Below are 70,998 nucleotides of genomic sequence, written 5' to 3'. Positions count from 1 at the left end.
CCAATCATCCATATTATTTATCAATCCATCTGAAGGAGCTGTTTCTCCGAGAAGACAGAGAGTAAACAGGACGTTGGAAAGAGATGTGTTCGGGTGGCGGCAGAAATGTCCAAGATGCAAACCACAGCTATCTGCACGGGTATGTTCTTGTAATTTGGGTGAACCAACCCTTTAAACACATGAATCTGACTTTTCATGTATTGACAACAATGGAAAAATGATTGTTTTGTGTGGCTACTTCCCTCCAGCGCCCTGTAATCTGGTGTCTGGGAGGAGGGGGTTTGGGGTTGGACAGGGAGGAGTGATGCTGACAAGGAACATCAAAGCAAAGAGAGTGGGGGGGGAGATGAGGAGCGAGAGGAAACCGAGATTAGGTTGATGGTGGAGAAGGAGAGAAAGTATAGGTCAGGAGCAGGGCTGCATGGAAAGCACAAGAGGGAAACAACAGGTCTGAGATCATCTTGTTTTCAGACCTTATCAGACTCTAGCATGTAGGCCGTCTGCATGATGGGAATCAGGCACCGTTGCATTTAGGATAAAGACAGATAAAAGCCTGCCAAACACAATACTGCAACTTAACAGAGATCTACGTTGATATGGAGAGGCTTTTTATAATCTTCAGTGTCAGTCACAGAGACTTCAGGCTTTTTATCCCGGCAGACAAACCCTCCAATCACGCATAATGATTTCCATTTGCTAGCTGCAGGCGGTGGGAGCGTTTCTGTCCATCTCAACACAAATAATTTCCCCATAATCAATCCAAAATCACTGAACCCATACATCCAGTAACTGGTCCCAAAGTTCCTGTTTGTTGTTGTTTTTGCTCTTAAACATTAGCTGAGTTACAACCCAAGAAATGTAAAGATATGCAGTTGTAATAGTTACGACTAAAGATTCTGCACCACAGTAAAGGAGATACATGAGACTTGTAATGCTGTTGGATCACAGAGCAAAAGAGGAAGAGGAGGAAGAAGACAGAAAAGGAAAATAGGGAAGAGGAGATGGAAAAAGGATACGGGAAGGACAGAAAGAGAAAGATGATCAAATAAAAGGAAATGAAAGAGGGGAGAGGTGGAAGTAAATACTATATGGTATAGAGGAGATAACAACGGTTAAGAGACAAGGCACACAGAGAAGTGGAGGCTAATGGAAAGAGAGGAGAGGAACAGATGAGGAGGAAGGAAAGACAGGGGGAGGGGGAGGAATTAGGCAAAAAAGGACATTAAGGAGAAGTGGAGGATAAAGAGGTAAAAGGAAATGAAATGATGAGAAGGAAGAGTAGAGGGGATAAGAAGAGAGGAGGAGAAAACAAGGGGAAATAATGGAAAGATGGGAAAAGAATATATTAGTGTACTGTTGCGTGAGGAAGAAGAGGAGAGGAAATCAAAGTAAATCAGAATCAGAATCAGAATACCTTTATTAGTCCCACAGAGGGGAAATGTACATGGTTACTTACAGCAGAAAAAGAGCCACAGACAGCTTAATGTTACACATGTTACGTTACATGCATTAAAGTACTGAGTTATGATATAATACAAAATATAATACAAAAATAAAAAAGTTACATAATTTTCAAAATACACATCCTGTAACAGTTCTTAGGATTTAGCAGCCAGGTGTATATTACACAGTTATTAACGGCATATATATATATTAAATAGAAGAAGAGGGGGACGATGGGGAGGAAATATAAAGAAAAGGATAGAAAATAAAAGCATAGGAGAGAAGAGTAGAGGAGAGAAGAGGAACATACATGAGAAAGGAGAAAGAAAGGGAAATGAAAGAAGAAGAGAAGGAGGATCAGGAAGAGGAGGATGAGGAGGAGAGGAGTTCTGGCTGTTAATCACATGGAGATCTTTGTGTTTAACACCCCATCAGCTGAAATCAAACGTCCACAGCAGAGCTCGTGTTGTGTTTGGACGTATATCCGTCCCTCCTCTCCTCTTCAGCCGACCTCTCTGACAAACCATCGGACCCTCCCTCCCACAAAAACGTTTATCCTCGTCTTGCATATACTGGATTCTTGACCTGGGAGGAGGATGAAGAGGAGGGAGAGGAGGCCTGAGGGCGCCTGAACGCTGAGAGGAGGTTACAAATATATGAGCTTCTCTGTGAGAAGAGGCTGCCCTGCGGAAAGGAGAGCATTGTATTCCTCCAAACACAACAGCGTCTGGCTGTAATGTGCGGTTATTATGATCAGGGGTGATCTCATGCTCCTCTGGCAGCAGATTATCTTCCAGTCCTCCTTAAAAGCATCTCCAATTTTTTGTTTTTCTGGACCTCTGAAGCACAGGGAAATAAAATGTGTGTCCAGAGAAAACACAATTTTGAAGTGCACAAATGGGGCTTTTATGAAAATACTTTCCTTGTTAAATGATTTTGGTCAGCTTAATTCTTAATGATCGTCTGTTTAGAAATATCTCACCTACCACAGGAGTTCAAACTTTACTGCTGTGAGACTCACGTAAATTATGCCTATTGAATTATTGTGCAAATGTCTGCGGTGAAGAAGCAGAATGAGTACTTTTGGTACTGGGATATTTCTAAACTCCTACTTTTCCTTCAATTTTTATAAACTTTCCTAAATGTTTGAATGCAGGAGTAACTGTTCACTGTGGTATCACTACTTTTAACAAGTACATTTGGTTTTATTAAGTAAAATATCCAATGCTTTGGCAATCAGTTTGTGCCTTATCATTTTTTCGCTTTTGTTTGTCTGTTTATCTCTTTTTCATCTATATATTCTCCTTATATCAGTTTATTTGTGTGATACTGTCTGTCTCTTCCCCGTGGAGAAGCTTCCTGTCCTCCTGCCTGTCTCCGGCACATCAGCCTCACAGTCTCTGTTTGTCTCCTCGGCTGCAGGCCTGTCAGGCATGCAGTCCAATAATAGTGCAGCCAGGTAGCTCAGCCATGTGGAATTTGACATTAAGTCCCGGGGCACGTTGGGCCCCCGGTGGGAGAGTGTGAGAGGATGGGAGACAGCCAGTGTCAGGTTTTTCCAGGGTCAGTAGCACAGCCTTGGATGAGTTTTATCAAGGGAATCTGCAGATAGTTCAAACGATACGACTGTCAGTATTATAAATGTAGTTTAATTACATACCTCATAAAAAGATGGAAGAAGTGATCCTCAAATACACTTTCATGAAGCAGTAAATCAGGTGTCAGACAGATGGAATAAGATGAACTTTGAAGCTACTAAAAGAGAAATTAAAGGAGATTGGATGTTAAAGGTTTAAGAAATATATCTGTAATTATCGTAACCTGTTATTTTCTCTGATTACCCTCTCAGGCAGCATCACAGCCAGCTGTTCCCCAGGGCGCTGGAAAGCAACAAAGTACATTTAATAAATGTTATTGTACACACATTTGAGGTTGGAGGAGTTTTTATACTCTTTCTACTCTTACTACTCTTACTACACTACATCTCAGTAATATATATATTTATTATTTCACTACCTATGCAAAATAGCTGGGAAAAAAAAGTACAATTGTAAAATCCAACTTAATATTCTAATTATATAATATAAAATAGTAGAGTCACAGTGACCATTATTTACATGTTGTGCTTTAATTATTATTTGTTTTTAGGGTTTTGTCTAAACCGGGTAACAGGGACGCTGGGCCCTCTTACTTTCGGCGTACACCCTCATACCAAAATGCAGAAAAACAATATTTCTGTTCGTCAAAACCGGTATAATTACTCCAAGAATACAAAAATCATGTCAAATAGACCATCAGACTGCATAGACAGCTTTGTTTTAAGGAGCTCGGATAGCGTTGTTGTTAACATCGCGTTGTTGTTTACATCCGCGGCGCCATCTTGTATACGAGTGTCATGTTCTCGCGATATTTGATACATCTACAAGATCAGCGCCACAGTATTGCCCTCATACTATATTTTTCTAGAAAATAACTTATTATCCTACCACATTAAAAGTAGCATATAGTACTATTACTAAAGTAATACAGTACATCTAAATAGAGCCTCAAACAGTGTCTCCTTAAATACAGTAGGTTTACATATGTGTTTTTAAACATCTTCATATCACATTTTTCTTTCTTTATTCTCATAGATAAACATGTCCTCTTATAAAATCAGTATAAATTGCATGTAAAGCCTGTATTTAAGCTTGTATGGAACCTACGCCCAGAAAAGCAGATAGCAAACAGTCATCCATAAAACATACTTCAGCCTCCTACACTTCTCCTCATTCGCCCTCCCATCCCTCCTCATCTCTCTCCGAGGACCCCGGGCCGGTGGCTGCAGAGGTGGGGGGGGGGGGGGGGAGGAAGGAAGGAATGTGTATGAGCACCACATGTCTTTTCAGTTACATGTTTCACACACTCTCACACACACACACACACACACACACACACACACACACACACACACACACACACACACACACACACACACACACACACACACACACACACACACACACACACACACACACACACACACACACACACACACACACACACACGGCGACAGGTGCGGCGCTGCTGGAGAGTACGTGGCACTGAAGGAGGCCGTTGTTACCGTTGGCAGTGGACTCTCAGCTGTGCCCTGTCGCACCACTGGAGGCTGTGTGGTCACAACGCTGATATATGGGCTGCTTCACAGAAACAGACATGCCATCACATTCAGTCAATGTAGAGCCACAGAGTAAACCCTGTAGTCTTTACATGTGTAAAAAGAAAGTACTGACCCCGACATGTCAGCATGTTCAGAATATTTAATGTATTAATAAAGCAATGTGTTTGACGTGTCCAGGATTAAGATGTATTTGTATGAGCTCTCTGTCTCCTCTAACAGTGGATTATCTCACAAGGGACCATGTTTCTGGAAGGAGATGTTGCTGATCGTTAAGGTTTTTATTACTGTGAACACCACAAAACACGCAATCCACTATTTTCAGAGGGAATGCTTCTTCAGCACAAAAAACTGTTCAAGGGGAGGGATGGGGTTTTTCCAAAAGATGAAGGTCAGTGTAAAAAAGTTGATGACTTTTTAAATGTACTGTAATTCATAATTGAGTGAATCATCCATCAAATATCTTATTGAACTGAACTAAAATTCCAGCAGCAGAACATTTTCGATACAGGGAAATGAAGATTAAGAGTTAATTATAGGCCTTCGAAAAGACCATTGACATTCACATCACATAATATTCCTCAGCAGAATTACAATTACCGACAGGGGCAAATGAGCTACAATGGCCAAAGAAGCTTACATTACAAGAAAAAAGCAGTGCATTTCTCTTAATTTAATTGTTTTGGGTTGCTTGCCCCTGACGGCCTCCGTACAGGATGAGGCAAGAATTATGAAAGAAAAAAAAGAAATCTGTAATGGACATCTATAATCCAAATGACCCAATCTTCTCAGACAAATACAAACTCCAGATCTGTGTGGATCTACATCCCACACATCACTAAACATGAGTCAGAACATTTTTTATTTTTGGTAAACCGACCCTTGACGCCCAAAGAGTTGAAACTTTGTAAATATTAATATTTCATTCGTGGAGTTGACAGCTGTGGCCCCATTTGGTAATCACAGCAACATCACATGTCGTTGGGGGGAAACGTTTTTTTCTTTCTTCCAAAACGTGTGCAGAGTCATCTACACATTTCCAAAATGTAATTGATTATGAAAAGGTTTAATAAACCCGGGTGTTAAAGACTTTTGGCAACCTTCAGGGACAACTTTGACTCAAGGTAAATAATAAAACTCTTCAGGATGAGGTCATGTGGTAGGAAACTTAAAAGCTGGTGGTGATGATATGAACCCCAATTTCCAGAATGACGTATGTGTGTGTATATTTCTCTGTCAGTCTTTCGTTGGTGCTCTCAGGGGAGCAGATGGTTTAGTTGGTGAGAACAAGGAGAAGACAGAGGCTGGCAAATGAGCCAGTTTGTCAGAGGCTCAAAGACAGCTGTGTCCTCAGAGAGCGCCGGTGTTAATAGATGCATAAAATGTTTACGCCTTAATTAATATCACCTGTATATATACTGGTTGTTTACATTCTGCTCGTGTGCAGCATGTGCAAGTGGATTGGGTTAAAACTGATTAGGAACCACATCCTCCAATAGTTTCAAGTGTGTGTGTGTGGAGAGGTGTATGTGTACTGTGAAGCTGACCGTTGAGCAGCCAAGACCAAGCAAGGAGGCAGAGGCAGAATGTCCAAAAATATAACCCGACGTGGGCATTTATTCAAATATGTGTACAAAGTTCACAGCCTCAATCATGCTGTTCTCCTTCCTCATATCCTGCAGCCACAAGGATCTCACACACACTTCCAGCCCAACAAGAAACAGCACTTAAATACACAGACACTAACAAGACACAGGTGAGGGGGAGCAATTAAACACAGGTGAGGGGAGGAGCAAACACAGGGCACCAGGTGAACACAATCGGATAATCAGCAGGAGGGAACACAGAGACGACCGGAAACAACAGACAAGATGAGGGGTGAACACTTGTATAATTAATGCCATTTAATAAATAGCAGTAACGGCGTCTCGTCGTTATATGTACCCTCAATAAAGTCCCCGAACTTCCCTATCTGTGCCAGACCAGTGTGTGTGAATTTGAGTTTGGTCGCACACACTAACAGCATGTGCAAACATTTATATGTAACCAGAGGAATGCAGCTGCGCCTCATTCAGAGGTCTGCCTGTCAGAATAGCGTGTGTGTGTTGTATGTTTGTGTACTGGTTATTTGATGATTTGCAGAACCTGGACCAGTAGATTCCATCGTTGCAGGCAATACAAGTTTATTTGGGCAAAAAAATAATGAAGTAGGCACAGGTGAAAAACTTTCTATATAAAGGTGAGTTACTTTCTATATGACAGCTCAGATTTTGAAGACGTGAACTACAATTTAGGTTAAGGTCGCAGGGAGATTTCAATCATACAGACGCTTTATCGAGTAGGTCGATGGTGCATAAAAAACGTTTGAAACAAAAGTTTTAAAGGTTATGTACATTATTATTATCCAATCCAATTGTGTGTGTGACGGAGCGGATCACACACACACACACACACACACACACACACACACACACACACACACACACACACACACACACACACACACACACACACACACACACACACACACACACACACACACACACACACACACACACACACACACACACACACACACCTCTTCCGTTCATCAATGAATCAGGTTAAATCATCACTAAAACGTCCACTTTTTCCCCTTCCTTTCTGTAGCGCGACCATAAGTGCACGCTTGTGAGTCCACAATTATTTAAACACACATTTAAACTATGTTACACGATAGGCCTACTTACGTGGGGAGCGGCGGGCGGAGTGTCGCCGCCGTCTCCCCAGCAAAGGGAAGGTGGAAAAGACGGAGGCGCATCACTTCCGTGATTTAAATAGGATGCAATTTATTATTTATTTTTCGTTTATTAATTATGGGGAATGAGTGTGTTAAGAGGAAGTTAACCTGTGTATGTTTGAGTCGGATAGTTTCCTCCTGTTTGAGAGATTACATTTATGTTGACAAGGTGATTTGGAGATAATTGTATAACCTGTTGACGGTAAGCCTGTGGGGAGGGGCTATGGGTACAAAGGGGACGATGTGGGTCCGGGAAGAGTCATTCGGCAGAGTGTTGCAGTGAAGGCAACAGCCAGGATGTGGTTAGAGGGACAGACAACCTAATTTGGTGATCTTTGTTTTTGTTTATTTAAGTTATACTGTTTCTTTTTTTTGTTGAACAGTATATATGTATATATATATATATATATATATATATATATATATATATATATTGTGTGCTGCTGAGAATAAAGTGTTTTGGAGCTTAAACAACTGACTAAGCCTATATATTGAAGAACCCCGTCACAGTGTGTTTGACAAATCAAGCAACCACACTTGTAATTTCTCACTGCTTTTTTTCTTATGTGAAAATGTAACTTGGAAAATGAAATCGGTTCATATAAAAAAAAAATAGATGTCTTTGTCATACGGTAATACCTAGCAACTCTTAAATCACCAGTATCTCACTTGTATTTTACTCTGTGTCGAAAAAATTCCACCTCACAAGTTGGATTTTAGGTTTTCTGTGATATGATTTAACCAGATGCTTGGCAGCCAATAACAAGTATTTTTTGGCAGCCATCTTATAAATACAGATAAATTCACACCACCCAGTGTTACACCTAGTCTTGTTGGATTCAGAGAGAAGAAAACTCTTTCTCTCAGAAACAAACTCATCAGCCACGTGTCACACATTGAAATCAGTCTCTGCAGTCTCACAACTTCTGGAGTTTCCCATTTGTTTTCTTTATCAGACGATTATTTAAAAAATAATACTGAGTACTTTATAATAAATTCCATCAAAGGAGTATGGCCTTTGGGAACATTTCCCAAGATACTTACTGCACAGTTCCATGTGCCGTGCAACATTAGGGGCCGAACCCTGAGCCTTTACATTCCTGGGCCGGTGTGCTGGTTGCTGTCTGCAGCTGCGGGGCTGCTCGCTGCTTGATAAATGAACCAATAGCGTCCTGGCTTAGTGATGAATGGACCAATAGAGGATGATGGATAACAGCGGAGGAAGGCGGTTGAAGCCGGAAACATGAATGTTGCAGCAAGATGTTAAAATCAATGGAGAGAGAGGAAGAAAGATGGAGGAGACAAGTAGATAGGTAGCGTGTTTGTGCAGTGATAAGTGAGGGGGGAAAGGAGCAAGAGAGGAGATGAGCAATGTCACAAAGTGTTAGCAACGGGAGGAGGGCTGACAGAGAGAGGGAGGATTTATGAGCAGGCAGAAGAGTGGACGGAGAAAGTGGAAAGAAAGACAAAACCATACAGAAGAGGAACTCTACAGTCAAGTGGCCTCTTGAGGTTGTGCTAATGTTCAGCGGTACTTCAAGCTAAATGCTAACGTTAGCAAGCTATCAACTAACATGACATCGCTATACTAACTATGTTGATGTTTAGCAGGTAAAATGTTAAACATGTTCACTATCTTGGTTTAGTTTTTCAGCATGCTAACTTTTAGCAAATTTGGGAGGAAAGTATTTAAAAAAGTGAATATTTTACCTTATGTATGGAAGTGTGTGGTGCGGTGGGTTTTGCATTGGTGTTCGGATCAGGGGGTCGCAGCTTCAAACCCCACTGCAGTCACTAAGGCGTGTTCACACCAAGTACTTTTCCCACAAAGGTTCCTGAGAACTCTTTAGTTCTCATGAACTAAGTACAGATTGCGTTCACACCGGAAATTAGTTCCTGGGGGTGGATTAGGCAAATGAAGCCGCTGACGTCACTTCTTCTTCTTCTGCTTTGGGTTTACTGGCAGGCCGCCCCGGAGTTAGGGACTGGCTTCAGTAGCCTGAAGCCTTCCGAGTAAACGGCCAGAACGCCGACACCTCCTCATCTCCACCGCTTTTGTGTTGTCATAAGTTAGTCTCTGCGTTTCTGCGCTGGGCTAATGCTAATAATGCAATGCGAGGATAATAAAATGGTGGCTTCAGAAACGTTTTTGGGAGTTTGACGGGGTGTGGTTTGCATTCCGCCCAGCCAATCAGACACAGGAACCTTTTTCTCCCACGAAAATCCCTGCTCAGTAGCAGGGACTGAAAAGGGGGTAAAAAAGGTTCTCTAGAACTAATCTAGTTCCTGGGACTTTTTGGTGTGAATGCAACTAAATCGTAGTTCTCAGGAACCTTTGTGGGAAAAGTACTTGGTGTGAACGCGCCTTATGTCGTTGTGTCCCTGGGCAAGACACTTCACCCCAAAATTGCTCCTGTGGGGATTGTCCAGAGTATTGAGTATGTAAGTCACTTTTGATAAAAGCGTCTAACAAGTGACATGTAATGTAATGTTGGCGATAGATTTACCTTGCACAGCAGTTGGAGTCTTGGGATTTTACAAGAACACACATTTCTCTTGTAAGGCTTCAAGTTTTATCAATGGAAATCATGTAGCACTGTGATATAGGGTGATACAGATGATTCAACCACTCACCTGCCAGGTAATTTTGGAAAGAGCTTGCCCTTTTTTCAAACAGATTAGGCTTTTCAGATGTTTCTGTGTCTCTCGCCATCTGGCGCATCAGTTTAGAGATAGCTGAAAAGTGTTAGGTAGATACAAGTTTGTAAAACATTCTCCTGAGGGGGCATGTGTGTGTCTGTCCTACATTTTACTGCCATTCCTCCAATAGCTGTGGAGACATTTCACTTAAAACAAATGTCAACCTCACGGTGGTGCAAGATAGAATGTCATGGGATGAGAAAAATCTTCTGGTTGCTGGGTGTCTGTACAAAATGTCACAGAAATGTGTGTGTGGGTGTGTTTTTGTGTGTGTCTAAATCCATCTACTGTTTGCTATGACACCTCAAAACATGCTGCCGAGAAAAACATGAAATATAAACAGACACATTTGCCTGGCAACCCTGCAAAACAGATTATTCATCCACGATCCAAACCCTTTAAAAACAAACCAATGAAAGGCATGAAAAGGTGTGAGATAACAATTAATCTCAAACTGAGGAGAGATTATATCCTCGGCTCATGCCGACATCAAAACAGTTGAATATTTTCCATCACAGGGCATATTTTCAGGTCTCTCGAAGATGTGTGCACAGTATTTCTTGCATATCAAAACTGTCCCAACGTTAGTGTTTGCTGGCAAGTCAGAACTGAAGTTCGTAGTTTTTCCTGCCAAAGCGACATATATCAGAATCAGCTACAGGGTAAACTTCATGCCACAAAGAGCTCCATCACCTGAGGCTACTTGGCAGATATCTTGTGGAGAAGTCATGCAGGTTGGGCTCACAGCTCTGTCAACACAGCACGGAAATCACAACAAAGGAAGACTGATTAAAGTCTGCACACCTGTTCATTCTCAGATATAAAAAAAAGAATCAGCTCTGAGTATATCTTTCAGAGTCTGTGTGAATCATTAGGAGCAGTGGAGCAAAGAGGAAACTGAATGGATCCTGTTTGAAGTCCGTTGATGCAGAGAACATGTGGGTCAGTTTCCAGCTCCTGGAGGAAGTCTTACCTTCAAACAGAATATCTGAGTGTGCAAAGAGAGACAGATGATAGAACAGAAAATACAATTAGGCAGAGACAAGACAATAATTTAGAGAGAGGAATGGGATATGAAAAAGCAGTGAAAGTGACTGTAAATAGACCTTAATACTGAAAAAAACACACACATATATAGTTAGTTATTCTTGTTTATAATAATTCGCCAAAACCATGTGCCATATTTGACCTGGGCTGTAAAAGCAGCAGTGGTGGGGTAAAATACTACACTGTAGAAATAATGAGGTACCATCATTCAAACAAATAACACAGTGTTTTTTTGATTAAATTATTGATTTCTTATTATTGATGCTTTCACATGTAACCAGTACGCTAATCTTGTAGTTGGTTGCGGGGGATCTATTTTTTTGGCACTTTTACACACTGTTTAACAGTTTATTCAAATACAATGCATCATGTTTTATACGCTGATCATATGTTTGAAATGTAAAAAATATAATCTGAAAAGTAAAAAGTAACTAAGCAGTCAAGGAGACATCAAATAATATTTTGAAATCTAAAAGATTGAAATAATAAAGTACAATCATCAGGTCTCATGCAACATATTACCTGTACATCTAAAATGTATACTTGCATTACAAAAACCTTTACGTTTCAGCTGAAGACACAACTCTTCTTGTTGCCGTTTCTTTTGATTGAGTTGAGTTTGCCACCTTGACTTCCTCTTCTGTAGTGCAGCAGTTGTTTTACTTGGTTTGCGTGATTTAAATGTTGAGCCTGTTCAGCACTTTGGTCAATGAATGTTATTTTAAAATATGCTATACAAAAATGTTTTGACTTTTGTGCCAGATGATTGATGTGTTCTTAATGTAATGGATCACCTTACAACAGAGGGCTCTAATGTCTTCATGTACACTGACTGTATGCTGACAAAGCCAGGATCATTTGAAGGAGAGGAGCCAACCTGGACCACAAGTGGGGGAAAAAAAGAGAAAAGAAAACACCGCTATTATCCAACTTCTCTCCTGGTTGCCATGCTCCTGTCTCTGTAATGAGATGAAAACATACAGTGTAGCCCTGTCACCCTGTGTGTGTGTGTGTGTGTGTGTGTGTGTGTGTGTGTGTGTGTGTGTGTGTGTGTGTGTGTGTGTGTGTGTGTGTGTGTGTGTGTGTGTGTGTGTGTGTGTGTGTGTGTGTGTGTGTGTGTGCATGTGCGTGTGCGTGTGTAACCCTATCCACTTCTATATTTTATGCGTCCTTTTACCTTTAAGCTCATAGCTCACTGCACTGTTTTCTTCCATTGAATAAAGCAGATGCAACTCTTCTTTGGCTCTATACTCCACACTCTGTGACCCCTGCTTTCATCCAGGAGGGTTCAACAGTCAGCGGGACCATTCAGATATCCTGCAACAAAATGTCCATGAATTTCATTTAAAGAAGCACAGGCCTCTACAGAACCATCAGGGTGTTGTTTCACACATCCATGTCATATAAATAAGCAGCCTCTGCATATCGAGTCTTACAAGACTAATATCGCACTGGTGATTTAACATTTCCAGCTTCATCAGAAAGAGATGATCCCATCTGAGGTGACTGTCGATGACATGACAGACTTACTGCAAGAAGAAAGCAAAAGTTCACTGAGGGTGTAGCCCTAGGATTTTGAACTAAAGGACTTTGATGAAGTTGATAAAAAGCCTCTTCTCAAGCTTTTGTGGGAGGTGAACAACAGAATGAAAATGCGAGACAGACATTGTGTTTGAAACCAGAAGTCTGCTCATGTCCCCAGATGACATCCCTCCTTGTTTTCATCACCCAAGGCTGATGAACTTGGCTCGGGAGTACGGCAGGAGACAGAGAGACTGCAGTCTGCCCCAAGATCCACACTGCTTGACCAACAAGATGTGGTGATGCAGGTTGTACCAAAAATCCTGCAAGGCATCTTGACGCCTCCTAGAAACACTTTCCTCAGCATGCCCTCTCAGAAACTCAGTCAAATGGCTGTTGGGGTTATAAGTATGTTTTGGACAAAGTCTTCACTGCTTTGTCCAATGTGCATCATCCGGTTACATTATTTTGCTCCATCAGAAATGCCATGGTCCTCTCTATCCAGGAAAAGGTTGGACAGAAGTACCCAGCTCAAGACACCCGGATGAGCGAGTTAAACTCATTTGCAGAACAAATACAGAACACCATTGCAAACATGTCTGTGTGCATCCGCAGTGCTCTCTTGTCTGTAATCAATCGAAGTCACTTAGAGAGTGTGAGTCAGTGTGTTTACTGTTTTCACAGATGGAGCTCTGACACTGTCTGGATAACTGAGATAAATGACTCGCACTCAGCTTCAGCAGATGGGAAAAACAACACACGCACGCACGCACACACGCACACGCACGCACACACACACACACACACACACACACACACACACACACACACACACACACACACACACACACACACACACACACACACACACACACAATATAGCCTACTGTACATAAGTCATGAAGCACTTTTCAAAAAGCTGCAGGACAGAGTGCTCGTTAGCTGCGGATTGGCTCAACATGAGGAGAGCTCATCTGTAATCAATTAACAGCTGTGGGTACTTTAAGGGAATTTTGACATAAAGCAAACATGAGACAAAAGGTGAACAGTGATTTTGCAAATGAGGTCTCCACGTAAATTACAGTATGGTGCCATAAGGGGCACTGGTGTCCATCACGCCGTCTGTAAATGACTTCCAAAGGTTGATGTTGTTCGGTTGAGGGCACCACAGCAGGTGGGTCACAATCTGCTGCTGGGCTGCAGCTCACTGTGTCCGGCTGCTCCTCGGCCACTGTGCCCTGGATACTCCAGTTGAACACTGCCCCCCTGTGGACAGATACACCTGAGCCGCTCTGTGGGAAGCGGGGTCGACTGTCACAGCCAGAAGTAACCTGAACATATTCATATTTATATTCTTTACAAACTCCCCTGAGGCAAATGTAAAATGTGTGATATTGGGCTATATAAATACACTTTGATTCATTGATTGAACCAGACCCTCTCAGAAGTTCTTATTTAAGTAAAAATAAAAAAACACCAGAACAGAAGTGAAAATGTACTGTGGTACAAGATAGATACAGCTGCATTAGTAAATAAAAAAAAAGGAGAATAAATAACTTTTTATTTGTGTTTATTTAATATAAATGACTTTTTAAATGACTGTTGGAAAATGTCACCAAAAGAAATGTGTGGCTTAATGTGTTAATACCATAGGTTAATACATTATGTTTAATGTTTGAATACTTTACCTTTTTTGAATATGTATAGTAGCTACAGTTGCTTTGAATAAAATATTATTGTAGAGGTAAAATTGTTTAAACTAACAAACTGCTCTGCTGTTTTGCATACCAAAAACAGGTCATGTGAAAAAAGATAATTGTCCTTAAACATATGCATTTAAACTGGCGATAATGTCTTTCAGGACTTCCACTTTGTTTCGACTTACATTTCATCTCCTTTTTGAAGTTTCACTTGATAACTCACTCATAATTTACTCTTAATGTGACACTTCCATCTTATTCGATGTTCACACTTCAACCTAACATATTTTACGCACTTGTAATTGAAATGCCACTTCTGCTACTTCAGCTTCCCTTTTTACTTCCACCTCATTCAAGTCTTCCTAAATGTCACAAACATTTGGAAACATGAACTGATGACCCTCACATCACAGGCTCACTTCTCCAAACATTGGCTTGTGGTACAGCGCACAGATCGCTTCATCACTGAGTCACATCCAAACAGCATGATATTTGTATTCAGGCAAAAAAGGACAGCACACACACCAGCACACACTATTATAAAAACACATTTGAAATATAATTTATTGCACATTTAAAGAACATAAAGTGGCACGATACCCATTTCAATGCTGTTACATCAGAAACAAAAAAAGACAAATAAGTCCTTACAAAATGCTCACACCTTCTGTTTATGATTATTGTTTTTTACTTCAGAACGAAATGGCCATGAAGTTGCAGGAATGCCACACCAAAACTGCATAGATTCATAAAAAGGTTAAATAAAAGACAGACACTTCTTCATGTGTCACATTAAAATCCAATCACATTACTCATGTTTGTCATGAGCCCATCCACTTCCACAGTGTGACTTACAGGCGGTTCAGTGCGTCAGAAGAAAACAGGGGATTTCCAATTCTTAAAAGAGAATATCACTGATAAGATGTTCTCGGAAATATATATATATATATGTCAAACCCAATTTTAAATTGTCTTTTGCAGAAGTTCAATAGGCTATTAAAAGAAGAACACATTCCTTAAGCTCCATTAGCATCTTATTTAAACTTTTTGGGAACAGGCGTGCGTGCGTCATTGTAAAAACCTCAACATGGTCGGCTATTAAAGAAAAACAATACAAAAAAAATTACATGATAGTCACAGTCATTTGTTTAAGTTACTATTTACATCTTTGTCCTCATTTTTCACGTCATATCACAACTCAAGCTCCCTTTTGTTGTTTGCAAGTGCCCACATTTTTTATTAAATTAGCCGCCAGGATTCATAATCGCCGGATAATGATTTTCTATTTTTAGAGGGCATGGACCTACTCTTATTGCTGCCTGGCTCATATTTTGATAACTAGTTAGATAGTAATTGTTGGCAACAATCTATCACTTTATTTCTACTGTTGCTGCATTGACTACGTCATAAACTAATCCACTGTGAATTGTGTGACACCCAACATAAATACCTGCCATATGAAAGTGGCTTACATGATACAAAACCAACCCTAAAGAGCTACAGTATGTACAGTATGACAGTGAGTACTGGCAGCAGTGGGTAAGATATAAAAAAATAACAATAATTATAGATTGATGGCACAAATGTCTGTTTATGATCCCCTCGCCTCAAGTAAAGTAAAAATACACATGTTGATGTACAGTACAGCATAAATACAAACCCAGCCAATGGTCAAGAGAAGAACGTCACAAAAGCATGCTAACTGGTTTTAAAATCAACTCTTATAGGAAGTCATAAACACAGTTTTATTAGGGTTACCTGATTGAAGTTTTAGAGTTTCATTAGGGCCGCCTGGTTGCATATTTTTCATGGACACACCAGCTGAGAAGTGACTACAAACCTTTTAAAATCCTAAACAGGTTTTCCTTCCAGTTTAGTCACTAAAATCACGTTAACTAGAGAAATGGCGCAGAGTTTTCTGTAAAATGTAAGTAATCAATTTCTTGTTAAACTAAAACCCCCCATGTAAGCCCCTTGATAATAAAACATTATATACATGGACATCAGTAAAGAAATGTGATTTATTTGGCACACAACATGGTAGGCTTTCACACTCAGGGTTTTCCCATCTTGAGCTGGGTTGAATATTAAACAGTAATATGATTGGTTTGGATAGCCATCAGCCTCTTAGTGGGTCACATAAATGTTTGATGAAAGTTACCCCAGTTACCCCGCCTCTGAGGAAACAAGCTACTACTCAAACTGCTGTTTAGTGTCACTGTGCTGATCATTTTCAATGCAACTGTCCAGTTAAATCAGGGTAAATCAAAGCATCCAAACACTACCTGTATCAAAATCATTTTTGAATTGTTGAGGTTGGAACCGATCTGTTCAGCATTTCAAGAAATACAGCTAGAAAAGAAAAAGAAAGGCCTCAAATTTGACTTCAGTTGACCTAATTGCATTGTTACAGAACCTGCCTGTTGAATACATTTACCCTGGCACTACCATGACAGGGTTTCTAACAACCTTGCCTATTATCACAGAAAACAATGAAGTGAAATCAAGGTTTTTTTCTTGTCTGCCGCTGAAAATGCTTAAACTACATAATTTTGTCCAAGTAAACATGAATAAAGATCCTAAGTAGAGTTCCAGAGAGTTATTTGGAGACACTTTGAAGAAGCAGCACTTGAGAACACTGGAGGGAAATACTGAAAGTCAGACGGAAATAGAGAAAGAGAGCCAGAAGGGAGATAGAGGACGTTAAGAGAGACAGACTTCCCTTAGGCACCTGAGCCACAGTGGCAGTGCACTCCTGTGGGCGGAAAAGGTACCAGGCGAGGGTAAAAGAAACAACGGACGAGGGAAAGCTTTCGCTAAATAGCTCATGTCGGAAATATCCTCCCTTGACTTTCTCTCTTCGACAGGATGGACATTCTTTTCCCTCCCTCTCTCCATTTGTAGATCCTGATTAGGTTCCTCCCACATCAGTCCCTCCTTTCAAAACCAATAATCAAATCAGAGTCTGTTCTCCTTTATAGCCTTGACCCTCACTTCTACAGGAAAGTCTTCAGTAAACAGGGAGTGCTTGCAGAAAGGAGGTTCTTCAGGTTCTTCTGTAGCGATTTCTTTATGGCACATGGTGGGTCTTCTGCAGAAGAACCTCAAGGTCCTCCCAGGTGAGTTTCACAGGCTCAGATCCTCCCACAGGTGCTCCTCTGAGGTCGGTTAGTGCAGATCGTTCTGTGTTGGGTTCAGTGTGAGGTTCTATAAGTTCTCCCCAGGCTGATACTGGGGTTCTGTGGAAGTGAAGTAGTCCTCTAGAAAGCCCTGCAGGTACTCAAACGTCGGCCTCTCCTCCGGGTCCTTCCTCCAGCACGAGAGCATGAGCTCGTGCAGAGAGCCGGGGCACTCTGCCGGGCAGGGCATCCGGTACCCTCGCTCCACCTGGTCCAGCACCTCGCGGTTCACCATACCTAACAAGGAAACACAAGTTACTTTTAGTTAAAAGAAAGAGTTTGAATAAAATAATTCTGACAAATACAATTATGTTAAACAGCCACATGAACAATATCTGATTTGGTTCATATTCTTCATTTAAATACCTAAAATATGAAACTATGAATAACTTTAAGGGCTGCAACTAATGCTCATTAGATTTTTTTTTTCTCATCACGATACCTTAGAACACAAGGTATAATAAAATATAGTTTGATTTATTGAGTAACACAAAACATAGGCAAATTATTGTTTCAGCTCTTATCATGTAGTATAATTATTGTTTTGAGAAAGTCTTGTTTAAGAGTCATTGTTCCAGTGTTTACACATTATAATGGCTGCAACTAAGGATTATTTGCATTGTGGATTAATCCAAACGTTTTTGAGTCTATAAAATGTCAGATTTTGTCCAAAACTAAAATGTATCCGGTTTACTGACATTGAGGGGCAAGGAAACCCAAACATATTCACATTTACTAAGTGGGAATCTGATCATTTTGTCAAAAAAAATTGTCAAACTGATTAATCGATTGAAACAGTTGCCGATTAACTTTTCAGCTCTAAACATTATGCAAGTCTGTACCTGGATAGGGGACTCTGCCTTTAGTTGCCAGCTCAGTGAGGAGCACACCAAAGGACCAGACGTCAGACTTGATGGTGAAGCGTCCGTACAGAGCTGCCTCCGGTGCCGTCCACTTGATTGGAAACTTAGCTCCTGAGGAAACAGGGGTTTATGTATACAAAAGGTAAAAAATGAGTACAACATTTTTGGGTCAACATCATTGAGGTTCAGTTGCAGATTTATAGAAATAAAAGAGTAATCTGCTGTGGACTCACCCTGTCTTGCAGTGTACTCGTTGTCTTCTATGAGTCTCGCCAGGCCGAAGTCAGCCACTTTACACACCAGGCTTTCTCCCACCAGGATGTTGGCAGCGCGCAGATCTCTGTGCACGTAGTTCATCCTCTCAACGTAGGCCATGCCTGCTGCAATCTAGAGGAAGTGACAAAAAGAGGGCGGGGCTTTTATTATAAATAGAAATATGATGTTATATGTTGTGTGGCTGATCTGAAAGTAGCTTTACCTGAGCTGACATGTCCACTAGCTGAGGCAGACGGAGCATCTTTCCTGCATCCCCTTTAAGGAAGTCCAGCAAGCTGCCTGTAAGGGCAAGATACAAACAAAATGTACAGTTGTAGATAATGACAGATAACCACCAAATAAATTACCCATTTTCCATCATATGTGTAAACCTTGAAGCACAGCTATCAGCATTTGGAATAGATGATGGTATTCGAAAGCAAAGTTTAGAAAGAACACCAGGACATTAGTACAATTTATTTTGATAGCCTATTAACTTTTGTCATTATTAAAAAAAAAGGTAGCCTACCTCAATGCTTAACAATACTGTAGTCTACAGAAGAATATGATTTTCATAGCAAAGAATTGTAAGGTTTTGACACCTAGCACTTGTTACAGTCTGCATCCTGTGTTACCTTGGCTCATATATTCTGTCACGATGTAGATGGGCTCCTCAGACACCACAGCATACAGCTGAACGAGCTTCTCGTGCCTCAGCTTCTTCATGACCTGAGCTTCCTGAAGAAAGGCCTCTGGAGACATGGTGGCAGGCTTTAGGGTCTTTATGGCTACCCGTGTTGTGCCGTTCCATGTGCCTGTCAGAAAACAGGAAAAAAAAAAGTATTGTTTCTAACTTTATCATATTATATCTGCAGTGGAATTAATATGCAAATTATCGTCTTCAAAATTAGACCAATGGGACGAACTCTCTATGGATGTCTGTTTTTAAACAACAAAAAAGGTTTGTTTTTGAATTTTGTGTTTAGAGGTCATTGAGCATACTGCATAATACGTGCAGAAAAAAATCCAAATCTCCAGGGTCCAGTGGTGTGCGAGATGAGCTGCATACAGATATAAATGCTCGCATGCTTGCACCCCCACAGGCTCATTACAAAATGTTAGATCTCATCCTGATATGTAATCTGTCCTTGCTGAGGGTTAAATGAGGATATCAATGCTACTGCCATATATTTCCATTCATAAAGTCAGCAGCCGGTTAGCCTAGCTTAGCATTACGCCTGAAAACAGTGGGACAACTAACCTGGCTCAATCTAAAGATTTAAATATAAACCTACCAGAATCTCTAAGCTTAAACTTAATATGTTATATCTCATTTGTTAAAATCAGCACCTGAGGTAGCTATTCTGTTCGATTATAGTATTTGTGCTAAGCTAACAGGCTACTAAATGTAGCCGTATGTTTTAAAGGACATTAGACTGATGTTAAGCATGTATTTCTCTGCCAGAAAAAGAATAAGCCTTTATCCCAAAATCTCACACTTCTCCTTTAATAAGAAATACGTAAACTTTAATAACTTTTATCAGCAATAATCGGAAATATTTACTTAAAAAAAGAGCAAATTGATCCTCATATTTTCACAGTTTAACCTGTAGGCCTATCTGTCATGGTGAAAGAGGAAAGCAATCACTTCCATTAAAAAGTGGTGGTGTACACTGTAGATCTTACCCATCCAAACTTCTCCAAAGCAGCCCTGTCCCAGTTTGAGGTCGAGGCGGAGGGACTCTCTGGGAATCTCCCAGGCGTCCCTGGCCAGTCCCTGCGTCTGAGGTTTGGCCACAGGACACACGTCTGACAGAGCATGGCACAGCCCATCAGAGTGCTCTGAAAGAGGTGAGAAAAGGGAGAGTGAGCTGGCAGGTCAGCGGAAGGTTAACTATCAGAGAGCAGCTGTCTGGGGACTCACTGCGGTAGTGGAAGACTAGCTGCTGTAGGCTGCTGAACTGGGTGCGCGAGGTGATGTAGAATCCCCCGCTATCCAGCTTCCTGATCTTGTAATGTTTCACATTCAAGCCTTTGGTGTTGTCATAATCCAGCACTGACAGGCAATATGCCCCTGTGAACGAGACACAACAACAGACAGACACAGGTTAGAAAAATAAAATGAAGCTTATGCGTGACAGCTGCTCTGCGGAGTTTCCTAGCAGCTGCGCTGCGCTGGGCAAGTCCCTGATGGCCTCTTTAAGACCCTGGAAACTCAACCAAGCCTTTCTGTCCTGCTCCATGACCAACTAGGAAGTAGAATTTGATCTGAGTAAAAATAAATATTCATAATGCAATACCAAGAAAACACCAATGTGCATCTTTCTAAATGCTTACAATTATTTTATAATAACACAATAATAACATTGGAGTTTTATTGTTATTTCTATCTGTATTCTTATCCTCAAGAGTACCTCAAACAACCTATTTGAGATTTTTAGGATGTGTTCCTATCTAAACAATTTTGCATAGATTATTAGTAATATTTTTTGTAGAGCTTCTTCCACTTCTATTAGATCAAAAATAGATATTAAAATAAAAATATGAAAATACATTAAGAGGAGTTATTTTTACTACAGGGAGGTTGAAAATAAAGAACAATCTTCTCTGATCGTCTATATCAGGTCAGAAGAAGTGAACAAAGTATCTGATCATCACAGTACTGTTCCAGCAGATAAACCATTGACGTCTTTTGAACTTTCATGCTATAAACCAACCTTTTCTAACACATGATCGTTTGTAATAAACCAAAGACCAAGATACAGCTTGAACTAAATTATTAGATGTGCTTTGCAGAATCAAAAGGGCATGAACAGAACACATTTAGAATTAAACCAATTTTAAATACATATTTTACTCATATGTCATAAAAAGGGGAAACAACCACTAACAAAGGCAGTCATGATATTTTCACTTCACATATTTAAGGCATCTTTTTGCCTGAGCCTTACAAATAATCAGATGCATCACTATTAGTCTGACATGATTTACACTTTCAACATGCCCCTTTCACTCTATACGCTTCACATGTGACATCTAATACAGAACACACCCAGGGGCCAACACACCTCCTGCCAGAGCCACTCCTACTATTCCCCTTTCCTGCAAGTCTCCCCCCTCTTCATGCCTCTCCTCCCCTCCCTCAACGTGTGTGTGTGTGTGTGTGTGTGTGTGTGTGTGTGTGTGTGTGTGTGTGTGTGTGTGTGTGTGTGTGTGTGTGTGTGTGTGTGTGTGTGTGTGTGTGTGTGTGTGTGTGTGGAATAGAAAATTATGGCCAGGGGGAAATCCAGCACCCTCCGAGGCTGACCTAGTTCTGGCAGAGTGATTCACCCCTATCCATTCACAAGGCCCATCCACTCCACTCTTTTTTTCCCCCACACTTCCTCTAAACAACCCCCTATAGAGCCCACTGACGTCACAAGGACAAGATCTGAATGCAGAGTTTTTCAGAAAGATGCAAAACTCCAGAAAACACAAAAAACATGCCATAGGCCTCTGTGAAAGTTAACAGATGACTTAATTACGAGGTTGTGTCTTTAAATTGAGTCCCTGAAGATCTACTTCTCGGCTGCGTGGAGTTTTCTCCAGGAGACACAGAATCTGTCATCAGGATAAACACATTTTAAAAATAAAAAGCTCAGGTTTTATGAAACGTGTTTTATAGTAAGGATTCTTTTTTCTTAAAAAGGGATACATTTTCTTACATGAAGGAATTGCCAGGAAAAAGAACCCAAAGGATCGGTCTGTTATAAAGATTTAAATCCATGCTCATTTGGAAGAATATCCTTTTTTAAAAAAAGATTTGTATATAATGCTGTGATGCTCCGCCTCTTCTAATGATAACTGACCATATGTCTTAATGTTGTATAATCAGTTATCTTTACTATTTATCAGAATACCTTTATTGGTCCCACAGAGGGGACATTTGCATATTAACATCCCTATTATTATCACAATCAATCCATGTATGTTTTAGTGTATGAAATGTCATAAGGTAAGAAATACCAGCAAATATTAACATGAGAGAATTGAACTACTGAAATTGGGTCATTTTTGTTTTAAAAATACGACTTAAAATGATTTAAAAAAAAGATTGTGCATTCATTTTCTGCTCATAGACTAACCAATTAGTCAAGCAGCAGAAAAATACTGTTTCAGCTGTTGATGGAGCCATCAAGGATTAGGCAATTAAGCCTGGAATCGGTTATTTAATGAATTTAAAGAAAAAAAAAACAATGTCATGTTCAAGTTACATGAATCAACATTTATTTATAATCAGACACAGAGGAAGGGCTAATTGGATCATCCTGATGTTGTCTGCTGTCTCCAGAGAGTCTGCTCTCTCACCTTTAGTGGTCTCGCTCTCCCTCACCAGGAAGGTTCCTCGTCTGTTCTGCACGTTCAAAAGGAGCCTCTCGGAGTCGCGCCGAGTGATCTTCCCAAAATACCACCTGCCAAAGTGGGCCAGGGAGAATCAGATCAGACAGAAGCTGCAGCTGAGCGTCTGCAGCAGGCAGGCAGAAACATTGAATATAGCTGTACTGGGTGGTACAAATCGGAAAATATACTCTCTATATCTTTGTGTGTTAGAAGTAGATAGAGAATACAGCTGGATTTAGCACCAAGAAAACACATCTTATATCACTGAAAGGAAAAAAACAACAGGAGTGAAACAATGAGAGGATAACGCACTCTTCTGCTTGGATGGAGTCGGACGGAGCCACATAGTTGCTCGGGATATACCCACTCTCTCCCGTCGTCAGGGAGCGAGCGAGCCACCAGTCCCCTTCTCTGTGATGGAGAGAAAGACAGAGACAGACAGAGAGCGTCAACAGAACCATTAACAGAAAACTTACACCAACAACATTTCATGGTTTATGAATCCTTTCCCAATTAAGAGACATACTATTTGATGTAGAAAGAACAATAAAGCTGTATGTATTTTTTCTCATTTTCAACAAATGCCACCAAAAGACCAAATCCAACATTGCAAACGGTCTGATCTCAGCCTGAGGCCTTTTGATTCCAACCAATAAAAAGTGAAAGTTTGAAAAAACAAGACACAATTATATGTTTTTATTTATGGCTGCAGAAAAAAAGCAGCTTAGCATTAACATTGAAATGTGCGTGTGCGCATTCCCTTCAAATACTTAGGTGCCTAAACAAAAAGTGGACACTTTTCATGATTGATCTACAATATGAAACATTTACTCAGATTTAAAGGTTCTTAGAATTTGTTGCTAGCGAGTGACATGACATTCTGTCAATGACATTCTGGATCAATTTATCAAACAACTAAACCAGGCCCTGCTATGATCGATGAATAGAAAAGGTCATATACAGCATAACGGAGTTGTATGGGGGATTGACTCAAAGTAAACAACAGTGCCCACTTTCAACATAATGAGGTACATTTCAACTGTTTTTAAATGGTTTGGCCGACAATGAAGGTTAAGCTAAATACAATTGTTGGTTTTGCTTATTCATGGGATATGTTGCCAATAAGAAAATATGCTACTCGTCAAATCCATTAAATATGAAAGTACCTGCAACACAGGATTGGATTCCGATTGTTTTCTTAGTAAAAACAATCACTTGTGAAAGAATAAAAACTTCTAAATGTTTGGACTGACACCCAAACATAAATTGATTCCCACATTTCAGCAAAGAGTGAAGAAGAAAACACACTATTAAGAGAAAAAGACAAACAAATGCAACCTTTTATTCCACTTGTAGTCCCTTAGTATGCATTTTAAACCTTTACCTGTTTCAAAAGAGACGTATCAAGAAAGTTAGAGCACCAAGTCTCTACATCTTTTAATATGTATTAATTCATTGCAGTTACGCTACGAGCTTGATCAGACAAATCCGCTCAGCAGCAAAGGGACGGTGAACAAAAGGTTGCGTGAGATTTTTAAAAGCATTAAGTGTTACTGACCTGAAGCTGTACTTTTTCCTAGGAGAAACCATGAAGCATAAGAGAGAAGGAGAGAGGGAGAGATAACAGACACAGCAGACACATCAAAACCCAGCGAGGAGACACAGCAAGGCGAGCAGCGCAGACTGACAGATAGCAGGACCCCGAAGTGCTGCGGGACTACACAGCGGGGGGGGGGGGGTTCACAAGCTGCACTGCTTTCAAAGTTTTCAGTTCCAGTTTCTATTTCATTTTTAATAATTCTGCGAGACAGGAAGGCAAAAATATTCCCACAACTATTATTCATAAATGATCACATCCACATATGTAGAATTCGGGATTCACTTTAAAGTCTCGCTACTTTTTATTCAGTATTTGCATTTAAGGATTTCTCCCATGCATTGTTTTTAAAGTAGATATTAGAACTGAATTATTTATGTAAAATAGCCGTACTATCTAGTGGCAGACAAATATACAGACACATTATAAATAACAGCAGCTCAGTGTTATGATAGGAAGTTATGGAAAGAGCTCAGGCAAAAAAAAAAACATTGTTCTGATTTAAAACACACGTACCGGTAATCATTTATTTTCCAAGGGCTGTATTATAGGACATTTCTTCCTAATATTCTTGATTTGAAATGGAAAGTCTAAGTAAGGATTTCTCTCAATACCATTTTAAAAAGTGTGATGCTAAATAACATTAGAAATCCTTAAAGGTGGGGTAGGTAAGTTTCAGAAACCGGCTCGAGATACACTTTTTGTTATATTCCATGGAATGCTCTTAACATCCCGATAGCAATGAATATCTTAAGAGCTTTGACAAAAAATGTCATCTTTGGAACCCGTAATACTGTAAAAACTACAACCAATGGCCGGCTAAACGGATTGGATTGCCGCCCTGTCTGTCAGCCTACCATCTCGTGCACGCATAAATGTATCTCGTGCCGTCATTGGGCGTGCATTGCAGCAGTACTTCAATGACTCGCCAGCAACAGGCGGCCACTTCCACCATGGCAGAGTTAGGTTCAACATCGTCTACTGGTCGCAAAAGAAAAAATGTAACGGAGCAAATTAAGAACAAAAAGAAAGTGGAAATTAGGAGAAGTCAAACCAGAGTCAATATCGGAGTTGCTTTGGCTGTGTAGTATTGCTAACCTAGATGTGTTTAGCTTTGCCTGATATGTAACGTTACTGCAGCCTGCTCTCGCGGAGGAGGTGCTCTGTAAGGAAGTCTGAAGGAAGGGGCGGATTCTTTTTGGCTTTGTACTTTCACATTTTAGTGCACTCGAGCCGGTTTCTGAAACTTACCTACCCCACCTTTAAGGGACATTAATCTAGGAACTGTTCATTTGTAAAGGGTAGGTGTTTCCTAAATCATCACTTAAAACTAAATACAACAGTTAAAAAACAATTAAGATTGGATATAAAAGCTAAGACCTTTCTGTAATACGGCCCCACATGCTTTTAAATACACACATAATTTCTCACATGCAAACTTCAGCATGTGGTGTCATGCAATAGGAAAACACTTAGTTGTTTAGGTGTTATCTGTGTGGAGGAAATATATGAGTGTAGCGATCTTGCTATATCATGCTCTCCATAATGTTTCGTAAAAGATTGTGTATACAGTTTTGAGGAGGAGCAGACTGCAGTTGTAAAGAGCCGTTCTGCTCCGTTTTAATCAACAGATGGAGAGGATCAGACTCTGCTGTCGGCATCGCTCCACAGTCACCAGCTCTGACTGTGTTCATTCATTAACACGTGTGCGTTTACAAATCAGTTCATTTCGATTTTTTGATGAAGTTGTGTCTTTAGAGAAAGGGACGGAAGCGGTTGATTCTTACGTGTTGTTGACAATCTGCAGCCTGTCACCTTTCCTAAAGGTCAGATCAGACGCTGTCCGTGACTCATAGTCATAGAGCGCCACAAATGTAGTGACACCTCCTGCAAGAAACAACACACAAAAACACATTTAAGGTACAATGGTATTAAAGGCAATGGTCCTTCCTGTTGAGATTTATTCACTTCCATGATCTAACTTCAATAATAAAACCGATGCTTATATAGCTCTAAATCCCAGTATTTTTTCACATCTTTCTAAAACTGTTTACCAAGGCTTAATGAGAAATATTGACGTTCAGACTTCTTGTGACCGATCGTCTGTGAAGGACAAAGCCATCATATATTTTCCTTTGGAGCTTTCTCCCGCTTCCTTGTAATGAACCAGTGATCTAAACCCAAGGACTCTGCAGCCAATCATTGATCGGCTCATTAGATGCACTGGAGGAGGCGGCCAGCGCATACAACAGCAGCCTGAGCAACATTAACCTAACCATCTGGTCGATCTAGACATATTACTGCTACATTTCAAGATGAAAGGCTTCAAAGTCAAAGAGAAGCTTTTAAGTCTGTTAACCAGCTGATGTCCAATCTTTTCCTGTGGTCATATCACTTTACAGTAGACTATTTTGTGCAATCTATGGTCATTTGGCATACAGGATTAATTTGGCTCTAGTGTGTCACTCACATTTAACAAAATAGTTTCAATATTTTGGGAAATGAATTAAAATGACTTTATTGTTGTGAATTAGATGGGAAGATATATCTCACTCAAAGCTCTGCGCTCAATATAAAATTGGAGTCAGGAAATCCTTAGCTTAGCTTAGCTTAGCTTAGCACAAAGACTGGGAACAATGAAAATCTGCTTCCCAGCACCTTTAAAACTTATTATACGGGAGATTGTATGTGTGACTTTTTCTAGGCTGGGCACAATGGCTTCCTTGGGTCACACAGCTCCCCCCGCTTTCAGTCTTTATGCTAAGCTAAGCTAACCAGTGGTGGGCTGTACCACATAACATTGAACATAGCTGTGGTACTGATTTTTTGACCGCCCAAAACAAAAAGCTCATGAATTGAATATTATTTAGTAGCATTTGTTGTATAACTGAACTTTAACCCTCTCTCAGAGAGGTGCCTACCTGACAGAGGTCCTCTCTGGGGCGAGGTGATGGTGCCTGTGTGGTCCACCCCCCCAAAGAGAGCCAGCTCAGGAGTGTTTGTCGGGGCGAGGTGGTGCTGCCCTTGATGCTGCCCCCGCCTGCCTGTCCCTACGGCGGGGCTCCTGTTGGGGGTCTGGGTCTGCTGGGCGGGTCCCAGGTGGTGGAAGTGCCCGCCGTCTGAGCCTGAGCCGATGGTGCCGTCCAGGCTCATGGAGCGCTGGCCCGGCTCCTTGGGCTTGCTTTTGCCCGCCCCCATGTGCAGACCTGGGATCAGAGCCATGCAGTGATGAGTAAGTATGCAGCATGTCCAGAGAGATAACAAAAAAAAGAAAAAAAAGATGTCCCTGATTCTCCTAATATACCAAATAGCAATAAAACTATTAACAAATGATTCAATTGACTGAAATAACATTGGCTATTCATAATTGTTAATTGATTAAAGAACGGAATCTTTCACCATAAAAAAAAGGAAAAACACCCATCACTGTCTGGTTTCAAAAAGGAAAAACACCCATCACTGTCTGGTTTCAGCTTCTTTTTGACTAAACCATAAATTATTACTTTCAAAAAGTGGAAATGTTATAGATAAAGATACGTTTAATATTATGAGAACATTTCAGTTTGCTATAAAATGCTTGATGCTGGATCATCTATTAAGATAATGTTCAGTCGCATAGGAGTTAATAAAATATGTCCTGACAGGAAATGAAAGCTGTTCACTAAAAAAAGAAAAACTGACCAATAGGAACTGACCCTGTTTCAGTTTCTACTCATCCACCTTTCTCAAACAGAAACTCCTCTCAGCAGTGGGTGCTATTCATCTATGCTCATCACAGAGTATCCTTGGAGGCAGTCCAGGTTCAGTTAAAACCGTTTAGCATGCAAATACTGGGAGAACAGGACACCTTGAGACAGCCAACACACATTCAAGGTCATCCCCATCTGATTCAACCTGCTCTGAATCAATAAGCATCTGCAAGGAAAACAAACAAAGTGGGCTGTAATGAAGCCGAGTGCTAACACCGGTGAGTTGACAAGGACAGACACAGTTTCACCTCCTACAGGTTATTATACACCCCTGCTTCTCCTCTCAATCCTGATTCAGAATACATCAATTATGGGCCGATAAAGAGCGCGCTGTCATTCTGAGTGCAGACAAAGACAAACACGCTCAGACAGTCAAGTGCTCCCACAGAAAGTTGGAGTGCCGTGTTCACACACCAAGTCCACCCTCGAGGCATTGCAGAGTGACTCACTGTGAGACCGGCTATTTCAGGCCGGCTGTAACGGAGACAGTCATACCCACATGAAACAGCCTCGTTCCTTTGTGAATAGAGGCGCTCTCAGTTCCAGACAGTGTTTGCACCAGTGTCTATGTGAGCAGCTGTTCCTTGCTCTCTGGGAGACGAGGCTCAATCGCACACTAACACTCAAGCAATGTTGCATCTCACATCCTTTTTTCCCCCCCCCCCAACACATGCATGCATCCGTGTGATGGTTTGCAGCACAGTTGTGAGAGTCTGACAGACAGGACAGAGGGTTATTAACAGACAAGGAGGAAGGAACCGGCTGTGGCTGTAAAAAGAACGTGTAGGTGGTTGTTGTATACTGCATGGACAGCTGAGGCGTAGTGGGTGTTTCTAAGTGTAATTGTCTTGCATAACATAATTACACAGGTATGAGAAATCTCAAAGATGGGGATGGATCTCACTGTGGAGATGTGTGGGCGCGTAAGCTGCCCAGTTGTGTGAGAGTGATTTGAAGCACACACGTACGGTCATGCAAGCTTTGATTCAACTCCTGCCAGCCTGTAATCTGGCGCGCTGGGGGGTTAACGTATCCCATGGTGCAACACTGAGTCACAGAGAGATAGGTCTATGCAGAAAGGGGTGAATAGGACTGTGCGAATTGTGTGAAGAACCAGATGCTTGATTTATCAAAGTTCTCCGGATATCAGTAATGGACTTTGCTTTTGCCTCGAACATCTACCAGTTCATACTCCGGATGGACGGACAGGAGTGCTCACAGTCTTTAAAGAATAATGAAGGCACTTATGCAACAGATATATTTAGCGGTCCAGGTCATAAGAATGTCAAATGAAGATGATGGTTTTTATGCTTTTTGTTCATTTAAAATGGTCTGCAAAAGTTCCCTCCCCTGCCTGAAACACATCCATTTGACTTCTTTGTTTACTTCTGCAACATAGTGACATCACTACGCATCACACGTGCACTTCTATTGGCTAGCGCTTAACAACATTGTAGGTGATGGACTAAGGGTAGGGATATCTCTAAGCAATTGACCAATCGCAACAGCGCTTACCAATCAGAGCCGACTGGGCACTGGTTTCAGACAGAGGGTGAAAAGAGGTGCTGCAGCAGCACAGGCAATATGAGAAAAATAAAGTTTCTTTGAACGTTAAAGCATGAAAGTATACACCCCTTTTACAGGCAAAGAGATGTGTCATTACAGATGTGTCATAATGTTGATTGATGTGAGGCTTTTTAATTGTTGTAGAAATACGGGGAAGCTTGATGTGATTCAATGAGGTCAGAGCGGGTTACAAACTGTCTCAATAAGCTGACTGGGAATCATATCAGTGACAAAATGTGTGGTGGTTCTAAAAGTGCAATGAGTGAGTGTTCCATACTTTTATCAAGAGTACTACTAAAAACTTCAGTTGAATGCACTACTTCAGTTGAATGCACTGCAGCATGCACTGCAGCATGCACAGCGTACTATGGAAGATTTGACTTTCATTAGGAAAACTGACTGATCATCAGGATTAAGCACACACAGATGCAGGGGAGTAATGATCCTCAAACAGCACTACAAACATATCCCAAAGCAGCGATGGCAGAAGCCATGTCCAAAGAGATTCACTTTCCCCCGGTTCCCTCCAGGATGCTGCAAACACCAGAGTGCCCTTGAAAGTCTCACATGCTGCTATATAAACAACAGAGCTAGCATTGTAGCTGATCCTCACGCCTTTTCCTAATATGGTACCAGAGATACCAAATAGCAAGAAGTGTTAACACTACTTCCAACGTTATGATGTGAAATGAAGGGGGCTATATAAAGGAGACAAACGTATCATGGGTATAAAATAAGATGTTGAAGTCTTTTGAAGATTGAAGGGGAAAAAAAGATGGAAAAGGGAGATTTTAGTCCCTTGAGCTTTTCCATCCAACTGGAGCATGTGTGGGAGCCAGATTGCACCACATTGCTACAATTTCAAGAGTGCAACAAGAACAGGCACCTGAGCAGTGGGAGGGTGGGATGGGAGGAAGGAAGCAAGCAAGGAGGGAGATGAGGTGGAGGGCGAGCTACAAAGACACTCTATTTTCCCTTTTTTTCCCAGGACACAAATCAAAATCTTTCTTAAAAAAAAGAAAGAAAGGAAATCTTTTTGCATTGCTCCCGACTGTACAGGATCTTTATTTGTACTGTATCAGTATGTTAAAAGTGCTTTCTATAATGTTAATTAAAAGCACTAAGAGCTGCATTTCTAAAAATGAAGTTATGCAACATCTGGTTTAATAGTGTTAAAAACAACAACAATAAAAGCATATACAAGCTGACTGTGTGAAGAAACCTAAATAAACTTGTGCCTGGTTGTGTTGTGGGAAAGGAGATTTGAAGGATTAGATATGAATCATGGCAAATAAAGGCCTTGTTCAAAGGCGGCTCTCTGAGGGGTATTTACCTCAGGACCATGATTGAGTTCAAGAGCACTTCAATTTCCGCAGTGCATTTATCACTTGCCTGCGTCTCTCTCACAGTCTCAGTGTTTACCCAGGCTCACAAAATCTATAAAACTGTCCGTACATGGACGGAATAATGTAGGGATTGGGGGGAAGTAAAGAAACTGAGCTTAGGTGCCTACAATGAATATAAGTCAATAGAGCAGGCACCTTGGAAAATGACATACCCACGTTGCCAATTCAGATCCGGCTTCTCCATAAAAAGGACATTTCAACCTTCACGTCCTGTCCACAATGTCGTTTTTTTAATGTAAGTGATGAGGTTGAAATCCATATACTTCGATCTGTTTTAAAGTTCCGCTAAAGCTAAAATAGCTCAACAACTATTTGAGATATGCCATGAAATATTTTTCAGACATTCATGCTCCCATCTGGATGAATTGTAATCACATTGGTGGTCCTTTGACTTATTATTTAACAACATCATGAGGTCATATGTTTACAATTTGAATTCAGCTCTAGACTTTAAGTCTCTTATGTTATACTATGCCTCCACCACAGCTCAGCAAGAACCATTGTTTAGCAAAACAAGGAAATGTGTGACTGAAATGACATTGTCGGATACTTCCGTGATAAGTCTAACTCAGAATGCTCAGACCCAATGCATTTGTGTAAAGACAGAGGTCGGCAGATTTTGTTTTCAATATTGGAGTTGGGTCAGGAACATATACTTTCACTATAAGTCTGGATAGGAGCTACCAAAGTGTACAGTTAGCAGGTAATTGCGCAATAAAGAAAGAACAAATATTAACACATCTTTTAAAGGTTTGATGATCTAAAGTCAATATGGTGCACCTTTTTCTTCCAGGTATCTACACACTGTAGTCTCGTAAAATATCTTATGTTGCTGGTTCCACAATAAAACCGCACCAATTTGTTGCAGAAAATTATGTTTTTAAAGTGCTGCGCTTAAATACAGCCTACCTTTGATGTTGAATAGGTTTGCAAAAAGGAGTTTAGTCACGATTTGTCTGGTTAATCAGCACTTAGTAATCCTCGATCTCCAGCTGAGCACACGTGCTTTACGTTTCTGGTCAGGCACATAAGCACATTTGGCCATGACAAACCTCACTGAGTCACAACAGACGGTAACAGTTGCCACTGTGCTGCAGAAAGAGAAGGGGCTGGAGCCAATGTTTCAGTCAAATGGGAAATTACAGTTTGCCCTGGGGAGGAGCAGCGAGAGAGAGAGAGAGAGAGAGAGAGAGAGAGAGAGAGAGAGAGAGAGAGAGAGAGAGAGAGAGAAAATGATGGCTCCTCAAGATCAAAACAAGCGGAAATGTGCACATTAACGTCACTGTCCAGTACTGCTATATGCTGCATGATAATAATATGACATAGTGCAGTCCACATAATACACAGATAATCTATAAATAGGTTGGGCCAAAAAGAGAAAACGGGCAGTTTCTTTAAAGGGGACTAAAGAAAACCGATGCATTCACATAGCTATCAAGATTTGTCCCATTTTAGAACAGTGGACGCCTTGATCAGATATTCTCTGTTATTTTTTCTCCAATGTTTTGCTGGACCCGCTCAGTTTGCAAAGTATGTGCCTGCTCTCCCATCTCAACTACCCTCTTCCTCAGTGACAAAACACACAGAGAAGAAAAGGAAGAGGAGGACAAGAGGGGGATTGTGGCATTCAGCTGATAAAACACACTTCCGTTTTCTGTCCATCTTTAACTGGAGACTGAACATTATCCAGGCTATGAGGAGAAGCTGCTACAGCATGCCTCTATAAAGGAGGACAGATAGTAGGAAAGAGGGCATGATGGATGTTTCATTACAGAGGTGACACACTTTTAGCAAATCAATTAACTCCACAGCCAGCCTTTCTTTGTGAATTACAGCACGTTCAAATAAACAAATAGGATTATACTTTATTCCTCCTAAAAATGTACATTAAACTGCTCTGACAGGAACAAGAGAATGTTTGACCAAACCATCTAAAGCTGCAAACAATTAAACAATGAATCAACTAGTTAACCAAAGGGCAAATAAACAGCGACAATTTCTATTGAATACTTATTGCTTATCATTTTTTTAATAAAAATAATAAAAAGTGAGCTCCTCAATTCTGAAGACTTACATTCTGTGTGCAGTTTCTTTGTCTTTGTGATAGTAAATTGACTATATCCGAACTAGCTGACCAGACAAAGCAAGATATATGAAGAGATTTAAGGCTTTGGGAATCATTTTATGGAAACATTGAGAAAACATTAGTAGGTTAATCTATAATGAAGAATAATCTTTGGTCAAAGCCCAACAAGTCCAGACAAGCTTCTCTTTCTTACTGCCCTGTGAAGGCCAACAATGTGTTTTTGACCCACTGTTGTTATTTTAACAATCTCAGTTTGTAAAAAAAATAGAGAAATTCATTCAATCCAATAAGGTATTATGATGTTATTTCTTTAAGGCTATGCTTACCTCGTGCTTTGAAAATGAGGCTAGCATATTATAGCATCTGGTTGTCCAGTGTTAAAAATCCCATGTTGAGCTCTCCCATGATTCAAGTCTTACATTTCTTAGCAAACCTGATTCTGCTGCACTATGGAAATTAGCTGGAATTTGTCCAAATCCCAAAACCGACTGTAAATAGATTAGCTACACAATTACAATTCTATTTCCGCGGGATTAAACACCAGTTGTCAGCAAAGCTGCTTTCAAAGAAACAAGGGGTGGGGTAGTAGCTGCCTACAGGAGTAGCAGCTGTCAATGATAAACGTATTTGCTATGGGGAGGGAATACAAAAAAGAAAGAAAACATTAACCCTGTTTGCCAAACTGATCCACATTAGGCACGTAAACTGGAATTTGTGAATGGGAACAGGGAGGTAAAGGGCGACAATGCTGCTGTGGCTGCGGCTGGCTTCGGCTCATATACAGCGCATATGCGGCCTGATGAATCAAAACAGGTGCTGTTACAGCTCCATTTTGAATTTCGATAGATTGTTGGCTTTAATTTTATGTTCGCAGTCGATTTACTGCCTCATGGTGTTTTGCCCGTCAGAAAATCCAAAATAGGACATTTGCACACACAGTGCGCATTTGTCCGGGGGGTGTAGTAGATCGTCAACAACAACGGAGCCCTGGCACAGGCTGAGTGGCACTGAGCAAATGTGCGAGCAGCTCTGACTGAATGGCCTGTGCAACAATGAAATACTAGACAGTGTGAGAGGCTGTGTAAAACATCAATATGGGAACATGAGCAGCAACAAACCAAATACTCTTGATGAAATCCCGAAATAAATCATATTTTCTCGCAATTAAACGCTGCTAATTTACTCACCTTTGACGCGTCTGGAGATTCAGCCCAAAAATCAGAGACGCGCAGCGAGGACTCGTGTTAAATCCTGAAGGCTGTCCTCATTAGGGAAATACTGGAAGCGGATGGCCAGTTGCTGTGGAAACCTCTGCCCAGCCACCAAGCCCATTTAGCGGATATCGGCAGAATCGCAGAAAGGGGAGGTCATGACGGGGACTGCCTTCGGGAGCAGAGGGCACAGCTGCCGGGGGCGGCAACGGTCGATGGGCCGGACAAACAGCGTCCAACCCGGCGGAGAGGTATCCTTTCAGCTGGGAAGAGACGGCGTGGTAAATTCATGCGAGGAAGCGGCAGGAGTAGCGCTCTGGTGTGGAGGAGACATGCCTCGTGTGGGGGGAGGCACGGGATAGTGCATCACTGACGAAACACGAGCGCAAAAATATGATGAGCCTGAGTTGTACGCTTTCTACGCAACGATGGTGAAGTCCAGAGGATTCACGTCGCGTTGCGTAACTCGACGCCGTGATTGTTACATTAATTCACCGAGGCGTTGGCACGACAACACCCACGTTTAGCTTTTATAAAATATAATCTGCGGTCACGATTCAGAAGCTTTCTATCTGAATCTGATTTAAGTAGTTTAACAACACGACATAAATACTCAGTTGTGTACAGTGTTTCACGTAGGCCTATCATTCAGAAACGTTGACAAATGCTATTGCTGTCAGAGCCGGTTGCTAAGCGACACTCACAAGTTCACAACGCTGTTTTGAACAGTAACTTTCAGGCTGCGCATTGATACCCAAACTCAAATGTTGTGTTATGCGGCCTCACGTGTTAAAAATACGTTTACATGGTTAGGCATATAAGAGCTAATAAATAAACAATAGTACATATTTACTTTTGAGGTAGTGTGACAATGTAAAGCAAGTTTGTGCTGACAAAAAGTTTTGGCTTGAACCCTTAGATTGATACAGCTAGGTAGGCCCTATAGCTTTTTATATTTATTAATGCTTTTTTTTTACTCATAGTTATTTTTTTATTATATATTAAGTGTTTCTTATTACTGCTTTTCGTTTTAAACAGGCACATTTTTCTGAAAACATTTTGTTTTTAATTTGATATAATTGGGAAGTGTTAAAGTCTATCAGAGCTCTAGGTTTTAGAGCATGAAAGTGTGAAAAATCTAAGAATAGGAAATAAGGATTGTATAACAGTTTCAAAATGAATGTTAACATTCGTTCAAATATCACTAACGATTTATTTTCATTTGTTTATTAAGTAGAACTTGGCTCTTCTTATCTTAACCCCCTTTATAAGGTCGATGAATATCAAGTAAACCTTTAAAAGAGAAAAATAACAAGTTAAATATACCTTACCTGTAGTTGAACAGGCTATTGTGGGGCCAACTCTGTAGCTTTGACAGGAAGTCATGAAGCATTCTGTCATACGAAGTGAGTTAATATAAAAACAATTATCTGATTCTGACTCATTTGACCAAATGAAAATGTTGCAATTAATATAAACAGCAGAAGTGAATGACTACAGAGTGGATTTATTTTTCTGTTGAAATCCAAATACAATTCAATCAATGATATTTATTATAAAATACAATTGCAAAACAAATATGAAGCTGCATAAACACGCCATGACTATTGCTCCTTTTAATACTGTTGTCAATATAAAGGTCAAGGTGTCTCAAATTAAATGTAGACATGTTTAATGTTGTAAATATAACATTAGTGTTTCATATTCCTGTAGTGATAATTGTAACCGTTTAATGTTGATTGACGGATGTCGACAAACACACGCATTCACACAAACCTTAACACATGCACACACGCGGCACTATCTATCGCTTCTTCTTGCTCTCTTTCTTTGGTTTCTGCCGAAGCTGCGGGGTCAGTCCTTTAGGTTTCTTCAGCTGTTCGGTGGCCTTGCCATCAGTGAACTCAGTCTCTTCCTGTTGAGCAAACACAACACGCATTAACCACCCTGTTATTTAAAAGTAAATCCTCTGAGTCACCTTAAATATGGTCTAGGACACATGACTGCTTGATCACATGATTAGATAACTGTGTTTTTGTTTTGAATATGTATTTGGATGGTGTGTTTGTTAGCTGACACTCTCACATAGGGAATTTGCCAAAACACTATTTTCAAGTACATTTTGTACTTTTTGAGTCTGTGTTTCATACAACAAACTTTAGATGGGGGCTGAGTCTTATAAATTTAAGTATTCCAGTGCTTCATTGCTCCAGATACCTCAGACTATGTGTTAACAAGTGAATGGAATTGTTATAGGCAGTTCCCTGAATTTATGGAGTAATAATTAAATGAATAATAATAATAATAAACTGAGTATAGCTTGCTTCATAAAGAAATGCTAAATGCTTTACAATATGGAAAACAGACACAGAATGTACATTAAAAAAAATGGGAGGATGCCAAATAATTTAAACAAATATAAGATAATATTAGTAGAATTAGATTGAAAAAATAGATTACATAGAATGCACGTCATAAAAATTTAAATAAAATGTAGTTGAAATTATTCAAAAAAATCTATATTAGCAAGATGCACATGTACATGAATAAAAACTGAATCAAAAGGCCTTCTTCAGCTGTCGTCCACTTTGTTGTTATCTCTTCTTTTCTTTTCTACGTTGGTGGTGGAGAATTTTATGGATAAAACTCAGAAACACACACAAGCCAAACAAATCCAGACGTGTTTCCCCCTGTCAGCACTGTTTCTGTCTTTGTATGGCAAGGCAGACTGACAGCAGGCTGCTGTAGAGGATGAAATGGCGACATACTGTGGACAGTAATGAGAGCATCTGAAAATAGAATTATGAGACTGTGGATTTAAATGCTCTTGTCTATAAATAATCTCTCCTGACAGTTCAAAGTAAGGAGATCGTGGCAGAAGCCCTTAGTGGCCCTGTGTTCATGGACATTTAAAAATAAGATATTCTGCACTACTCTTTATAACTGATGTCTGTTATTATTCAGTCCTCAGAAAAAACAATCTGCAAGATTTCTTACACAAAATTGTGTAATTGCAGAGCTTTGAGATCTGTCAAGCAAGATAGGAGAAAAAGTTATTCATTTAAAAAAAAAAAGATAATCAAAAATCCTGGCTGTTTTATCTGCAGCTGCTCCATGCTGCACATGTTTCTGATTGTGCAATGTTTTACATCAGATTTAGAATCATATTTCATCCCTATTCAACAGACCATTTTAATAGGTTCAATTGAAAGAAATCAGCAGAATGTAGATGTGACATTTTGGTATCAACTGCAACATTTGTTTCATGTGAATCCCCTATTCCTCCCAATTTCTTGGTGTCTACTCACATATTCATGTCCCTTGGATGTGGGGAAGATGACAGCGAGGATGCAGATGAGCTGGAAGATGGCGCCCAGAAACAGCCCATAGCGCAGGAGGCTCTCTAGAAAGGTGGGTTCAGGGACCTCTGGAGGGGACAGGTCCACTTCTGCAGACATAATGCTGATGATGGTCTGTTTGGTTATTTTTCCGTGCACCAACCTATCTCTGCAAACAACAGGAACACGGTTAGCAACAAGATCTATTCTTCAATTATTATTAAGTACATGACAAGGCAAATTAACATGTCTTATTCACTAAAGACTTTCTGACACAGGGTGAGCCAGATCAATACTAATTACAACTTTTCATTAAAAAAAAACGCGCTCTTCAAATTAACGTAAATATATTTAGTAGTTCAAATCAAAGTCAGTGCTTTTCTTCAGTGACTTATGAGATTGAACTTATTCTTCCAGTAGTTCAAATATAGTTTTAGTCTTAAGTATATAAATGTATACTTCCCCCAGTAACAGCACAATATTAATAACAAACCCTCCGTGTATTCAATGGAATCCTATGTAGGCATTTTATGTACATATGCTTATTGATTTTACCAAGCCAAATAATCATATCTGTCATAAACATGGATTTGATGCAAAACTGCCACAGAACGAGAGAGACCCTAGCAGGCAGATTAACAACATGTCAGTAATTCCTAAACGATGAGGGTTTCATGGCTCCCAGACAAGATTAAGAGGTGCTCGCCTGTCTCGTATTGTATCCACAACCACACTATAAACACTGAATTGTAACAAAAGCGTGGAAATATGAATCAAACGATGTTCTGTGCTCTCATTGCATCACGCTGATAAAACAAAACGTTACTGTACATTGGAGGCTAATGTAAATAGACTCTGCAACGAATGATTTACAACGTAGCAGAGCAGTGTGGTTACATTATTAAAACCATGAAGACAGTAGTGTGTGGAAGAAGAAGCTCACCAGTAACAAGAACACTTCACTCTCCTTCAGCCGTTACAGGGATGTTAACTTCAATATCAGGGCACAAATGTTAGTAACGCTGTAAAGAAAAAGATGCACACAAAAGAGAGGAAAAGGAATTCACCAAGCGGTAGTGACGTAACAAGTCTGTGAGCCACATCCGAACCGGGGAATGATTGTTTTGAAAATGTCGCCCTCTAGCGTTTTTATAAAAACTTACATATAAGATAAATCTTATATTGTATTAACTTTATAATGGTGTCTGATGTATGACTTCCACACAAGAAAAGCTATTTCAAAGACAAAGACATTTGTTATCAGGAAAAAAAACAAATTCTGTTAGTTTAGAATATTTTATTTATTATTCAGTTTATTCCAGATCTTACTTCATTGAATACACACTGATTCATACAAACAGATTTCACTTTATATAAAATATTTTAGTCATGTTTAAAAAGAGCAATTGTACAATTATATGAATAAAGACAAGTCAAACAACACAAAAGAAAGACACAATAGATAAAACAGTATGGGGCTAAAGAGTCTAAAGTCATTGTAATAGTTTAGATTGTTTGCCTTAAATGTCAGCCACCAATAAAGATTTTTCTTTGATAACTAATACATGCTTTCCTCAAGGACACTCATTTTATGCTTGATCTGAAGAACATCATGGCGGCTGCAGGCCTCCAGGTTCACTCTCCATTGTGTCCTCTCATGTCTCTGCGTATGATGTCATTCACTGTAAAACATTACAGACAGGGGTGAGCGACTTTCTTATTTACAACCATGCTTACATAAATTAAGACAAGATGCTTATTTTATGTAGCTTGTACATGAATCACTATTTTTGACTCTTGACATTTGCACTGCGTTGTTTGGTATGCACCAGATTACCAAAAAAACATTATTTTATGGGCAAGACTTCTTTGAAATAAAACTGTTTCTAATTTCAATAATCATTTGTTTTATGGTTAAAGCCCCTGTTGGCGGATATTAAAATTATGATTGTTTGTGAAACATAAGAGACTATTCCAGTCAAAATTGGTGTCACCTAATTCATCCTCAAGTCACTTGTTCTACTTAGTGGAAGCTCTTGGGATAAAGTGATCTACATCAATTTGTTTTTAATAGTACCAGCAGTGGTCGCCAAAGTCAAATATATCAAAGAGTATAGATAGTGATGAGTAAAGTAAAGGAAACGAGGGAGAGAGGGCGGCAAACGTTCCCCCTTTGAACTTGCATGTGATGTGTGATTAAGGCCACCAGAAATGTTCTAAATTAATGTATGCATCAGTCCAATGATGACTTGCAGTCCTTGAAGTAATGAAGTATTTCCCACTAGATCAGTGATTTTTTTTTCAAGTACTGTTGAAAGAATAACATTTTATCAATAGGATCTCATAATAAATACAAATTACTATAAATAATAACATATCCATTTACTGCTGACGTGTGGTAAAACAGATCGTTGTAGCTGCTAAAACCTTCATGTCGGTATCAGGCAACAGAACAAAGGACATTGCTGGTTCTTTTTTTCCGTTTCACCACAGGTGTGTGCATGTATTTGCCTATTCAGTAAACTTCCTGTTTCTGCCTTCCATCACAGAGGTGTAAACAGAGACTTTGCTCTACACAGCAAATAAGGCCAGGGTACATAACTTCATGGTGATGTTGTTTCTTCCCCCTTTTCATCCTCAAATACATCAAAATTCATAACCAAGTTATATTTGATTTATTTCAACATGAGCATGAAGATTCTACAAGAGCAGTGAGTGTTATTCAGTTGTGTGAGTGATTCTGAAAGAGACAGGAAATTGGATAGAAAAGCCCAACACAAACCACAATGCAGGATTTGAAAGCGTACAGCTGCAATGTGCTTGTATGCGTTTGCAGTCCGGACCACAATTACTCATATTCTGCCATTTAGTATTTTGTTGACGCAATTGTTGCAGTACTGTATCTTTAAGAACTCAGCTAAATATTTTTCAAGGAAACAATAAAAGTTGAAGCGGAGATAGAAACAGATCCTTCTGCATTCAAATAGACTGCACTCAGAATGAATCAGAGTTTCTGACTGATTGAGAGATTATGTAACTGTGGTGCTCAAGTTGGACTTGTTTTAGCAGGAAAAGCACATGTGTGACTGCTAACTCTCTGATCTATAGTGTTTAGGTGCCTGTGACAGTACACCAGCATGCACGATAACCATTCATTGTATTAATAATGTATTGTAATGTAATTGTAATGTAAAGTATCCAAATTGAATTCAGCCATTATTCATTTAACTACTTAAAGATATGCTTTACTATTGGAATGAGTGAGGAATGGGCCTTCCTTGGAAAGGGCCTATTATTCTCCATACTGGATACACAAACTAAAAAGGCCTGTGATTTGGATCTGGTAAAAAATGTGATGTGTTCTTCCTTTGCCCATGCTTCATAATCAAGTTTGATGGATATCAGGGTAGTAGTTATTCCGTATTTCTTAACACTAATAGCACTAGTACATACAGTACATAAAGGCTCACTAATTAAGGTTGAGGTATGTTTGAAACGAACCAGTTCATATAACCTGTTGTTTAAACATTTTAGTTTCTCAGAACAATCACAATCAAAAGTGTGTCGAATCTGTCGATTAACCCGGCCCCAAAGGATAGGGACAAGATTAAAAAAAAATAAGATTCAAGATTCAAAGGTTTATTATCATAACATATACAGAACTACGGTGTAATTATGTAATGTACTATGAAACAGTTTGATCGCATGTTCCTCAACAGTGCAATTTACAAGACATAACAAAATAAATATTAAAAAAACCTATACAAATAGTGCAAGCTCAGGTGTTTATTTGTCTTATGGCCTGTGGGATGAAAGCACCTCAAAGGTATTCGTTGTGTTGCTCTCATTTGTACACACAAAACGTGAGGATGAAACGTAATTTGGTAAAGAATTACATTATGCAATAAAAACACTCACCATCCTCCAGGTAAGCATAGCGGAGGTTCTCCTGTTTGACGGTGACCCTCTCTGGGGCTCCTTCCTCATGGTTCCTCATGGTCAGAGACTCCACTCGGCCTCCAGCCTTCCCTTGGACAGGGCCTTGGATGTATCTTGATGGTGGAGACTTCCCCAGTGGTAGCGCCGTCTGCACAAAACTCTGATGTCTTGACACAAAACAGGCCTCGTATGAATCACCAACTTGAGGACCTTCATCAAGTTTGCCCACAGCGGTTCTGGCACCCACACAGGGGCTGGGAGTGGAGGCAGCGTGGGACGCTACCGGGGAACTACCAAGGAGGATGGGACCACTCCCGCTGTAACGTTGGTTTGCAGAGTGGTACAGCCCAGGGTTGTTGACCAAAGAACCGTAATAGAGTGGCTGTTCGTCCAGGGGATCTGGGACTACAACATGGGCTCTCGGGTCTGCAGTTGTTAGATGGTACATTGTTGGGGAAACATTCAAGGCTTGAAGGCTGCTCTCCTGCTCCAGCTGATGGTAGAGTGACTTCATTGACAGGCCAGTGAGGGGCTGATTGTCTGAGTAACCATACATATTCAGCTGGTAGTCATCCAGCGGTTCTGCTTTAATGGCTAGAACAAAATAAACAAAGGTGAAACATCAATGTAGGTCTATCGTTATCTGGTTACAGAAACCAAAACAGGCTATTTGTTTCCTCTTTAGAGCAAGTGAGAGTCATGCCCCTACGCAAAAACCTGAGCTGTGGCTGCAGTTTAATGACTGACTCATCTCTTATGTTTTCTGATTTCTTGTAAAATTGTATACCAAGATCATACCAAGAAGCAATTAGCTGATTTTGACTGACTTTAATAATATAGCAGTTGTATCTAAGCTGTTTAAAGTTGAGCTATTTCCTGGGCACTGTTGACAATTTTGTCACCATCCCATTTCTTCAACATTCAAGGTACCCCTCTTTTTCCAGTATAGACAGATCTGAGACGGTCGGCAGATATTTACCTATCCCCGGAGTGTAGATTAAGTGCTGAGGCTGACTGCGTTTCTTCTTCCCGTTGATCACGTAGAAGTTGACTTTTGCTGGGTGGGAAATGGTCCGATTTCGGAACGGAGGGACCTCAACAAACAGCATGTTCTAGATGAGGATTCAGCACAGAAAAGATGATCACGTGTCAGATAAACTGTCATGTTGAAACAGAGAGGCGGCTGATGCCCCAATTCTCTTGCTTTTGTGTTTAGGATCAAGATCAGTATCAGAAATGAAAAACTTTTTTGAAATGTTAAAAGTAGCACATTGCGTGTGGTGACCTGTTTTGCTTTCTGTTTATGTGAATTTGTAAGAGATGCCGTTGATTTGATGATTAAATATATATATATACAAATTCACACAATTGGACATGTAAAATGATGCGTATTCCTTATAGCATGTGTGACTCACAGCTTGTGTTTTGTCTCTGTCCACATTGGCCTCCATCTCCCAGATTTGCTGCCCATCTGAAAGCAAAGGGCAGATGGAGTTTAAAACGATAGTTTGATATTTTTACGAGAATATTATAAGAAGGTGAGAAATATAAGAAATATGTAGCTGCAGACAGTAGAATGTTTGCTTAGCATAAAAACTGGAAACAGGGAGAAACAGCTATCCTAGCTCCCACGCAAATAAAACAAATACTTATTCAACCAGTTGATTAATTATGGCACAATACACATTATTTAAAATGCAATATTCCGAAAATACCTGGATGTCCTGCAAATCGTGGTTTAATAGGGTTTCTGGGATTTAAAGGTACATGGTAGGCTAATTTTGTTACTTTTGGTAAGTGTTTCCCCTGTTTCCTTTCCAGCCTCTGTGATAAGCTAAGCTAATACCTGCTTGCTGTAGTCTTATTTTTGTATGTTCTTATTCCTGAATGAAAGCAAAAGGGCACATTTCCTACAATATCTGACTATTAATATTGCTACTATACTGTATATAAAAATAAGAATTTGCAGGAATTACGATAACGCCAGTCCTTTTTAAAATGTGATTATGTGAGCACATTTTCACGCAGACAGCAGAAGGCGGAAATCAGGTTTCTCTTTTCGGCCTGGCTTAGTGTTTCATTCACATCTCAGTTTCTACCTTTTGATTCTGTTTTCTACCCACGCTCTGAACTAAACACACACAAAGCCTCTGCTCTGGTTCTGAATCTTTATCAGTCTCTCTAACCACATCCTGTTGCATGAAACCCCGCGCAACAGGGAGGCTTTACATGCAGTCAACTGTACCCATCCTGCTTTTAAACCATATAACCCAATGTGAAAATGTTGTGTGGGCAGGTGCAGCGGTGACAAGGTGAGACATTTCCATTTAGAAATAAATACAAAGTTGTCCCTTGCCAGTAAAACAATAAAAGTTTTAAAAAGTGGGTGGCTCATTTTGTGGGGGCTGAAGGAAGATGTGCGTCACTTGAATTGAATGTTGCCCAGGCGATATGCAAATACTCTGAAAATACAAACATGACATGCTGGATATGCTCGAGCAGGACATTTGGAGTGTTGTTGCACAAAATAATCAAAGACTAATCATAGTAACCTTTCTCCGTCTATCAACATAAAAGAAGAACTCTAGATCAACATATACATCAAGAGTTTTTATAATAACTTTGAAGAACAATTAAACATTTTTGGAACTTATTTGCTATCTTGCTTCAAATTAAATGTGAAGATTGGGGGCTAACATGGCTCAGCCACAAAAAACAATTGAGATGAATGAACGAGTCATTTCTGCTTTTTATAGTGATAAACATACACTATTGTATTTGTTTATTAACAAATGTGCTATTTGTCAGATTTCTAGCCATTTTCTTTGTTCAGAGCATGGGTGACATCATAAAAAACGGTTGGTAAAAACTGAGGTGGGCTTGAAGCACTAAACCAAGCATAAAAGAGAAACCGGCCTTGCATGATCTGTGTGTAAATATGTTGTAATGTAGGCCTAATTACATTTAAAATGAATAAACATAGCCTTATTTCTAAAAAATTAACTTTTTTATATAGAGTAGCATCAGAAAGGATTAGATACTGGGGGAAATGTTGCTGTAGCTTAACATTTGTGCAGCCATGAGAGTGTTATCAATCTTCTCATCCAACTATTGGCAAGAAAGTGAATTCTAACTATTTTCTCGGGTGAAATATTATCTTTTTTATCTTTAATACTTAGTAAAGCCTTTTAGAAGCAGTACGGAGGCTAAAACTTCACCTTGTGTTTTCTCAGAGAAGATCACTCTGGAGTCGGATGTGAAATTCTGTCCAGTAAGGACCATTTGTTGCCCTCCGTGTACCGAGCATCGGTCCAGGTCCTGCCTCTCCACTGCAGGGAGCTCCTGAGCAGAGCGCTGGGCTGAGGAAACAGGAAGAGACAGCGTTATCAGAAACCACAGGGAGATCAGAAAACATCTAGGGGAAACATCTTTAGGGCAGGTGGCCACTAAAATATATTATAATTCAATTCCAGAATTGCAATATTGACTATCATAGCCTGGTAAGCATTCTCGTAAAAGACAACAGAAGGTATGTTTGAGGTGGTTTGATAAGGCATTAGTATAGTAGTGCAAATTAATATTGCAATATTAGATGTCATTGCCAAGTGATAGGAAGCAAAATGAATCTTATGAGGAATGAAACCCTCCTTACAGCATTCAATAGGTTGAGAGGCAGCTTGAAGAGACACGAGCTGGCCTCCAGGTTGAGGAATGTGGACACGGAACACCAAACGCACGCGTGTGTTTTTTCGTCCAATGTCCGTCTCACCGTTCCTTAGTTCAATGTCGGCGTTTCTCAACTTAAGGATTCCTACACAGTCAATCCTGTAAAATATAAGAAAAAGACTGATAAAACACAAGTTAATCAAAGCAGGGCTGTGAACACCCAGTGTCTTTCTTGGAAAAACACTCTCTGGCACACAGGAAGTGATGCACTTGAATTTTCAGTCAGTGGCAACTGCAATTTCTTTGGAGCAGAAACAAATGTGTAGCTAGCATGAACAGCAATTTCCCCCATGAGTGAGAATAGTAAGAGAAGAACCATTAGCACAAATACTTTTTTTTTTAGCAGTACATCTAAAGAAAACAGATGACACAGCCACGTCAACTCAGTCTTATGTATCTCCGCATCTGTATCTATGGGAGAGGAAATGCAAAAACACCACAGACGTGACTGCAGATTACTTAAAGGAACACTTCACGGCAAAATAAATATTGAGTATTTTTCGCCTTACTTGTTTTTAACGTGAGACAAAGACATTGATCATAGAGATTTCTGCCTTCTCTAGATTATAATGGAACTAAATGTGGTGATTGCAAACAACTTTTGAAAAACTCAAAAAGAGTAGATGTATGCTTCCTTCTGTGTGGTGATACGGTTGACAAGTATAGTATGGTAGTCAACACAACTCACAACTGTGGATTAGCTTGGATTTCTCTGAATTAAGACAATGCTATTGTTCTTCAAATGTATTCTTTTGCCCTTGAGCACCAAAACCAGAGTGCCATCTACTTCCATTATATTCGAGAGTAGGCAGAAATCTCTAAGGATGATACCGCCAACACTCTGCAACTCCCACCAACAGCATCTGTTCCATAAATACATCTTACGGTAAGAGTAAAAACTGCTATGTTAAATTGTGGGGTGATACTCACACTACACCCATGTGGTTCTTTGGCTCCAGAGGAATCTCCAACACTTTGGTCCCGTTCATCGTCCTCTCCATGCTGGGTGTGGTGACGGTCTTCCCGGTGATACGGTGCACCTGATAGAAGGCGTGAGGTTTGAGGATCCTCTCGTCTGCTGTTCCTATGAAGACCTGCAGGCCCAGTGGAGCTGTGCCTTCGTACCCGCAGAGCTAGTAAGGGCAACAAAGGCGATTAAATGCTTGCTTCACACTGAAGTAAATTAACTACAATATAATTAACCTCCATGGTTGCTGTAAACAAATTCAGACGGCACAATAAATCTTGTTCAACCCTAACCCTTACCCTGTGAGGAGGATTTCACTGGTCACTGTCTAACTGGCATGTCAAGAACACTGATTTGCATAGGGCGTTTTAGCAACCGTACCTAATCATTTTTCCTTGTGGGAGTAGTAATGTGAGGCTCTTTCATTCATTTGCATGGCTGTTTGCTTTCATAAACACAACATTATCCGGGAAATACCGTCGTCAATTAAATCTCTCCTGCTGCACTACAAGTCCTGCATCCAAAACTTTTCAAAAAGCATGTTATCAGCAATATGTACTCAAAGTATCAAAAGTAGAAGCCCTCATTCTGTGGGAAAATGTTATCTCTCAATGTTTTACTAATGATGTTGTTAATTTTACTGCTGTATTAATGTTTACCCGTAGATGTTAAATGTTTTAAACATTTTCTACATCTTTTTGTTCTGTTGGATGGTTTAACCTACGGCAAAGTCGGTTTAAAAAAAAAAAAGGTTAACTTTTCATGAGCTCAGAAACACAGCCCTGTTTCAGCTTTGTGACAACGTCCCGCTGATCCAAGAGGGTTTTAAAAAAAAAAAAAGGGTATTAGGGTAAAGATTTTTGTACTCATAAAAGGAACCATTCACCCTCAGTTAATAAGAAGAAACACTTTTTTTTTTACTTCTCACCAGTACATTAAAAGGTTTAGAGTCGCATAAAATGAAAATACTATAGTTCTTAATTTAAACATTGTTGTTACATTCCACCAAAGCCCACACCCAGGGGGAGCACCTGAACTTCCGGATGACCTCCGTTAGGCGTCTTCACAGCTCCACGGCTCCCCTCAGTCTCATAGTGAGCCCTGTGGTGAGATCTGGGTTCTTGCTGGATAAGAAGCTCGTATTGACCCGACTGGCTGGGCAACGGCCACTCCAAAGACGGGAGTGGAGCCACTGAGAGACCACTGGGGAAAAGATAGAAAGAAAAAAGCAATAAGAGGGGAAACTGAAAAGAAAAAACAATAACGATATTCCAAAATGTTACCTTAAACCACAAAATATACTATCATGTATGATGTATATTGTAATCTGCAAGATAAGATAAACCAAATAAGTTCAGAGACATAACTTCTCTGTAAGTTATAGGAAAGGACAGATAACACTAACAAAGAATTGCTAACAAAGCACTTATATACTAATAAAGGACTGGCTTATCTAAAGCCAGTTGAGTAGCACTTGAAATGTTTTGTCTCTATGAAACCTGATGTACATATATGATTCTGTTTTCTTCTAGTTTGTATCTTCTTGGTCGAATGAACTTATTGTAAGTCGCTTTGGATAAAAGTGTCAGCTAAATGCAATGTAATGTAATGTAATGTAACACACCCGAAGGCTCCTTGGTGAACTGGACGAGGAGCCCACACAGCTGGCAGCATATAGAAAGTTTCAGACTTGACTTCAGCTCCTGCCCTGCTTATCCTCTCCTGCTCAATGGCCCAGTCATACCTCTCTCCATACACACAGTCCTGTCTCTGGGCCTGCCCATGTACATCTCGCACCGCTGAGAAGGGCATGGCTCTGGGTGGACAGGAGCTGAGGCTGTTCAGCATCTCCTCCAATCCTGAGGAGGAGGTCTGAGCCTGGGGGTAGTAGGACGCCTGCTGCTCATGGGGAGAAGGGATGGGACTGGGACTCCTCGAGCGCTGCTTAACAGGAGTGCCTTCCCGACAGGAATGAGCCTGGTCATAGGATCTCTTTCCATGTGGCGAAACAGAGCGGGAACGCTGGTGGGGGAGTGATGAGGCGGTGCGGTGCTGCTGAGGTTGGAGAAAGGTCTCGTCTGTGATGCTGTTGCGAGGCGAGGCTCCAGGAGAGGAGTGGGCAGAAGAATTGTGGATGCCCTGGATAACCGTACAGAGCTCCAAGCTGGACAAACCTATTCCACAGCCTACCCCATTGGAAGGGGAGACGCAGGGTGAAGCCGAAGGAGAGTATGCCTCTGCAGGCCAGCCAGAGGAGGAGTTGCTGCTGGCAGGGCTCACACACTCCCTGTAGGCCCCAAGAGCTTTGGTGCCAAGGCTGGGCTCCAGGGTCTGAGAGCTGAAAGAGTCGCCTGACGGAGTGATCTCAATCCTAGGACTGGGAGCAGGGATGTTCGCCAGTCTTGATGCCAGCCCCAGGGAGTCAATCACAGCCTCAGACAGGTCTTCTGTTGTGGGGCTGTGGGAGGAGAGGTCTGGACAAGGGTCTTGCTGGCTGGAGCTGGAGATGTAGGCAGTGTGAGGGTCGACCACCAGCAGAGGAGGCTGGTTGTTGTTTTGAAGGAGAGCCCTTGAGTCATCTGTCAAAAATGAGATAAGGAATTAATTTCTAAAAGGCTAGGCTACTAGTTTCCTGATATTAGGTATAAGTAATGGAGAAATTGTTCAAACATTTAGCCTGACTCCAACGTTTGTTTTTATTACGACTACTGACGAACCTACATACTTACAGTCTAATCCTATATAAAAAATAACGATATCCATCTTCAATATTGATTTATCAATAACAGTAGTTTATAGTGTTCGGCTATAACATTTGTAACAGACTTTGGGAATTGATGAATTACTAATTTTGTGTGAGTTGATCTGAAAGGGCTGTTGGGTTAACTCAAACCAAAAAGTTTGGGAACCACTGTTTTGAGATATTGTTCTACATGCCATAATATTGTTCATCTGTTAAATTACCTTATTACATATGATTATAAATAATGACAGAAACGCCCATGCATCATGTTGTACAGTGAAGCTCAAGCATCCAAGTAAAGTAACAACAATGAAGACTGAATTTAGAAGGAATTGTGTTTGCTCCATTAAACGGTGATATTGACAATACAATGCAATGCAACTTTTCTGTATTTTCTCAAATAGAGAGAAGGGTTTTAATGATGTATCCGAGTTAAAAATGACCGTGAATGAGGAAGATTAGAGGAGTACAATAACATCAGTACCTGACAGCTAAGTACCCACTGATGGATATCCGAAATCTTTACTTGACTCCAACCTCAACAAAAAATGTATCTTTCTTTACACGTTCACAATATAAAAATAACTAAGAAAAAACTAATAATTGGAAAGTATATTCTACGGAAAGTCACGTTAAAGCATACTGCATGCTAGTAAGGATTACACACCTTTATCACTGACAGGAAAGTCTTCCCCAGGTGGATTGTAGAGAAACAGGTCGGAGAAGTCCAGCTCCTCCTGGCTGATGTCTTGTTCCAGGCCATCGGTGAAGCCCAATCCCCCAGAAGTCATCATGTAAATCTTACACACGTTAACTTTAGTAATAACTGTCAGACTCGCCAAATAACCAAAACAAGCCCTTACGCATGAGCAAACATAAAAAAACACACACACTATAACAGTTGTTTTCCTTGTTCTAAGATATACGTTTAAAACATTACGCAGCTGCTTTAATAAAACCTTCGACACCGCGACAAGAAAAAAGACGCTTCCTGTTACTGCTGATGGTGACAAGCTGACAGAAGGTGCAGACTTGTGTGTGTGTGTGTGTGTGTGTGTGTGTGTGTGTGTGTGTGTGTGTGTGTGTGTGTGTGTGTGTGTGTGTGTGTGTGTGCTCCTCATTTCCTCCTGTGAGAGTAAAGTAGAGTCACAGGAGTTGTAAAAGAGGGTAAACACAACTAGTATGACATTAGATAGTAACACATGATTAGATGTATATTTGGTTATCATTCGCAATAAGTACATACATAAACTGTTAAAATAAATTAATGGTTTTAAATTAAATCAAAATGCAGTGAAAGCACCTTTTGTCCACTAGGTGGTGGTATTGAAGCGAATTTCTCAGCTCTGGCACTGCACTCAGTGGCAACATCTGGTTCATATGGCGCTGGACAGAGCCAATCACGGAACGGCTGCTCTCCGAACCCGCCCCCCTCACCGTGCTGATTGACCTGTGGCGATGTGCATTAGAGCTGTTCAGAGTAAGTAACAACACTAAAATGTAATATTTATAATTTACTGTTTGATAGTCATAAAACATGTATTTACAACCGTCGCTTTTTCGTCAACGTTTACATTACGCCATATGGCAAATTCAGTCTGCATACAGCTAGCAAGCCGGCATTGCTAACGCTAAAGTTTGTTAAATAAACGTTAACTTATGCTATTAATCATGTCTGCACTTTGACTCACAGTCATCAATAAATAATTGATGAACATATTTATCTATAATCATCAATTGCCACAAATCAGAAAACATAAAGAGCTTTAGTTTTTAAGTAATTATCATATAGATTCATAACATTCTTGCATCTTTTTGTTATAGCTTGACAGAGCGGCATTTGTTTTACTTACTTTATATAGTTAGTAGTCCATTGGCTACACACCAACAAATAAATCTGACTAGTGGTCGGATTTCTTTTTTGTTTCACAAAAGAAGAAAAAACCACAGTCCTGTGATATCTTTCTTTACTGTTTCAATTGTTTTCATTTTGCTTCTCATTCCATTTAATAAAATGAAATATATGCTCCTATTCATTACTAAATGTCATAACATTTGTAATCTTGAGTAACTTCTGTGTACATTAACAGTAAACTATACAGTGTAACCCGCCATTTTCTGTTCTAACTCTCTGGAACAACCTCCCTGAGGAGATCAGACTTGTGAGCTCCTTATCCCTTTGAAATCCCTCTTTAAAACATATTTTCAGAAGTGTGCTTTCACAGGGTTTGTGTCCTGAATTCACATTTATAAGCCAAGTCACTTCTTAATAGCTTCATAAGGCATTCACTTAAATGTAATGATTTCTTATTATTAGTATGTGTATTGAATAAACTTTGCCTGGAATAATCACTGAAGTGGACTTGTTACAAGAGATTCATCTTCACTGCATTATTCACAGTGCTGGTTAAATTGAACACATTGATTACTCAATCAAGGCTCTATAGCTCAGAACTAAAAATCAGTGGTCATGGTTTAATACTGACTGGGGCCTACTGTATGCATGATCAGTTACGTCAACTACCTGCATTTAGATGAACATATAAATTACGCTGCTCAGAAAACTCAGTTGCACTATAGACTGTGTAATGCCATTGGCGATATGCGCCGGCCTGTGCCTTTACCCTGGACTTCTGGTAGAACTGCTCGGGTCTTGATAGATTGAGTGGGGAAGTTCATGAGACCTTTCTAGAAAAAAATTGCCCGTGCCCTCGGATAGCCTGGTTTCTCTCATGCCGAGTTGGCTTTGACTACTGGAACTTTTCCCCTCTTCTTCCCCCCGTTTCCCTCTGTGGGCTCATGGCCTTATAGAGGGTGATGGGGTACCGAGTCGCTTAGACAGGCGGGGGAGTGCATCTGACGAAGAGATAGGTTGTCGTGCTCTCTATCTCGGTTTCCGATATTCCTACTTATTTTCATACCCTTTTTCTCAAACTATTTTAGGAGAGTGCATTTACGTAGTCACGTTGTGCCTCTTCACTTTTACTTTCTGAGGGTCAAAGGTCATATGGCGAGGGAATTCCATTGGCGGTATGTGCCGGCCCGTGCATTTACCTTGGACTTCTAGTAGAACTGCTCGGGTCTTGATAGATTGAGTGGGGAAGTTCATGAGACCTTTCTTAAAACCTAACCCAGCCTGTGCCTTCGGATAGCCTGGTTTCTCTGATGCCAAGTTGACTTTGACTCTTCTCCTCCTCCTTCTTCTTATTTCCCTCTTCTCTCCTAAACCTAAGTCCTAAAATATGGTTGTAGTTTTTATGAAAGTGCAATTCTGTGTGCCTAAACTTAAGTCCTTGATTATATGTATCTAACCTTAAAATAGTGATAAAGTATGAAAGTGCATTCTATGTGCCTAAACTTAAGTCCTTGAGTATGGATCTAACCTTAAAAAAGCAAGGAATAACAGCAGTCCTGGAGTCGTGCGTTGTATGGGACACAGGCATTTATCTTGAAACTTAGGTTTCTTTAAATAGAAGAATAAATTCCTAATTTTGACAAACATGGTTAACTCCAATTGTCAAAGATACACACAGATACAAAAGGATTTGATCACCCCGACAGGGCCCTCCTGGGGGGAGAGTGTCTTGTGATAATGGCCGAAACACTCGATGATCCCGAGGTCCACAACTGATGATGTGTCAAAAAAATGAATCAAGATCTAGAAAATAAATAAAAATATATATTCAAAATGTTATGTAAAATTAGGATTCAAATGAATAAATTCCTTAAACGTGGGGCCTGCTGACCGCTGTTCTTTACGCTTGGTCTTAATGGTCACCCGAGTCGACAGGGAAAGCACTTTGGAGTGCATATTCCTGTCTCTCACGTTTTACTTTTCACCTTGTTTCCAACTGTTTCAGGAGAGTGCATTTACGTAGTCACGTTGTGCCTCTTCACTTTTACACTCCAGGGGTCAGAGTTCATATGGTGGGGGAATGCCATTGGCGGTATGCGCCGGCCTGTGCCTTTACCCTTGACTTCTGGTAGAACTGCTCGGGTCTTGATAGATTGAGTGGGGAAGTTCATGAGACCTTTCTAGAAGTCTCTACAGTTTGGTATATGTGATGTCAAACCCCAGTTAAAGTAGACATACACTATCGTTGCTGCATAAGAGGTATTTTAATATTATAGCTGATTGAAGTTAATTTATACCAACTATTTCATTTATACACAATTGGGTAGTTCAGGTAAATATTGAATATATCTTAGAAACAATGTCTCAATTTGGGTTCAGTGATTAGCACTGTCAGTAGTTATTTATTGAATTTTTTGTCACACGGCAGTCCACAGGCAATTCAAAAACAATAAAAAAACAACCATAATCCCATATCATCATCCCCCATTCACCAGACGAGGGCCATAATAGCACAACCGATTTGGTGAAATAAACACTAATTGTACACAAATTGGTGTTGGCATAGATTTTCAACTCCACATGTCTACGTCATTTGAGACTCAACATTTGTTTTCCAATGTGATGAAGCACCAACTCCTAACCCTTGTTTTGTTAAGAAAGGTCGACATTTATTCAGTCTTCTTTATTTCCTTTGAGTTTATCATATCCATTAACAGAGGCAAATAAACATACTACACTTTTACATTAAGTTTAGCTCTTTCAAATATATTAAAAAACATACTGTCATAAAAGCCATTTCAATAATCTGAGTTTCAGGCCTTTGGTGATTTAAGAGTGAGCGTGCAGTACTCCTTATATGATGTCTTTTAAGTAGACGGTGTCCCAGATGTTAGCAGTTAAATGGTGTGATGTAATGGTACATTATTCAACTTAATATACTAAACAATTAATTGATGCTTTACCGGTATTGTAAAGTTGGAAAGACCAAGTTTATTTGTTTGTTAACCTTGGTAACCCTTATTCTAGGGAGTACACCTGAAGGCAAGCTGTTATTCTTTATGAGAGAATGGGATTTTACATGTTTTGAATAGAAGCACCTTTACAGTTGGTATGTGTTTTTAAACAGTACCTTTAGTGTTGTGAGCATGCTACCCTTCACCTTAATTCACCTCTCCTCATTTAACCCCACCTCAATTCACCTCCACCAACCTCACCTTACTTCACCTTATGTCAGCCATGTTGGAAGTCATTTAAGTAAACATGGAGACGGCGGAGGATCTGCACCGTTCCAATGCTACACTTTAATTACCAGCACTGGTATTTTTATAAAAGGCAGCCTGTTTATTTTGCCAAGAACAATGTCAGTTATGTTGCCTGAGGCTAGTTTGTGTGTACAGAGGATATACAACCTGATAATCTATCTCCAAGATTAAGCCATACTGAATTAGATTTTGAAGTTTAAGAGTTCCTAAACATGTCCATCCAGTACAAATATCTGTCTATTAGCTTGAGAAATTGTTGCCTGGTATTCTTTAACGAATTGTCAGATGTGTTGCTTCATACAAAATCAAACTTTATTTAAAATGTGGTGTTTAAAAAGTCGTCGATGTCGATAGGATAAGAATATAATTAATTCAATTGTTTTTATTATTATTGTATGTTCATATTTTGTTAAGACATTTCGGCCTGCATCAAACATTTTCGGGAATATTTAGATTGTGTATCTGTTTAATGACAAAATAACAGACATTGAGACAGAGCTGGACCCTTTGAGGTAAGGAGAATTCCAGATGAGTAATCTATTCCTATGTAGAAATGTTGAAAACATCTTAGTGCAAGGGAGAGAACACTGTTATCTTTATAATGTTATTTTATTATGTTACATTTGTTTATATTTAATATCAATACAACCATTGTGTTTTTATATTGTCATATTCCAAAAGTTCATGGTGACTGTTTTATGAAAAGGTTAGAAAACTCATCACTTATTTATTTCAAAAGATAAATCTTTCAATATAAAAGGAAGTCAAACTTGTCTTGCCTTTTTTCTGGTTTCAAGACACATGCTTGTTTATAAAACGTTTTTTATCATATGTAACAAGTTTATTTAAGTGGAAAATTATTTTAAATTATTGTTTTACCACCAGATTTTCATCACATTAAAAAAAAAGAAGTCTAACCATTTAGGAAAATTACCTTATGTGAAGTAAACTTTTTATTCCAGTGTTAAAGAAAAAGATAAGAAAGACACTTTTAATGTCAACTCCTGCACACTTAAGATTTTCATGCCTGAAAATCTTAAACTCACAATTTGTCCACATTGAGGCCAGAACTTGGTCACCAGCAGACATGTCTTCATTTTAAGAGTCACAAGAAGCTACACAGAAAAACATTACGCTAACCACATGTGACCGTTAAACGTCCTTTGAAGGTATTTAATCAAACTTTGGTTCTTTATCTGAAAAGGATTTAGATTTATTTGATGTGAAAAATTGTACATATTTATTTAGCTCTGTACTCAAGCTGTAAAAAGTCTAATCGCCAACCAAGTCTTTGCAATGCACCAAAATAAACACAGGTTGTAACATTTATGTATTTTATTTCAGTGAACAAAATATGTCTCTACATAAAACAATGTACAATATTACAATATCATAATAGTACGTTATATACACAATGAAAAATAAACAAAGTGATCTATATATATTTATTTAAATGTATATAGGCGATATATATATATATATATAAGTTATTAAACAAGGAAAAGTAATAGTTATACATTTACATACACAGCTGCTTGGTACAACATTTCATTTGTACAAACATTGTATTTTGGTCAGTCATCATCAGTCACAAGTAATTGTTTTAAATAAGTTTGAGGTATGTATGGCATGATTACATTTATAATAATTTCTGTGTCTTTCGTTTCTATTTACAGGGCAGCAATAGATGAGAGTAACACCTATGTCACTTTCGGGCAAAAATTACGGCCCCGCCCAATTTTGAAAACAACGCTGTCATTTGAATGGCGGTCAATACAAATTCTGAAGTTTTTGCTCATCCGATAAATTTTTTTTGAAAACAGTGGATTTTTGGATCTTCTAAGAGCTCGATTACGATGGCCAGTCAGGCAAACAATTACATTCGTTCATTGGTAATCGACAATCGGTCTTGATATATGATTAAATTAAAATCAGTAGGCGAGGCTGTAATTTCTTCAGCTGTTACTCTCATGAGTAAGGCGAAACATAATAGTTTTATCATGCCAAAAAGCTGCTGTGTCGTTTATTGCACCTCAAACATTAAAACAAATCCAGAGTTACGTGTTTCTGTACTTCCTCTAAGAAGAAAGGACAGTAACAGAAGATCTCTGTGGCTTCAGGCTCGATCGCCATTCAAATGACAGCCGTTGTTTCCCCCAAAAGTGGGCGGGCCGTAAAGTGACGTAGATGTTACTCTCATCTATGAAAATCGATAGCCTACTGCTATATTTAACCATATATCGAGCCCGATCGTCTATTTCTAATGGCTTAATGCAATTGTTTGCCTGTCTGGCCATTAGAATCGGGCTCTTTGAATATCCCAAAATCTCCGGTTTTCTTACATTTCTGATCGGATTGGCAAAAACTTCAACTGACAGCATTGGTTTCCCCCAAAAGTGGGCGGAGCCGTTATTTTTGCCCGGAAGTGACGCATTTGTTACTCTCATCTATACAGGGAGTCACTGGATCATCAGTGCCATGGCAACAGAGGTATCATTTTCCTGTCACTACGTCCACACGAGTTGAATATGGAGCCTGAGGGCAGAGAGGAAAATAAATATTTAATGATGTGTGAATACCCCAAAGTTTGAGTCCATTTACAGTTATTGAGAAAATATCACATACATACCAGAGTTTAAAGCTCATTATGGTAATTTTCAGGTTCATATTTGTATTTTGTCTCTACTGTGACATGTTTACATGCTTTAATGTTCAAAGAGGTCTTTATATTTCTCATCCTGCCTGTGCTGCAGCACCTCTTTTTACCCTCTGTCTGAAACCAGAGCCCAGTCTGCACTGACTGGTTAGCTGCCCAGCTCCGTTGTGATTGATCAAGCGCTTAGAAATGTCCCACCCCTTAGCCTATCACTTACAATGTGTTGGAGCGCTAGCCAATAGAAGTGCGAGTATTACTTAGTGATGAGAAGAAACTCCATCTGGAGGAAACTTTGGGATTTCATTTACATGCACACATCGGATTTTGGATCAGATTATCAGAAAGAGATCTGGTGTCTTAATTATTGAGTGTAAGAGGTGCTTTATTTGACAAACTGAGGTTTCAAGTGTACATGAAACAAAGTTTCTTTCAGTGCTTTCTGACAGAAACCACCAAAGGTTTAGGTAATAAAACTAAGGATGGTAAGAAAAGATCTTGATCAGATTTGGGCAGAAAGCCCTGAAGGCAAACTTGTCCCTTATATACAGCACGTTCCTGACTTTGTGCTAAGCTATGCTAACTGGCTGTAGCTTCATGTTTAAAAGACAGTTTTAAGAGTGTTATCAATTGTCTCATCTAACTCTTGGTAACAAAAGATAATCAGCATATTTACTAAAATACCAAATAAATGGTTTAGACAGATGGAGATCAAGGTAGAGAGATCTACTCACATTATCTCTTGATGAAGGCAACAGGAAGTTCTCTTTCGGGAACCAAAACTCCTGAGTGGATCACGTTGAGTGGCTCATTATCTGTTGCCACAATCTCATATTCTTTGACCAACTATACGAAAGAAACAAGAGTTTGATTTGATTAGTAGATGAAAACTTGGATAAAAAGAGACATGGATACAAAACCAAAAAAAACAGTCTGCAGTGAAACAGACTGTGGCCTGAACTGAGCTTTATCTTACCCAGCACATGGCCAGCTGTAGCTGCAGCTCTGCGAGCCGCCTGCCGATGCACATCCTCTTCCCGATGCCGAAGGGGATGTGGGCGAAGGGGTGGATGTTGTTGTTCTCCCGCAGCCAGCGCTCAGGTTTGAACCGCTTCCCTTCCTCAAAGTATTCCTCGTTTGTGCCCATTGCGTGGCTGTTTATCATTACAATTGTCTGTAACAGATGAAAAATATACCAATTATTTATAGATATTGTATTATAGGCTTGCTAAATCAGAACTGTACAATGTTAGAGCAAAGGTCAAGAACATTTTTACTAAATCAATTAAAGATAAATAAAATGGATAGCAAAGTTGATATAAATAAAGTAGAATAAATACCTTGTTACTTTAAATCTACCATGCAGTTAGTTAAGTTGCATATTCTCCATTTAGACTTTGTACAGTACACGAGGAGAGTGAAATGTAAACTCCTCCTGTCAAGTGTATGGTAACAAGAACTAAGCCACTTACCCCTTTGGGAATAGCATAATCTCCCAACACAGTGTCTTTGTCCATAGTCCTGCTGGTGAACGGGACTGATGGTGATAACCTGGAAGAGAAAAAAAAATGCATGGGAATACAGTCTCAGTGACGCTGGTGTAGCATGACACACATATGTAAGCTGTTTAACGAGAGCTAAACTTCTCTAAATGGTTTTCACAGTGCGGGATGTGCTGAGATTTAATCTGCAGTCAGGGATCATATAATGTATATGATCCCTGACTGCAGATTAAATCTCAGCACATCCCTGTGTGCTGCGGTTCTGGCATTAGCCTTAAATTACATGTTTGGCAATTTGTAACTGCATGAGAAGAAATGAGGCTTCTGGGGGGGTTAGGAAGAGACTTGAACGTGACCGCAAGGTTTAGGCTTGGATGCCTGCCTGAGGCTGGTCATGCCCCAGTATGTTTTTGAGGCAGTCATGTGTGAGAGTTTCGCCTCTTAATCTCCGTGGTACTGAGGGAAACCGTGATGCAGCCTGCATGCCCGATCGGACCCGATTTATCTGTGGATATTATGTCACGTTACATGCAGCTCTAACTATTTTAAACTTGAGCTGTTTCCCCTCGGTGTGTGCAGAATGTTATATCTCGTATGATCTTCTATAGTTGTGTGTTTTAACTGTGCTGCATTGCTTGTGTGTCTGTCATATCGTATCACAATTTCAACAACTTTAACATTTTGTATCAAGATCTCCATCATGATTTATCCCATTAGGCCTGTCACAATATCAGATGTACATAATTATATGTATATGTTATAATATAAATGTATTATCAAAAATATCAATATCACATTATAAATGAATAACAGTATCAGTCAAATTCCCTATACACTTTACTTAATGTGAGTTTTGCATCTTTATTTGGGGAGGAAGTATAGGGAGTTGGAAAGAAAGTCTGTTTTAACTAAACCAGGATTTTTCGTATGATATTATCCTATGTGTATTATTAAAGATATATTAATATCTGCATATATTCCCATTGCTGCTCAAAAAAATACTGTAATAGGAGTAATTATTGTGTCTGAAAAAATAGGCCTCCATGACACTACTTGGACTGCTTTTAGAAGTCACTGCAGTTCATGGCCTGCTATTTCAATCCCATAATGTAGCTGTAGAATCATCAGGAGCTTCATGTTGCTGTTTTACTCCCCCCAACATGACCCTCTTGTTGCTGTACCTCATGGACTCTTTGAGGCAGGCCTTGAGGTATGGCATGTTCTTGATGTGCTCGCCACACGGGTCCTGGTCGGGAGCCACCACCTCTCTGATCTCCTCGAACAACTTCCTCTGGGCACCTGGGTTACGTGACAGGTTGAAAATAGCCCACAGCATAGCGTTGGCAGTCTGAGAAACATAAACAGACGGAGAGAGAGGCAGAGATGTCACTAAGTGAGACAGCTACTCTAAGTGCATTCCTCAGTGGGGTCCTGGAGGGAGCTGAGGAATGTTCAAAGGCTCCTCAGTTACATCCACAACACATTTACTTTGCTCTTTTTAAGCACTGTAACTGCAGCACCTGTTTGTTTTTGAGGCTGAACAGTTTTTTTCACCCTTTCCCTCCAGGAAGGAAAACAGGCGAAAGGTAAAACGTTCAAAAGGTTAAGCTAAGTGATAAATATACAGCTATTTTCTTTAAGAGTATAAGGTGTAATAAACCAAAAGCAGTAATAGGCAGAGATATGTTGACAGTATGGAGAATTAGGTTAAATGTCTTTCTTGCTGAGAGAAATAAGAGAAGATTGATACCTGTCTTATCTCTAATATCGAACTTCACATCTAACTCTCAGCAAAAAGGTGATTCAACGCGTATTTTACCAAACTATTCCTAAAGTTAAGTGTGTCTTTGTTGCTCACCGTCTCCACTCCTCCGATCTGCAGCTCTGTGATGGCGGCGTACAGCTCCTTCTTAGAGAGATTGCTTTGGTGTAAGATGTCGCCGATCAGGTCCTCAGGAGCTCTGGCGGAGTTGTTCTTCAGCCTCCTGTCGATGTAGACTTTGGCTGAGGAAACACAAAACAACGAAAATATGTAATCATACTCTCATTTAACTTAATCTTGCATTTGTTCAATGGTGATGAGTGTGATGACCTTGATACTTGTATAGCTAACAACGAGAGCTGAAACAGTTTCTGATTCATCATTAATCAGATTGACTTGAGGAATTGCTTCTTTTCTCTGCTTTACATCATTTTAAGAATATCTTCAGTTTTCCTTTTTTCTTGACAAGAAATGTTATTTTTAAGGTCTAAAGGGAAGTTTTTGTCCTATTTCAAAGATCAGCTAATATGATTGCAGTGACATGTCCCACCTTTGTTGCAATCTTTCAGGACGAAGTCATGTCCACATATGTATTTTTCTTTGGGATATAACTGTCCACTTAAGGTTTCATGCATTACACTCTATGTGAGCGTGTCAGAATGTGTGACGTGTGAAATCAAATGTCTGCTTTTAGGAGCCTAGGTCGGATCCATATGATGTCTTTCTATTTTTGTTCTTCTACGATTCCTGACTGTCCATGAGACACATGAGCATATAAGTGCTGGGCAAATAACATGACACAAAAACAAATGTACTTAAAGTCTGACTGACAGTTTGTTTTTACTAAAACACTAAAAGAAAATTGACCTCACTTGATCTCGCACAGCCCAGAAGTGTTTTTTTCCCCTGGGTAGTTTATTGTAGCTACCAAATGTCGGGAAAGTGTCTTTATGTGTGTGAGAAGTCGTCACATTCAAATAAACAGCACTACCGGCATCACCTTCTCCCTCCCCGCCCTGCCCTCCCTCCACCTGCTACTACAACTATTTGGCTGGTTTCGTCCTCTCAGGTCATGCGGTTTACTACGACTGTGGCTGCAAAGAGTTCCAAGTGCACATAAACAGTGAGACACTAAGCTCAAATTCCCTCTGTTCCTCTATCCATCCTCTGACGGGAAACAAGATCAAACTGTCTTGCAGCAGTGAAATCAAACTGAAATACTACTTTAAGAAATCTGAGTGTTTGTGTGATTGCGTAGTGTATAGTATTCATGTGTGTGTACCAAGTGGCAGTGACTAAGTAGTTTATATCAAGTTAAGTACAAATGTAAGCCACTTGGACTCTACCTGAGTAATTTCTCTCTATTTTATACCTCTACTACACTATATCTCAAAAGAAAATATAACATTGTTTAATGCACTAAATTTAAATTTTTAATTACTTACTTTACACACAAATCATATGAAGAACTTATTGCATTTAAGTACAGCTGGAACAATAAAAAATTGTATTTTGTTTTGTGAAAAACATTTTACAGTTCCAGCCTTTCAAATGCAAAGATGTTCTTTCTTTTATTTTTTTTACATTTGATGTAAGGGACTAGTTTTACTTTTAACACTTTAAGTACATTTCCCTGATTGAATTTACCTTGACAAAGGTACAATTCTCAAAGCAGGACTTTTACTTTCTATGGAGTATTTGTACAGTGTAGAATTAGTACTTTTAACTAATTAAAGGATCTGAATTCTTTCTTCACCACTGTGCGTACCTGTGCTGAAGATGCGGTCCCATGCTTTGGTGTGGACCTGCCATCTTTTGGTGTTGAGGCTCTTGTGGAGCTTCACCGGTGTGACCATCATCATGCCAAACGTGCTCATCATCTACAGAGAAACACAGAGGCGTTAAATCCAATCATCGTCCACTCACTCAAAAGACGTTGATGCAATCTTAATCAGGGTTGTTTCTTCTTTCCCCCGTGAGTGAGACCTCTTTGCCTGTATCAATTCCTGATATCGGATTGCCAAGGTAAATCAATCCCAGTAAATACAGTTAGAAACTGTCTGACCTGTGTGTGAGGTGAACCTGATGAACTACGCTGTTTCTGTCAGAAACTGGCTGACCTGTGTGTGAGGTGAACCTGATGAACTACGCTGTTTCTGCACCTCAGAGTATCAGAGGTGTCCTCTCCTAAAGTACACCCTGCAGGAACAGACAACAGGAGAACTCACTGTTTTCACGGCAGTGATGAAGTTCATAGCCTCCTCGTTGACTTCCTTCTTCAAGAGACCAAATCTGTTGTCGTAGAGGACGAGGCAGATGGCTGAACGATGAAGAAAAGTTACAAACAAGTAAGATTTAGAACCTGAGCTGAATGTAGAATCAGGAAGGGTTTTCAATTAAATATTTCAAACTACATACAACTTTGTCATATAGCCTACATTTGTTTTTCAAAGATAGAGGTAATGAAAATAGCATGGCTTATGTATAAAACTATTTTAGCATGCATTCTTAAAATATGGGCAAACAACATAAAGAGCTGTAAAGCTGATTAAAAAATGTTTTATAGGCTACATTAATTATTTTCAATCATGTTCCTTGTGCTTAAGTGAAGATTGTTATCTTTACTTATGTGAAAGCACGCTTAACATTTTTGGACATTTAAAGACACTTTTAACCATTTTCTTCTGCTATTTTTTTTTACAGATTGTATATACTAATCATAGGATCGAGACAATTATAAGCACCAAATAACTGATGATAAAAAATATTTAGTAAGAAAAGTATAACTTACTCTCAAACGACCATTTGTTTAGCTCGAAGTAAAGGTCTTTAATCCTTCCATTGACGTTTATTTTTCCAATTCTCCCCATGAAGTCCATCAACACCTGTACATTTACAGACACAAGCCGTCAGTCATCGATCATATAAACACATATAAAATACACATTATGGTATTTAAAGCCTCTTACCTCATTTATTTTGCGGTCAAGCTTCACTACCTCTGTGGGTTTCATGAGTTTCTGCTGGAAAACGCTCCTGACCCTCTGCCAGTCTTTCCCCTCCCTGCAAACACAAACAGCTTTAAAACCTTTGCGCACTTTAATCCGACAATTTACGGACACATTTCTATATGAAGAAATGAAAAGTGTACTTACAGAAGGAGCAGTCCGTACGCCTCGTCTCTCAGATCTCTGTATGCTGTCCACGGTTTGATCTCCAGTCTCTGCGGGTACTTGCCCTCCTTCCTGTAAAGCGACTCCAGCAGGCAAGGTGAGCCGATGTTCACCGAATCAAAAAAGCCCAGCTTCATCCGGAAAATCTTCCCATATTGCTTATGATAATCAACCTGAAATATATTTTTAAATGAGTCAACATGGCGTTTAAAAACGCGCAATTATTGTAGAAAATATGTTGTCAAGTTGTTAGTTTTACTGTACCAGTGCCTCGTGTTGCCTGTTCAGACCTCCTTTCCGATGCAGTTCGAACATGCTGCCGACGAACGGCCACTTGGTAGGTCCCGGGATCGCGTCCAGGCTGTGCGCCCTGGAGGCAGCGTGAGGGCAGCGCACAGCCTCCACAGCATCCTTCTCCTCCAGCACGCACACTGAGGATGTGGGCTTGAAGTGCTGTAGTCCGACAGACTTCTTTTTCAGGAACTCAACAATCTGAGGAACTTTTTGGATTTGAGCCCTCATCCTCAAATCGATTGTTATTTCTCTTTAAATGTTCAACTGTAGCTCTTCTTTATAATCTTGGAGGTTTCTCGTTTCTTGGAAGTATCACACCTTACCGCACTATATATACCCTGAGAGTGTGTATTCCTGCCATGCACTGAACCAATCAGAGGCCGGTCCAACATCGAGCCCACCTTTCATTTATCCACGTTGGGAGGGCCGCATGACCCCTGATAGACCGAGGAAGTCCCCCCCCCCCCCCCCCCCCCCCATGCCCCCCCTCGCTTTATAAATAAACAAACAGGCAACATCGGAGGTGACGTGGTTCGCTTGAACCGTGTTACAGAGTGGAGGAATCGAAACTTTGGCAGAGCAAATACTACGGCCACACTTCTGGACCGTGGGCAAATATTTGACAGATTGCAGCATGGGTTATGTGTGTGTTTGCTTTTGTTGTGTTTTGGAGTGTGTGTTCCGTGTCAAATAATCGTCCATATATTATTCAATCATACTATTAATATTATTTATAAAAAAGTTGGAGTAGAAGTTGTTTTGAGTCTGGAAAATGTCACATCTGAAAGTCATTACATAAGTTTCCTATTGCATCCTATAATATTAAAAACAAGTGTGGGGTTTCCAACAGTTTCTACACTGCAAAGTCTTCAATTGAAAGTCTATTTCTGACACAAACGAAAGCTATAGTATCAGCTTTTTGATATCAGCTAGATAATAATAATAATAATAATACATGTTATTTATATAGCGTCCTCCTGCACAAAGTGCTTAAACAACCTTTTTGTCTCCCTGCTCCCAATGCCTGCACACACACACACACACACACACACACACACACACACACACACACACACACACACACAAGCACACATAATTTTGTTTGTTTAATCCAAACAGTGACTTCCTTGCTGTTTTGTACGGATTTCACAAACAGCATAAAAAGTATTGATTAGAGGGCTTTGTAGTACCTGATAAAGGTATGTTGTTACTTTAACCATGAGGATCGAAAGACAAAATCATCGCAAAATAGATGTATTTTCTGGCCCATTTGCAAATAAACAGACAGATGATTCACTAAGAAAACGTGTGTCGTGTGAAAAGTGTCGTTTGAAAATGTGTCGTGTGAAAAGCATGAAAAAAAAAAAAAGCTGCTGTTTTCCTTGGCCCTTCCTCCAAATTTCACAGAAGAATCAAGTATATTTTTGCTGACAAACAGACAAAAACAGCAACAAATAGAACCAAAAACACAACCACTTTGTTAAATGTTATAACTTAAAGACCAAGGGAAATAATAATATTCAATTTGAGAAAAGATTACTTTTATTTGTGGAATAATGGGATCAGGTTAGAACATTCTGTGAGTTCACTCCAGTTTTATTACTCAAACAGAACAAAGCGTGATCTGCGGGTTGTTGAGCAAGGCTTTACCTTCAACACAAGGTAACATTGGCATCCAGCTAACAGCTGGCACTGCGCAGGGTGCAAGTCAAAGAGAAAACATGTTTTCTCCTCATGTTCTTTTGTGGGCAAACAGTCCTGCACAATATCCTCCTCTGACCTCCTGAAAAATAAGTGACTGAAATATGTTTCACAATAAATGATATGGAGGATGAATGTTTGTGCTATGTGTTCATCTAAATAGTCAGTGATTATCTTTCAGTCATATGAGCTTCAGTCTGGATGCATTAGATTATAAGAACTTACAACATAAATCATAAATGTATTGCACGGTAAACTACATTTATTTAACAGTTTTTGTTTATTTAAATCTAGTCTGGTGAGCGTAAAGAAACAGGAACACAATAAAGCGACTGAATGTACTCGTTCATGGAACATAGACACCATAATTAAATGCATGCATAAAGCCTCACATAAAACCCAGACAAAACCCAGATGAGATACACCTCTGCCTTACGGCTTTAGAAAATATAAAATAAAACAACAATAAAACCTCTTTATGTCCTATACCTGTATACCTTGACTGCACATAACGGAGCAAACATTTTTAGTAATTTAAGTAAAATTATTATCAAATTATTATTGTGCGTCTCAAGCATGAAATAAGAAAGATCAAAACAAATGTTACACTGATTTTCTTTGTCAGATTAACCTCTTTAGTGCTAGATATCTAGTTCACTTAATGCTGGGTGGATAATTTGTTTAAAGTTAATTGAAGCCTCATGAATTGACCAAAAGCCTCCCATTGAAGTGCTTATTTCTGACCTTGTCTTGCAGATATCACCCTGAATACTCTTGCGATTCTTTCTTTCTGATTCTTATACTGAAATCAGTTAGTGTTTGTAGGGAGGACTTCAGCAGGCAGACAGATAAGTGATAAACCGAGATAGCTGACCTTCTCAGGCAGCAGTGGAGTCATCAGCACACAGTGCAGGCAAACCTGATGACTCAAACTGTCCAAAGTGACTGACAGGTCAGTGAGTTCATGGATTGGGGTTCAAACTGCTCCGTGTGTTACATAGGGGTGCTGGCAAGTGCGAAGGAGAATCACAGGCAAGCATGCACACAAAGATGCACATTCATACACGAGAAGACCACCATGCTAAAGAAATAATGTGGAGGCCACAGAGGAGGAGATTAGTCTGGATCCATAGTAGAGATGAAAATGCTCCGTACAGTCATGTAAGTGGTCATTTAACGCCTGACCTAGAATGTGAGGTGCCCCATTACCCAAAGCCCACCCTTACACTAAGAATGACAAATATTTACACCAGAGCAGGAATGTTACACGAGGAGCGCCTTGCACCGCCATGTCCTCTGCCTCCTGACAGCCTGTTTTGCCCCACATCACACCAGCTCCCCGTGCAGCACAGAGGCTCTCAGAGTTGACAGAAAAGCTTCTAAATTGTGTCGACAGAGAAGGCAAAATACTTCCTGGCTCCCTGTTTCACAAATTGTCATTCACAGCTTTTCAATGCGTCTCGATTCGTTGCACATTTGATTGGCCTTGATTGAGCATTAGAATTCTTGAAATCGAGCCAGTGTTAATATGATGAAACATAAAGATTTCTGAAACTGACAAACAAAGAGTTTTATCTATTTGATGGGACTCACAAATGCCTATAGATTATTGACTCTAGGTCGAGAAAGTAGGTCATTCGTAATGATAGAGATGATGTCGAAGGGCTGGAGCCGGTAAGGAAGGAGATCTCTGTGAACTTGCTGAACTCTACACACTGAGTTTGCTGTTGCCTCAGTATCTGGGTCAGGATTCCCTGGATGGAGAAGGGCCTCCCTATTCTGACAGCAACAAGATGAAGGAATGGAAAGTGTTGGAGTAGAGAGGCCACAGGGTTGTTTCTTGGAAAGTGGAATGTCAAAAGGCAAAAGCAAAGTCATAAATGTAGGGTTAAAAATGTGCCGCAGTAAAATGTTTCCTATAAACAAAAACCATGGTTGTTCCCCCATATATTGAGAAGCAGTGATTTTTTTTGAGTGTATCATTCCTTTTAAGGGAACAGTCAGTTGAGGCAGGGGTGAGTGGGGTGGATTGCTGCTTCGTGAGCATGCAGAGTTCACTAGGAGAGTACAGTTAACGAAGGTCTTTGGGTAACACTTTATGGTAAGGGTACATGAATCATCATGAATTCATGCATGACTTAATGCATGAAAAAGCATGAATTCATTCATGTAGTACTTCATGAACTATCAGTAATGTACAAGGATTAATAATATCTCATGCATGACTTAATGCAGGAACAATACCTTAATTAATGCATCAAGCAACACTAAGCTGTATGTGGCTCTTTCCTGCTGTAACGCTGCAAATTTCCCCTCTGTGGGACTAATAAAGGTATTCTGATTCTGAACTAAGGTATTTCAATCATCATGACTTTTGAGTTATCAATGATGTTCATGTCTTCTTCATATAGATCTGCAGTTAAAGTGACAGAAAAATCTTTCAGAAAAAACACCTGACTCATATGTAATGATAATAGATGTGAGGCACGAACAGGGGCTATCTTGAAACGTCCATCTTCTTCATATCTGAAGTCAGTGAGCTCTTGGTGGTTCAGGGAAACATGACCCAAATGTCTTTCAGTAAACGACAAGAGGTCCTTTCTTATGCCTGTTTCCAAGCCAGTAAGTCCATTCTATAACTGCAGATGTTCTTTCAAAAGTTTCTCAGTTTAGTTTCCCCTACAGTAAGGTGCCAAATTATTGATTTGTAGTTAATCATGATTACAACACTTTACAATACAGAAAACATGCACTGCTGTGACCGACAGACCGGGTCACCACTTTGCTTGAAGGGGCACAAACATGATGAAGTAATGACAAAATAAAGCTTAGTTAATTATGATTACAACACTTGGAATTGCTGTGACTGGTCAGTTTTTTGGCCTGTCACTTTAACTGCAGATCTATATGAAGAAGACATGAACATCATTAATAACTCAGAAGTCATGATGATTGTTACGTTCCCTCCTAAACTATGGGTACAAAGGGAAGTAACAAAACACAAAAACAACCGGGCGAGAGAAAGAGGAGAGGAAACTGACTGCTGAAGCCACAAAGTGATGCTTTAATTAATAGAAAATAAAAGAGGCTCACCAGCCAATTTGCAAAACAAACTTAAAGTAACTAAGAACAACTTTCTTCTAAAAGAAAGTGACTAAATTAAACAACACACAAAAAGGTAAACTGGAGCACATCTCCTAACAATCCACAAAAACACAGGCCTCACACAGAGACATGCTGCACACATGCAGCCAGAGGAGAAGGAGAGGGGCCACTGCAGCCTTCCTCAGGTCCTTTAAGGAGGCCCTGATTGGGGATTGGGAGCACCTGGGGGAGAGGCTGCACCTGGAGACAATCAGGGAGAGAGAGACACACACACACACACACACACACCAACTGCAGCACGTAACAATGATTGAGATACCTTAGTTGATGCATTAATTAAGGTATTGCTCCTGCATTAAGTCATGCATCAGATACTATTAATCCTCGTACATTACTGATAGTTCATGAAGTACTATGAATGAATTCATGCTTTTTCATGCATGAATTCATGATGATTCATGTACCCTTACCATAAAGTGTTACCTTAACTCTAACAAGTCATCAAAACATCATGAATACTTAGATCGATATATTGTCTTTATCAAGAGTGCCTATTATACCATGACTGTCAATTGTATCTGCGGCGAATAAAGCGAACCGAGCACAACGTTGCATGCTTCAGTAAACTAAAGCCTACAACTTTTATAGTATCTTGCCCGCTTAACAATATGTCTGAAATTACAATTCAAGTAAAATTGTAATTTGATAATGTAATAAAATTGATAGATAGGAAGCAACTTACATTAAGCGACAGCGTCTCCATTGGAATGCATGACGCAAAAAAGAGTGAGGCAGTAAGACAGGACATCCAGCTAACGCCAAGGCGAAATGGTATGGTCCACATTGGGGGTTTCTGAAATCATTTAACAAGATTCTTCCAGAAATGGAAATACATTTTAACATTAAAGCCAGACTACAGGTAAGAAGGATATAGGATAAACACCAATTTGTTATCTCTATCGCTTTTTTGAGGGGGTCCAAGTCGTAATTAGAGGAACAGAACACCGCAAAACCCCTTTAATTTGGAAACTGGAAAAATAAATATGAAATGGCCACATTGAGAAAAACGTTTTTTCCATGCTCTGGTCATTTTGACTTACCTCATGGTTGCTTGTGTTTTCAGAAATACATTCAAACCTTTAATACATACAAATACTTTAAAAACGAATTAGGCTCCCACTAGCGTCAGCTGTGTTCAGTACACATTAGTAAACGTTGCATGCTAACACACTAAATGTTGAACCGAGTAATCATAACCTGCATGTAAGCATTTATTGAGAAAACATTTGAACATTGGCATTTAGCTCAGAGCACGTTTTTGCCCTTAGAACAGCCTGACAGAGCTGCTAGCTTGGCTGCGGACTCTTATGCAAAATAGCTAGCGTACTAACAAAGCTCCAAGGAAAGTGCGACGTCCATTGAAGCAGATTTCTGGAATGACTGTAGTGGCCAAATGGTGGCCATGTCAGTCCGTGATGTCATTTTTTTTAGCTAAATAAACTACACAGTTTTCGGTTCATGCGCTACTGAGCAACTTTCATACAGTAGGAATGAACAGTGTCCAGTTCTCTTTATATATCCATGGTACATGATTTTACTGGACTCAGCTGCCCCACAATGCATTGTGGCTCTCCAGACAGTAAAAAGGTGGCATGCAAGCCAGACTTTTAAAAATAATTAGCGGTTGGATAAAATAACGACTAACTATGGCAAACGAGGCAGTTTGCAGGACTGATTGAGTGTGTAATAAGAAGTTTGTATGACATTTTAATACGTGAGAAAAAGGTTCTCTTTGGAGGCAACAATAAGGCTGCCTCCAAAGACGCCCCTTGAGGGAACCACGAATATCTGACTAAAGATAGCTGGTATTGTGATTTGACATGCAGCTGAAGACACTCACTGACAATATGTGCTGCCCTATTCTCAACAGTCAACAGCTGTGATCGTCTGTAGAATTAGAATTTAAAGTCCAGATACTGAAGGAGTGCACCAAGTGCAGTAGCATTTGACGAGGTCAATGGTTACTATGAAGCACTCTTGTTTGGAGTTTGCTATCTGGTCATCTGGTCAACAATATGATCCATTCAGCAAAGTAAGATTTGCTTTCAAAGAGTGCTACACATTCAGGTATATTGAAAATAAGTAATCAAACATATACAAAATATTCATATTGATCTCTGTAGTTGTTACATCACCATCGCTGCCATGGCCCCACATCAACTTGTTGATTATATCGTTCGCACACTCTGGTACACTTTGACCTCCCTTCTGACCTGAGCCTCAGAGGTAAATTTGTCAAAGTTTGACCCTCAGATACAGCGTACCCCTCATGGCCCCG

The 70,998-nt window shown here is 39.9% G+C and overlaps 4 protein-coding genes across 5 annotated transcripts; all 4 read right to left on the bottom strand.

Moving 5' to 3' along the window:
- Positions 1–14,884: 14,884 nt before the first annotated feature.
- LOC307039481 (proto-oncogene tyrosine-protein kinase Src-like) lies at positions 14,885–35,092 on the bottom strand. 2 transcript variants are annotated; one of them, XM_079681583.1, is made up of 13 exons: positions 34,616–35,091; positions 27,543–27,827; positions 26,409–26,508; positions 24,583–24,600; positions 23,337–23,435; positions 22,992–23,095; positions 20,569–20,718; positions 20,331–20,486; positions 19,280–19,459; positions 18,868–18,944; positions 18,623–18,776; positions 18,369–18,500; positions 14,885–17,763 (listed from the first exon to the last, which is right to left on the bottom strand). In XM_079681583.1, exons 2-13 carry the CDS (start codon positions 27,817–27,819, stop codon positions 17,555–17,557), a joined length of 1,656 nt encoding a protein of 551 aa, XP_079537709.1. In that variant the 5' UTR covers positions 27,820–27,827; positions 34,616–35,091; the 3' UTR covers positions 14,885–17,554. The 2 variants fall into 2 exon arrangements, with proteins under 2 accessions (XP_079537709.1, XP_079537710.1); XM_079681584.1 differs by lacking the exon at positions 24,583–24,600 and having other exon boundaries at positions 34,616–35,092.
- A 1,034-nt stretch (positions 35,093–36,126) lies between these two features.
- manbal (mannosidase beta like) lies at positions 36,127–39,080 on the bottom strand. Its single transcript, XM_079683900.1, has 3 exons — positions 38,921–39,080; positions 37,948–38,146; positions 36,127–36,554 (listed from the first exon to the last, which is right to left on the bottom strand). Exons 2-3 carry the CDS (start codon positions 38,095–38,097, stop codon positions 36,444–36,446), a joined length of 261 nt encoding a protein of 86 aa, XP_079540026.1. The 5' UTR covers positions 38,098–38,146; positions 38,921–39,080; the 3' UTR covers positions 36,127–36,443.
- Positions 39,081–39,254: 174 nt separating this feature from the next.
- nfatc2b (nuclear factor of activated T cells 2b) lies at positions 39,255–50,357 on the bottom strand. The gene is made up of 10 exons (XM_079684838.1): positions 50,020–50,357; positions 48,234–49,188; positions 47,641–47,812; positions 46,573–46,775; positions 45,569–45,741; positions 45,135–45,275; positions 43,332–43,387; positions 42,896–43,028; positions 41,896–42,510; positions 39,255–39,659 (listed from the first exon to the last, which is right to left on the bottom strand). The coding sequence occupies exons 1-10, from the start codon at positions 50,144–50,146 to the stop codon at positions 39,613–39,615; spliced, it is 2,622 nt and encodes an 873-aa protein (XP_079540964.1). The 5' UTR covers positions 50,147–50,357; the 3' UTR covers positions 39,255–39,612.
- Positions 50,358–55,787: 5,430 nt separating this feature from the next.
- On the bottom strand, positions 55,788–64,209 carry cyp24a1 (cytochrome P450, family 24, subfamily A, polypeptide 1). The gene is made up of 12 exons (XM_079684293.1): positions 63,825–64,209; positions 63,543–63,733; positions 63,357–63,450; positions 63,179–63,272; positions 62,616–62,707; positions 62,156–62,267; positions 60,484–60,629; positions 59,807–59,973; positions 58,596–58,674; positions 58,100–58,297; positions 57,858–57,969; positions 55,788–57,005 (listed from the first exon to the last, which is right to left on the bottom strand). The coding sequence occupies exons 1-11, from the start codon at positions 64,080–64,082 to the stop codon at positions 57,859–57,861; spliced, it is 1,542 nt and encodes a 513-aa protein (XP_079540419.1). The 5' UTR covers positions 64,083–64,209; the 3' UTR covers positions 55,788–57,005; position 57,858.
- Between the last annotated feature and the right edge of the window lie 6,789 nt (positions 64,210–70,998).

Source organism: Notothenia rossii (assembly GCF_949606895.1).
Source record: "Notothenia rossii genome assembly, chromosome: 5".
NCBI lineage: Eukaryota > Metazoa > Chordata > Actinopteri > Perciformes > Nototheniidae > Notothenia > Notothenia rossii.
This window is presented reverse-complemented; position numbering and strand designations above follow the sequence as displayed.

What these genes read in the sequence shown, in the direction of transcription:
- LOC307039481 (XM_079681583.1), bottom strand. Translation starts at nt 27,819, where the DNA reads ATGGGGGCGGGCAAAAGCAAGCCCAAGGAGCCGGGCCAGCGCTCCATG. An exon ending in GACTCCATCCAAGCAGAAGA is followed by an intron (nt 23,096 to 23,336) that starts GTGCGTTATCCT and finishes CCACTTTGGCAG; the next exon opens with GTGGTATTTTGGGAAGATCA. An exon ending in TAGTGGACATGTCAGCTCAG is followed by an intron (nt 18,777 to 18,867) that starts GTAAAGCTACTT and finishes CACTTCCTCTAG; the next exon opens with ATTGCAGCAGGCATGGCCTA.
- cyp24a1 (XM_079684293.1), bottom strand. Translation starts at nt 64,082, where the DNA reads ATGAGGGCTCAAATCCAAAAAGTTCCTCAGATTGTTGAGTTCCTGAAA. An exon ending in AAACAAATGGTCGTTTGAGA is followed by an intron (nt 62,708 to 63,178) that starts GTAAGTTATACT and finishes TTCATCGTTCAG; the next exon opens with CCATCTGCCTCGTCCTCTAC. An exon ending in TACAGCTGGCCATGTGCTGG is followed by an intron (nt 57,970 to 58,099) that starts GTAAGATAAAGC and finishes TCTTTCGTATAG; the next exon opens with TTGGTCAAAGAATATGAGAT.
- nfatc2b (XM_079684838.1), bottom strand. Translation starts at nt 50,146, where the DNA reads ATGATGACTTCTGGGGGATTGGGCTTCACCGATGGCCTGGAACAAGAC. An exon ending in CTTTCCTGTCAGTGATAAAG is followed by an intron (nt 49,189 to 50,019) that starts GTGTGTAATCCT and finishes CATTTTTGACAG; the next exon opens with ATGACTCAAGGGCTCTCCTT. An exon ending in GAGGTCATCCGGAAGTTCAG is followed by an intron (nt 46,776 to 47,640) that starts GTGCTCCCCCTG and finishes TGCCCTTACTAG; the next exon opens with CTCTGCGGGTACGAAGGCAC.
- manbal (XM_079683900.1), bottom strand. Translation starts at nt 38,097, where the DNA reads ATGTCTGCAGAAGTGGACCTGTCCCCTCCAGAGGTCCCTGAACCCACC. An exon ending in CATCCAAGGGACATGAATAT is followed by an intron (nt 36,555 to 37,947) that starts GTGAGTAGACAC and finishes TTTGCTCAACAG; the next exon opens with GAAGAGACTGAGTTCACTGA.